At 44.7% G+C, this 72,089-nt stretch overlaps 1 protein-coding gene across 1 annotated transcript; it reads left to right on the top strand.

Moving 5' to 3' along the window:
* Positions 1–46,339: 46,339 nt before the first annotated feature.
* Positions 46,340–53,555, top strand: LOC132386438 (pancreatic secretory granule membrane major glycoprotein GP2-like). The gene is made up of 8 exons (XM_059958716.1): positions 46,340–46,400; positions 46,684–46,848; positions 49,101–49,248; positions 49,555–49,631; positions 49,723–49,887; positions 51,032–51,112; positions 53,062–53,147; positions 53,481–53,555. Exons 1-8 carry the CDS (start codon positions 46,340–46,342, stop codon positions 53,553–53,555), a joined length of 858 nt encoding a protein of 285 aa, XP_059814699.1.
* The last annotated feature ends 18,534 nt before the right edge of the window (positions 53,556–72,089 follow it).

Below are 72,089 nucleotides of genomic sequence, written 5' to 3'. Positions count from 1 at the left end.
ATTTTGTTTACAGGCCTCTGGAATATCTCTGTGGAACTTTTGTAGTGTTTGCAGGAATATGTGCAGTCCATTTTGTTGCAACACATGTCAGCTGTTGTTGTGATTTCCATCACTCAGACCGCCCGGAATGACTGGAACGAACGAACGGAAGAAAAGATGAGCTAACATTCCCTTCAATAAAGAAGTGTCTCCATTTCACCTGCCAGAACAAATTATTTCCCTCAATCTCAGAAGCGCGTGTGATCCGTCAGATGTTACAAAATAAATCGGCTTCAGGATGAATGCCTACCTTAAAAGCAACGCAGATATATATATAAAGAAATGCTACATAAGCACCTGAAGTCAGGTATCAGGGAAAATAACATGGAAAATATACATCATATTATGTCTTAAATTACATAGATTGCAATAACCCTTGAGAAGTCAAATTAACGACACGGGAACAGTGGAAAAATAGTTTAACGAATGTGTCTGTGCAGTTGGTTATCACTAATGTGACAGCCTCAGTGTAATTGCTCTCTCCTCAATCAAAGACTGCTAAACCGATCATCAGTCCATCTGAACAGCTGAAACGCTCTGTACAGCTGAACGCTGCTTCTGACGGATTATGGGATATCCGGCGATTTACTACATCGCGGGCATTTTCTATCCCACACTTGTAGCGGTTGGTGTCCCCGGTAAGAAGCCGGAGCTGGTTACTTTATGTATGGTGCCATCGTTACTCTTCTGCCGGTATTCACTCTGCTACTAAGCACAGATTCTACCATCGGCTGAAACGTGTTTCCAGAATGGAGTATTTAGGCATCTAATGGTTTTACTCTCATTTTTCATATTCTGATAGCAGTGTTTTCCTCTTTTGTCAATTAAGTTGGTACCGATAATGTTTCATAATTTCTCCTCGCTAGGCTTTCTGAAGTCTCTGCTTTTCTCGGCACGAGTCTCTACCAGTGCAGACAGATCGATCAAAAACAAACGTAGCAGCTATTTAAATGACACGTAGGTCTGTTCTTCTGTAAGTCAGTAAATGAGTACTCGTCCTTTATATCTCCTTGACTCCACTTTGTCACTACTACAAACCATCCCTTCAGCTATTGCACTCCTGATAACGGAAATGGTGTTGTTTACAGGAGCGATCGACTGCTCACCGGTCCGTGAGTCGTGTAACTGGGATACCTCGCTCTAAACTGTCGGAAAGTCGCCAATCCACTGACACTCACTTCAGTCACTGTCCTCCAGCCGGAGTGCAACAGCCCAAACTGCATTCACTGGAGTATCGCTTCCCACTTCCAAACAGACCATAGCCTGCAGACCATCGGTAGAATGGGGGCATTCAGGGAATTGCTGCAGACCATATTTCTATTTCATTTCCAAATTTCCTGCAGTTAATTTCAAGGCGATTTGGAATGGCAACATACGATCTGATGCTGGTTATTGCTGTTGCCTAACTCGGACAGACCAACGATATCTACTTCTATTCTATTAATATTTCTGTTTTTCCAATTTCTTGCAGTTAATTTAACGGCGATTGTGATCCTATCTCGGGGAAAATGCGGACTCTCCAAATGCATCACCCGTTACCTGGTTTGAATGGCAACAGCGGATCTGATGGTGGTTATATTTGTCGCTTTAGTGGATCAAACCAACAATATCTACATTTATTCCAGATCTCTGCTCATCACTCCTGTATGCGCTCTGACAGTTATATTTGTCACTGTATCGACAGACTGTTCTGTTTGGTTTACGGTCAGTTTTACTTTCGATCGTTTCATTGCAATATGTTGTCAAAAGCTGCGAGAGCGTTACTGTACCGAGAGAACAGCAACGGTGGTTATCGTGACCGTGGTTATAGTGAGCTGCGCGAGATGTGCCCCGTTTTACTTTGCCATTGATCCTTACGTCATCATTGACAACACGCCGTGGCGGTGCACCGTCAGAGATGAATACGTTACTTCACCCTTGTGGAGAGGATACGAATTAATGGAGAGTATATTAACACCATTGCTTCCAATCGGCTTAATCCTGGTGTTTAACGGGTTAACCGGAAGGCATATCTTTGTGGCAAATAGAGTCCGCAGAAGACTTCGGCACAGCAGCGACAATCAGAAAGATGCCGAGGTGGAAAAACGCAGAAAATTGATGATTTTGTTGTTTTCTATATCCGCTAATTTCATATTATTTTGGATGCCCTATGTAGTGCATTCCCTGAAATGGCGAATACTAAATTATTTTTACGAGAACAGATATTTGAGTTCCCCGATATACATCCTGCAACAATTTGCGAACATGTTGCAAGTTCTCAGTATGTGCACCAATACTTGTATCTATACACTGACACAGAGGAAATTCAGGGAAGAGTAGAGGAATGGAATGATGTATGTGTTTACATTAATTGGCCATCTGTGTAGATAACGCCCGCCTCTAATGGCCATTCAGCGGAGTTTTCAAATAAAGCCGTTTTACAATGAACAGGTTTGCAAATATGTCATAGATTCAAACAAACATATGCGCGGTCATCCGGGATTTGCAGATTTCGCTGTAGATTGCTTACTTCATACTGTTCAGGTAGGTAGCGATACAAAGGTTCAATGCTGCTGACGTGATTGTTACACTGTTTGAAGTACGTTCCAAACTATCACAGATACTCGACTGTCACAAGTGCAGGAATGGCTGCAGGACTTCCCGTGTTTTAGACGTTTCAAAATGGACACGGTCGGGTAGCAGAGAGTAAAGGGAGTGCAATGGCAAATCCGGGAAAGTATTGCAGATGCAGAAGTGGGCGGGGGGGGGGGGGGGTGGACATGGAACGTTCGTTTATTATTAAACTGTGAGGTGATCATTTAAACACAGGCTACAATTTGGAGAATAATCAATCCAGCCACCCACCAGATTAACTATAAAAAGGCAATGGTGAGGATCCGATCGGGAATCGGAACCTGGACCTATGCCATGTTATTGGCAAGGACAACTGAAACTCCCCGAATACTCTTTGGCACCCCCCCCCCCCCCATGGGAAAAGGTTTAGGTATGACATAATTTCTCAGTTATGTCCAGCAGGGATTCACGTAACTATATGAAGACACTCAGACTAGCCGGAAGTACATAACGGATGCAATATTGGTAAGGCAACGGATCAGGTGACAGATCAGTCCGCGGGTCAGCATTTCAGAACGGTAGGGCAGAAGTCCCCGAAATTTACCTTGCACAGGGATAGGACCAGGGAGCATGCAATGTATCTATTTGGGGATCAGCGAATTATGGTGCTACCCAGCAGGAACTTGGGAAGGGAATTTGGGAAATGATGTACTCAGGGAAATGCGCAACAGATATTGTTGAGGGAACACTGACAGGGGGTTCAGTATAGGCTTGTCTCTTTGAGGCGGGGAAAGGATGATAGCGTAAAGTAACCGTTGGAGATAAGAAAATTGGGACTATTCAAGAGGAAGAAAGAGAGATACTTAAGATTTTGGAAGAAATGGTCAGATAAGGGGTATGGCGAGTCAAAATGCAGACAAGAAATAAAGTTAAAATAGACTTAGGAGATTTAGATGACGACTTCGGAAGGCCTTGGCGAGTTGCACTGTGAAGGACAGAAGGAGACTGGAGAGTGTGTGGGCAGATCCGAGGAAAGCCTGTGTCTGGTGTCCAAGGGGGCAGTGAAGCTCCTCACTGAATACATTGATGAACGGGAACACAGCGGAAAAAGGCAGATACGCCAGATCACGCGGACTTTCTCAAAGAGGTTGCGCTGGAAATTTGGAAAACATTATGATAGGTTATTCCCCGATAACGGAAGGGATATAGTCCAGGTAATTTTGAAAGACGAGCGAATATATTGCTGTGCTTTTGGACAGGATGCTTGTGTCGTCACTGGCCACGGAAGTGGATGTAGAACTGGATGACTGGAAGGTGGAAAATGTTATTCATTTGTAGACGAAAGTTAATAGGCATACTTCTTGGAATGATAGACCAGTGAGTCTTAAGTAAACCCACCAGTAGTGGATAAATTACTGGAGAAACTTATTGAAGAAGAACGTTATAAGTATTTGGAGAAACGTAGCCTGGCTCCGGAGAGTCATAGTAAAATGTTGTCCTTTGTGAGTCAGATTGAATTATCTGAAAAAGTGAAAATAAAACAAACAGTAGAATCAGAACTGTCGATGTGGGCGCTCGTATTTTGGTCAGGTGCTTGATCAGTTCCCCACAGTAGACTCATTCAGAAAGTCAAGAGGCATGAGGTCTGGAGAAACCTGGCCGCATTGTTTCAGAATTGGCTGACTAACAGAAGGCAGATGATGTAGTAGATAAAGTGAATTCTGGCTGGAAGACAGCGGACAGCCGTCCTTCGTAAGCAGAGTCGACACTTCGGTACAATTTGCAACTCTATTTTGAGTCTGCAGTTACAGTGCTCCAAGAAATAGTGCTGATGGAAATAACCGATTTAATTTGACGACCCAGCAGCTGCTGGGTAATTAATGGAATTAGGGCCGACGACTTAAGCAATCGCAGTGATATTGACTGCAGCAGCACGATATCTAAGCTGACCTGTCATTTACATATTACAGGGCAGTTGCTAATTTATGGAATTAGGGCTGACGGCGTAAGCAAATTGTTGAGCTGTTGAATGCACCTCCACGTTACCTAAACCGATTTTCAATTTACATATTGCAAGGCAGATGCCGCAATGACTTCAAAGAAATATTTGCGTATGGAGTCCTACAACTTAATCCCAGCATTTCAAATTGTTCGGCTGCAGCTTCTGGTGCTTAGTAAAGAAACTAGTCAATTCCAAATTCCCAATTCAAGTACATCCCAATTTGTCCGAATGCCAGTTTACCTCCGAATCGTGGTTTTATCCCATCGGGTGTAGATACGCTCATATTTCGATCCACTTATCCCTGAATCCACATGGCCGGTGTGGAATCCGTGTCTTCCTCTGAAATGAATAATAAATTAAACATACAAAACTACACAAACTAAAAGCGCAGCCAAGCCAAAGCAAATATCCGGGCTCACACTTGTCAAACTTCAAACGCATCATAGGCAATTGGAGAATACAGAATAAACAATTTCCTAAGCTTCCACCTTCTCATGCTACAACCATCCAGTTTGCTCAGCCTCCATTCTTCGGCGTGTGCAAGGACAGAGGGATAGAACAGATTCAACGACTTCTAGTTTGGCCGGTGCTGTGAGACACTAAAGTCCGAACCCGGACATAGAGCAAGACAGCCAGAGGAAACTACTTCACAGAAACTGGGTCATCAGACCGTCAGGCCAGTGGGGAATTATTTAAACTGCCTACTCCTGCCGACCTGCACCCAGACCGTGGCCATCCATCTCCCACTCTCTCATCCGTGTACTTCTTCAGTCATCTCTTAAACGTTGAAAAAATGATATTTAAGTTTTAGGAAGAAAGGATCGGGTAGTGTTATAGCGAGTCATGGTGCAGACAGAAAATAATTTAAAAATTGAATTATAAGAGGTAGAATTGGACTTGAGAATGTCTTGACGAGTTGCACTAAGGTAAATGAGTATCACGAGGATGACAAGAGAGAGTGTGGGCAGATCAGAAATAAAAAAAAAAATAGTGAAATTGTGGAGGAGTGAAGGCGGCAGTGAAGCTCCTCACTGAAAACATTGATGAATGTGAACACAGCGTCAGAAGGCAGATATGCTCGGAAACGCCGACGCTAAGATAGAAGATGCGCTGGAAACTTGGAAAAAATTATGACAGAAGATTTCCCGTTGCCGGAAGGGATATAGTCAAGGAGAATTGGGAAAGTGAGCGAAGAAATTGCTGAGCTTTTGCACAGGATATTTGTGTCTTCGCGGGCCACGGAAGTAGAACTGGAAGAGTGGAGGTTGGCAAATGTCATTCCTTTCTTCAAGACAGATAATAGGGATACTCCTTGGAATTATAGACTAGTGGGTCGTATGTCTGTAGAATGTAAACTATTGGAGAAGATTATCAGAGAGGACATTCATGAGTATTTGGAGAAACGTAGTCTGGCTACCGAGAGTCATCACGGGTTTCTGAGAGGCATGTTGGTCTTTATAACCAGATTGAATTATTTGAACAAGTGAAAATAAAAGAAACAGATGAATCGCAACAGTCTACTTGTGGGCATTAATTTTGGTCAGGCGTTTGATCAGTTCCCCAGAGTAGACTCATTCAGAAAGTCAGGAGACATGGGATCTAGGGAAATCAAGCTTCGTTGACTTAGGATTGGCTTACTATCAGAAGGCAGATGATAAGAAAACATTTTAGGCAGCACTTGCATGGGGTGCTGGAGAAGTGAAGGAAACATGTTATACTAGATGATATGGGTCATCTAGTCAAAAGAAAAAAAAATAAGCTAACCAGGTTTAGAAAGCTAGGATCGGACGCGGCTGTAGAGTTACAAGGCTGCCAGGGACGAACTGAAGAATGGAATTAGGAGAACTTGAAACCTTTGCAGAAGGCCTAAATTAGGATTAAGGAAAACCCCACGACCTTCTAGTGAGAGTCGGACCGGTCAGGGAGAGAGATGAAACATACGGCTTTTTTTTTTGGTGGAGGTGCGTTAGGTTCTTCATGAGGACATTACTTCAATTTTCACCAGTAATTGAGATCCTGACGTTAGCGAGGGCCGTTTTAAACGGGCGTATGTGCAACAACAGGACGGGGTTTAAAAAATGTGGATGTACAAGAACTTTTGAAAAACATTCAGATAGGTAAGTCCTCTTGTGAAGTTGCGAGAAACCCCAGGTTACTGCGGGAAGTGGATGAAGAGATTGCTGCGCCCTTGGCAATTACCTCTGAGTTATTACTGCCGGACATATAGTATCAGGGGATCTACTTCAGTGTTGGGCAAATTATTGGAGAACATTCTTAGAAACCGAATTTGCGAGGTTTGTGAGAACCTGATTTGAGTGAGTCAGAATGGCTTTGGGAGAGGCAGGTCATTGCTCACTGCCTGGTTCAATTCTGTGAGGATGTGACAATGCACAATGGTAAAGGTAGAAAAGTTGATCTGGTATAAATAGATTTTAATAAGGCATTTGATACGGTTAACCACGGTAAGACCGTTCATAGCGTCAGAAGGATTGAAATCCAGGGAGAGCTGACTGGTGGCTTCAGGACTGACGCCCACAGGAGGCAGACTGTACTTGCGGATGGAGCGTTTTCTCTATGGATGTTGGTGACCAGTGGAGCCCTGCAGAGATCAGTTTGAGACCCCCGGCTTTTAGTGTTTTTATGAATGATTTGGATGAGGAGGCAGAAGCGTGGTTTATTGTATTTGCAATGATGTGGAATTTGGTGGTATTATGAATAGTATAGAACGTTGTCACAGATTACAACAGGACAGTGACAAGACAGTGCAGTACTGAGAAGTTACAGTGGAGTTCAACCCGAAAGGTACGAAGTGATTTTCTTTGACAGAATGGATTTGAAGGCAGAGATATTACTTGCTCGAGTCAACCGGGAGCCGCACATGAGTACGAGTTCAACAATGGAAACAGAGTGATGAGACTGTCTCCAATAAGGCGAGGGACGCGCATCAATACTGGACCACAATAGGCACGGAGTGGTACACTTCAAGAGCAGAAGGCAGTGTGATTGACAGGTGAGTTTGACCACCTCCGCTGCTCTGCACATACTTAGAGTGATAATTGTCTTATGAAAACAGGTTGAGTGAACTCGGCCTTTTCTCCATGGAGCGACAGACAATGAGGGGTGACCTGATAGAGGTGTACAAGATGATGAGAGGCATTGATCCTGTGGATAGTTGGGGGCTTTTCCACAGGTCTGAAATGTCTGCCACAAGATTCCTTAGGTTTAACGTGCTTGGAACTAGGTACAGAGGAGATATCAGGGGTTATTTTTTTACAGAGAGCGGTGAGTGCGTGGAATGGGCTGCCGGCAACAGTGGTAGAGGCGGATACCATAGGGTATTTTAAGTCCTTTGCAAAGGTACATGGGAGCTTAGAAAAATAGACGGCAATGGGTAACCCTAGTAATTTCTAAAGTACAGACGTATTAGGCACAACCTTGTTGGCCTCAGGGACTGTATTGTGCTGTAGGCTTTCTATGTTTCCATGTTTCTATGAAAGACAATATACCTGAAAGCAAATCAGGGGAAAAAAAGACAACTTCGTTGCAAATATTAGAACAGCCTGAAAAACTGAGGTATTTTCGCAGATCAGATTTTGCTTGTTACTTTTGTTCAAACAGAGAATGGATACGAAATGGTGGTGGAATTGAGGCAGGTTTGAGAATGTCTTTAAAGTTAAGTAGACTGCATGGCACGTCACGGGTGTGGAGTGGTCAAGACATTGACCGGCAGAGGCCAGGACCCTGCCAAACGCACCATGTGTGCGCTGGAAAACATTGTTCTTCAAGCTGCTCACAGTCTTCGCTAATTTCCCGAGGACACGTTCCCTTTTTGACCACAGGTCTCTGGAATATCGCTGTAGATCTTTTAGATTGCTGGGAGGAATATATTGCTGTCTATTTTATTGTAACACACGTTAGCAGTCACTGTGATTTGCATCACTCAAACCGGCCGAAATGATTGGAACGAACGAAAATAAAAGAATGAACGAATGTTCCCCTTTAATAAAGATGTGTTCTCCATCCTCTCGCCAGGACAAACTCCTCCCCTCAATTTCAGAAGCGAATGTTCGCCGTCAAATGTTACAAAATAAACCGACTTCAAGATAAAAGCCTACTTTAAAAGCTACACAGATATAAAAATTATCCTATTTAAATAGCTGAAGCCAGGTTTCACGGAAAATAACATGGAAAATTCACATCATATTTTGTTTAAAATTACATGGATTGTAATATCCTTTGAGGAGTCAAACTAATCACACGGTACCAGAGTGAGTATAAATAGTTTAACATAAGTGTTTGTGTAATTGGTTGTCACTAATGTCCCTGACGTGATAGCCACGCTGATTACCTCAGTGGAATTGCTCTCTCCTCAATAAAATTCTGCGAAACCGATCCCCAGTCCATCTGAGCAGCTGAAATTTTCCATACAACTGAAATCTGCTTCTGACAGAATATGAGATATCCGGCGATTAATTACATCGCGGCCGTTTACTATTCCACACTTGTAGCGGTTGGTGTCCCCGGTAAGATGCCGGATCTGGTTACTTTATGTATGGTGATGTCGATTTGCTGTTTCTCTGATGCGGTATCCGCACTGTTACTAAGCACAGATGCCACCATCGTCTGAAACGTGTTTCCGGAATGGAGGATTCAGGCATCTGATGGTTTTATTTCCATTTTCCATACTTCGATCGTAGTATTTTCTTCTTTTGTCAATTAAGTTAGTGTGGTGAACTATGTGCCTGTTTGGACACGCCCCCTGCTGACTGCTCCTGTGGCTCCTCCCACAGGCCCCTGTATAAAGGCGATCTGAGGCCTGACGCTCGGCCTCAGTCTCCAGGACATTATATAATGGACACTCACTCCCGTTTCCTTCTTCCAGTCAATAAAAGCCGATATCTCGCCTTACGTCTCAGTGTGAGTTATTGATGGTGCATCAGTTAGTGCCGGTGTTGTTGCTGTTTCATAATTTCACCTCGCTAGGCTTTCTGAAGTGATGCTGGTCTCGGATTTTCTCGGTCCGAGTCTCTATCAGTGCAGACGCCTCGACCTTATAACAACGTGGCGGCATATTTCCGAAACCGAGATCTGTTCTGCTGTATGTCAGTAAATGGGAGCTCGTACTTTGTATCTCCTTGATGCAACTTTGTCACCGCTATAAGTAATCCCGTCAGCTCTTCCACCTCTAATAAAGCAAACCCTGTTGTTTACTGTGGCTATCGATTGTTTTCCCGTACGTGAGTCGTGGATCTCCGTTGCCTCGCTTTAAACTGCCGGAAGGTGACGAACTCACTGACACACACATCCGTCATTGTCCTCCAGCCGGAGCGCAGCGACCGAGTCCGCACACACTGGATTCCCGCTTTCCACTTCCAAACCAACCACACACTGCAAAGCATCTGAAGAATGGGAGCATTCGGGGAACTGCTGCTGACCATATTTCTATTGTGTTCCCAATTTCGTGCAGTTAATTTAACGGCGATTGTGATCCTATCTCGGGGAAAATGCGGACTCTGCAAATGCATCACCCGTTACCTGTTTGGAATGGCGTCAGCAGATGTGATGGTGGTTATCTTTGTTGCTTCAGTGGATCAGATGAACAAAATTTCCATTTATTCTAATTAAATTTCTATTTTTTTCCAATTTCTTGCGGTTAATTTAGCCGCGATTGTGATCCTATCTCGGGGAAAATGTGGACTCTCCAAATGCATCACCCGTTACCTGGTTGGAATGGCAAAAGCGGATCTGATGGTGGTTATCGTTCATGCTTTAGTGGAACAGACCAACAATATCTACATTTATTCCAGATCCCTGCTCATCACTCCTGTATGCGCGCTGACACTTGTACTTAGGGTCTTAACAACAGTCTGTTCTGTTTGGTTCACGGTCAGTTTTACATTCGCTCGCTTCATCGCAATATGTTGTCGAAAGCTCGGGGAACAATACTGCACTGAGCGAACAGCAACGGTAGTTATCGTGACCGTGGTTATAGTGAGCTGCGGGAGAAGTGTCCAGTTATACTTTGCCATTGAACCTTACGTCATCATTGACAGCACGCCGTGGCGGTGCACCGGCTCATATGAATACGTTACTTCACCCGTTGGAGAGAATACGAATTACTGGACAGTATTTTAACACCATTGCTTCCAATCGGCTTAATTCTAGTGTTTAACGTGTTAACGGTAACGCATATTGTTGTGGCAAACAGAGTCCGCAGAAGGCTTCAGCACAGCAGCGATAATCAGAAAGATGCCGAGGTGGAAAAACGCAGAAAATCGATGATTTTGTTGTTTCCTATATCAGCTAATTTTATATTATTTTGGATGCCCTATGTAGCCCACTCTCTGAAACGGCAGGCGCAAAACTATTTTTACCTGGACAGATATCTAAGTTCCTCAGTATACATCCTACAACAATTTGGATTCATGTTGCGAATGCTCAGCGTGTCTACCAATACTTGTATCTATACACTGACACAAAGGAAATTCAGGGAAGAGCCGAGGAATGGAATGATGTATGTGTTTACATTAAATGGCCATCTGTGTAAATAACGCCCGCGTCTAATCATAATCCAGCGAATTTTTCATATAAAACAGTTTTACAATTTTTACAAGGTTTGGCAAATACGTCAAAAGTTCAAGCAATCAAATACCTGGCCATCTGGAAGTTGCAGAATTGGCAGAAGATTGCTGACTATACGGTACAGGTGGGTAGCAATACAAACATTCTATGCTGCTGGCGTGATTGTAACAATGGTCGAAGTATGTTGCAAACTATCATAGACACTCGACTGTCACAAGCGCCGGGATGTTACAATTTTGAAAATGGACATAGTTGGGTAACAGAATGTAAAGGGAGTGAGATGGCAATTCAGGGAACGAATCGCAGATGCAGAAAAGGAGATCAAGGTGGAGCGTTGGTTTGTTAATAGGTTGTGAGACGAACAGAGGAACATGAGGGGCGAGATCACCCCACTTGAGGTATTCTTTACGCCGCCGACCAGATTAACAAAAATAAAATGGCAACGGGAACAGTGAGGAATCCATCGGGAAGCGGAACTTGGACATCGGCTATGTTATTTGCACGGGTAAATGAAACTTCCATTGTATTCTTTGGCATCTCCTTATGGAAAAAGGTTTAGGTATGGCATAATTGCTCAGTAATAACCATGAAGGATTCATTTCACTTTCTGAAAACAGGCGGACTAGCGAACAGTCCATACGGGACCTAATATTAGGAAAGGAAACGAATCGGCTGATAGATATCTCTGCGGGTCAGCATTTCAGAACGACGGGGCAGAACTCCCTGACATTCACTTTGTGCAGGGATAGAACATGGGATGTATTTAATTGGGGGTCTGCGATGTTTGCTGCTACCTGGTAGGAACTTGGGAACATAAACTGGGAAATTATGTACTCAGGGAAATGTACGACAGATACATGGAGATTGTTTAGGGAGCACTGACATGGGAGGTCAGTATAGGCTTCTCTCATTGACGCAGGGAAAGAATGATAGCGTAAGCTAAACCTGGGTGACAAGAAAGTTGGAACAACTCATCAAGAGGAAGTAAAAAAGGTACTTAAGGTTTAGGGAGAAAGTATCAGGCAGGGTTACAGCGAGTCACAATGTAGACAGGAAAGAATTTAACAATTGACTTAGAAGAGTTAGAAGTCCTTGGAGAGTTGCACTGTGAAGAACAGGAGGAGGCTGGAGAGAGTGTGGGCAGACAAGAGGTAAAAGTGGAAAACTTGAGTCTGGAGTCACAGAGGCAGTGAAGCTCCTCACTGAAAACATCGATCAATGTGAACACAGCGGAAAAAGGCAGATACGCCAGAACATGCCGACGCTCAGAAAGAGGATACGATGGAAACTTGGAAAACTTTATGAAGATGACTCCCCCATGCCGGAAGGGATATAGTCCAGGTCCTTTGCGAAGGCGAGCGAAGATATTGCTGAGCTTTTGGACAGGATATTTGTGTCTTTGCTGGCCACGGAAGTATGACTAGTTGATTGGAGGGAGGGCGGCAAATGTTATTCATCTGTTGAAGAAAGATAATAGCTATATTTGTTGGAATTATAGACAAGTGAGTCTGACGTCAGTAGTGGGTAAACAATTTGAGAAGATTATTGTAGACGGAATTTATGAGTATTAGTTGTCTGGCTACTTGGAGTCAACGTGGCGTTTTGAAGGGCCTGTCGTGCTTTATGGGCCAGATTGAGCAATTTGATAAAGCTTCAAATAAAACAAACAGAAGAATCAGGACAGTGGATCTGGGAGGATTAATTTTGGTCAGGCGTTTGATGAGTTTCCCGCATTCAGAGAGTCAGGAGGCATGGGATCGAGGGGAAACTGGCTGCGTTGATTCAGAACTGGCTTACTCACAGACGGCAGATAATGTAGCAGATAAAGTGAATTCTGGCTGGGAAAACTGTCCAGCACATTGTATGTGATTATTGGATATCCAGGATCTGTCGATTTCTGTTTCGTCTTTCTGCATCAGCAAAGTGGCTATTCGGTCTTTGCTAAAGCGATGTTGTTCTGTATATTGTTTCTCTGTTCGCATATGTATGTCCGTGTCCGTGTTTTTGTGTCTGGGAGTAGGGGGGGGGTGTGGGAGTGAGTAAGTGCGAGAGAGAGAGAGAGAGAGAGAGAGAGAGAGAGAGAGAGAGAGAGAGAGAGAGAGAGAGAGAGAGAGAGAGAGAGAGAGAGAGAGAGAGAGAGAGAGAGAGAGAGAGAGAGAGAGAGAGAGAGAGAGTAAATGCTCATTTGTGCACTGAGGGACAGTTTGAAATGGGAAACCGCAGGGGCAAAAGTTGGGGGTCCCTGGATTGGTGTCGGTAAACACCGTATACATATGTATAATTAGACAGTAAAGACCTGAACTTTGTAAATACGTCTGCTCCGTGACTAAGCTCAGTCTTTGTCAGCAGATCTCCGGCATTATTTCCAACAGATGAATCACTGCTGATGTGATGCCCAAGAATATTGATACATTTTTCTTTACTCGGCCCAACATTTACATCGGAGTAAATGGTGTTGAACTAAAGTGCTTGTTCAAGTAACTGTAACTAAGACAATTAGTCAGAGGTATAACCATATCTCTGGAGACCCATCCTTTGTATAAATCAGGGACGTTTGAATGCATCAGGTCTGTGAGTACAGGTGTAACAGAGTTCCTACATTCTCACTGAAATGGTGTATCCGCTCATCGGGCGAATACAAGAATTTTACTATCCTTTTATTTCGGTCTTTGGAATTCTCGGTAAGCCACAGTGGTATCTGCCTTTGGTGAGAACTGAAGGTTAATTCCAATGTTGTGATTGTTTCTGTCGCTGCTTTCCACTGTCACTTGTCCAGACCCAGTGGTCCGCATTTCAGGAATGGAATGGAAACATGGGAATGTGGATTCTGGGATCGGGATGGAAGAGAAACTGATGCAGGAATTTAGCGATTTGACTAACATCAGTGGATTTCAATAGATTAGGCAGAATTTTCCAGCTATTTCTGTTTAATAGTGGGATCCTGGAGTGCCTGTGCTTTTGGCCTTCTATAAGCTGCACTGTATTGGGGAATAATCTGTTTTCGCAGCCCGCGGAGATTTTCCCAATTTATTGTCTGCATTTGTATGTGAGCGATTACCTGTGTTAGGTGTAGCAATCAAACCAACAATTGGTTGTAACAATTTAGCAAATGTGAGGGGTTCCATGTTGCAGCATGAAACGTTTGTGGAATTTTTAGTAAATGTGGGCGCTGTGACTGAATGTGAAGCAGTTGATGGAAAGCACAATGAAGTCGTTGCTGAGCCAATTTTCAGAACCGAAGTGTGGCTTCATCGTTATCAATACTGTGAAATGTCTATTACGTCTACGTCAGACGGAGCTGCAAACTGCTGCCTACGTTACCGAGCTTGCTGCTGGCAGGAGAATCTCCGCCCACCCCCGTTTCTCTGGGATGCATTCCATGGGAGATGCCATGTCTTTCTGTGAGGTTATGTCAGATTGTGCAGTATTTGTTGGAATCAGTCAATGTTCGGTTGTGAAGTCTGTCAAGAGGCAATTGCTGGATTAGAAAACAAACATGGGGAATGCTGGAAGCACTAAATCCCAATTTGCTTTCATTGAAAGACAAACCAGATAATATTTAAATCAGGGGGCTCTCTGAGAACAGTACTGAAGAGAGACACGTGAACTATTTGTCTACATAATCATTTTGCCTGGATGAATGTTTCAAGCATTTCCTGTTTCTGTTCCGTCCCTGGGTGTTCTATCGCTGAAAGGGAGCACCATGGAAGTTTATGATTTTCTAATGGAAGATTCCCGTCATTACCAGCCGGATTTATCAATTCCATCTACATGAGACGGGAAGACGCCCGCAGTAAATATTCCATCTACTATTGAATCTGTGAAGGTAGTTACCCAGTTACAGTTATCGCTCCCACTTCATGTTTCGGTCATCAGTAAGGAATCAGTTGTCAGATCATATTTACTTTAGTTTACGATATAACCTCATTTTTCTACGCCGCCTGTGCGCCCTTGCGACGACCCCTCCAACTCTAAATGCAACAATAATGTGAAAACATTACAGTATCCACTCAAACAGCTGTAATGGCTTCCGCTCAGTATTATCTGAACTTGCAGTCTCCTGCCTCTCTTCCAGCGAACTTGCTGGCGATTGTGATCCTGCTCCGGGGAAAGTGCGGTCTCTCCAAATGTGTCACTCTGTACCTATTGGGAATGGCAGCAGTCGATCTCCTGGTCGTTCTCTCGAGTCCCCTGCTGATGTGGACCTCTTCGATTTACTTTCGTAGATCATCCCTGCGCATCACTCCTGTGTGCAGACTCAGTAGGTGGCTGGTTTATGTGAGCACTGCGACCTCTGTCTGGCTGACTGTCGCTTTCACCGTAGATCGATTTGTGGCTATTTGCTGTGAGAAGCTGAAAGCAAAATATTGCACCGAGAGAACGGCGGCCGTGGTTATCGGGTCAGTGAGTGTACTGGCCGGTTTGGAGAGTGTCCACTGGGGCTTTGTAACGGAGCCGTTGGTAATAATTGACGGTGTTCCCTGGGATTGTGTTTATACACCGAGCATCCAAAGGTCTCCCGCATGGGCGGCTTTTGAGATATTTCACCGCATTTTAACCCCTTGTGTCCCATTCTTTCTGATTTTGCAGCTCAATATTCAGACTGTCAGGCGGATTCCAGCGGCCACTCGAACCCGAGGGGGGTTCCGGGGACAAAAGAGTGGAGAGAATGACAAGGACCGGGAGATGGAGAACCGACGCAAATCCATCGTTTTGCTCTTCAGCATAAGGGGTAGTTTCATACTGTTCTAGGTAACTCAGGTGGTATTTTATATTTCTCAACGCATTCCAAAGAGTTTTATTTACTCTGTCACGGATCCCCGTTCCATCACAGGAGACACGTCAGGGATGCTGCAGGGTCTCAGTTTCTGCACAAACAAGTGTATTTAAGCCCTGACTCAGAACAAATTCCGAGCGGAACTAAAGAATGCGGTGCAATACCCGCTGAATCTTATTTTGAAACTCTTCAAACGTTATAAATTAAGGATATAAAGTATGATAATGCAGCTGCCTTCATTCTCCCCATTCTGTGCCCCGCTTGCGGGTAAATGGAACCAATGTTCTGAGGAACCAATGTGGAACCAACAGTTACAACGCGAACGCGAGAAAATGTGCAGATACTAGAACTACAAACAACGCACAGAAATCAGAGTCCTGATGAATGGTGTCGGCCCCAAATGTCGATTGTTTACTCTTTTCCATAGAAATGTTATTTGCACCTCCCCTCCCGCTCTTATTCAATCGAAGTTTCAGGCGAACCTGTGATCCCTGTTTCCCGGTTTTGACAACACTGTCTGATACAGAGTATATTTTCGCCTGTAGCAAAGACCCCTGCTCCCGGCACAACACGTCTTTATGTCAAGCTCTTTTTCTTCTCCTTCTCTCTGCCACCTTCAACTATCTTCCAGCAGGAGTAATTTAATTGACCGTCCCTTCAGAACAGCTGGCACCGTACAGTAAGAATGCAGATTTTTACTCCAGCCGCTGCCATACTGGTAGGGTGCATACCCTGACAATATCTAGCATGGCATCATAAGGACACAGACCTTTGTTGAACGGGGACCGGTCTTTGAAACAGATGGACACACAATGTGGAATTGCAACTGCTTTACAAATGAAGCAAAATGCCATTACTTTTATTTGACGCTGTAGAGAGAGAGAGAAAGAGACAATGTGACATCGGAGGGTGAGTGCGAGAGAGGGAGCGCAAGAGAGAGAGGCATCGCGAGAGCGCGAGAACGAGGCAAGTAGAGAGAATAAAATCAGAATTAAATTAATAAGCGGATACTGTGATATTGTCAGACGTGTTGATACGAGGGAGGAGGTGATTTGAGGTCAAAGTGCATTAAGGTGGCTAAATCCTTCAGGGGATGTAGTTCATGAGGGGACACAGACCACATGAAGGCAAACATGTATTTAATATTGTGATCATGGCCAGCACACACAATGTACTGAGAGATCTGTCCCTGTGCTGTGCTTCCACAGTTAGCGTTGGAAAATAATTAGCACGGTACCTTAAGGACACTGCCGTTTACAACTGATGTCAGCATGCTGTAAGACAAAGGCCTTTACAACAGTTGGACAGACAACGACCTGCCTAGCCATGGAACAGTACTGGAAGGGCTGAGATTCTTATTATATGCCGACACTTAACTGGCTTTTTCCTGTGTGACCAGAGACTGATACAAACTCTGCAATGAAAAGAAATTTAAATATAATACAAACCACAATCTGTTCGGCACTCTATCACGAGCCATTAGAGCTAACTAAACATAGAAGCAAAATGGAAAAACACGTACCCACAAGCTCAGCCCTGCACTTTGGGGCCACTGATTACCAGTACCATCGAGTGGCAGTGCAGAGAAGGGCTGGAAGGACTGCACAATGCACTGTCAAGACACAGCACAGGACAGACTCTACTCAGCCCAGCCACCTGCAACACTGGAAGAACACAAAGCGACAATCCAGCTCCGGACTGCATGGACACTCCCCAGTATAGCTCTGGCACTGCAGGCAGGAAAGAGCAGAAGTAGAAATCAAACACAAAAGCTGCTGCAATTCAGTTTGTTGAGGAAGGGGAGTTTGTTACTCTGGTTTAAACATGCCCTGCATACGAGCCTATCCAAGAACAGTCATCACTTGACCGCCGGGAAAATGAGCACTACAACATCTAGAGCTCCAGTACTCGGGCACAGTTCTATAAAACTCTTAAAACTGTGCAGTGAAGACAATGACCTGTGCACACTCAATACTGTACTCCCGGGACTGTACTCCGCCGGTAATACAGATAGTACAGTACAGTACACTACACTACACTAGTAGAGTCCCAGCACTTCAAGGGCAGGTACCTGTGCGACACTGACACTGCACTTCAATTCATGGATACTATTAGTTTCCTCCCTCCCACTGCGCATTATTCAAGACATAACGGAAAGTTGACAAAGGGGAACATTGGAAGTTGTGTGCTTCAATTTCCAAAGGTTTTTGACATGCCATCATAAGACAACAGACAATAGACAATAGGTGCAGAAGAAGACCATTCGGCCCCTCGAGTCTGCACCGCCTTTCTGAGATCATGGCTGATCTTTCACTATCAATACCCAGTCTCTGCCTTTTCCCCATATCCCTTGATTCCCCTATCCATCAGATATCTATCGAGCTCCTTCTTGAAAGCATCCAGAGAATTGGCCTCCACCGTCTTCAGAGGCAGTGCATTCCGCACCTCCACAACTCTCTGGGAGAAGAAGTTTATCCTCAACTCTGTTTTAAATAACTGACCTCATATTCTCAATCCATGCCCTCTGGTACTGGACTCTCCCAACATCTGGAACATATTTCCTGCCTCAATCCTTTCAAATCCTTTAATTATCTTAAACATTTCAATCAGATCCCCTCTCAATCTCCTCAATTCCAGTGTGTACAAGCCCAATCTCTCCAATCTCTCTGCGTAAGACAGCCCTGCCATCCCAGGAATCAACCTAGTGAATCTGCGCTGCACTTCCTCAATTGCCAGATTGTCCTTCCTTAAACCTGGAGACCAAAACTGTACACAATATTCCAGGTATGGTCTCACCATGGCCCTGTACAAATGCAAAAGGACTTCCTTGCTCTTGTACTCAATTCCCCTTGTAATAAAGGCCAACATTCCATTTGCCCTCTTCACTGCCTGTTGCACTTGCTCACTCACCTTCATTGACTGATGAACTAGGACTCCTAGGTCTCTTTGCATTTCTCCCTTACCTAACTCTACCCCGTTCAGACAATATTCTGCCCTCTTGTTCCTGTTTCCAAAGTGGATAACTTCACATTTATTCACATTGAATGACATCTGCCAAGTATCTGCCCACTCACCCAGCCTCTCCAAGTCTCCCTGCATTCTCCTAACGTCCTCTTCGCATGTCACACTGCCACCCAGTTTAATATCGTCAGCAAACTTGCTGATATAGTTTTCAATGCCCTCATCTAAATCGTTGACATAAATCGTAAAGAGCTGTGGTCCCAATACGGAGCCCTGTTGTACCCCACTAGTCACCTCCAGCCTGTCCGAGAAACACCCATTCACTGCTACCTTTTGCTTTCTACCTGCCAACCTGTTTTCTATCCATGTTGAAACCCTGCCCCCAAGCCATGAGCTCTGATTTTACTCACCAATCTCCTATGTGGCACCTTATCGAATGCCTTCTGAAAATCTAGGTACACTACATCCACTGGCTTACCCTCGTCTAACATCCTTGCTACACCCTCAAAAAACTCCAACAGATTAGTCAAGATTAGTCAGATGAGAGAGAGAAACGAAATTGTTGGCACGCTAGGGAAGTTTGAGACAGCAGCAGAGTATCGCGTGGCTATATTTTTCCCAATATTGACAGGGATTCTTAGTGTATCTGCTTAGCGGAGCAAAATTTATTGGAAGCATCCTGGAAAATTCGCAAGTATTTGCAGCCTATACCAGGGGTGGCCCTATACTATCTCAGTTATGGCGAATAATGAAATCCGCTAATACGTCATGACCCTGAGCAGGACCAGAGCAGTTGGGAGCCAGGAAGCGAGATATTGCAGTGTTTGACTGGGTGAAGGACAAGACTGGTAACTTTCACGAACCCTGATTTATTAGAGATTTCGGGGCTGTAGTTGACAAAGAGGGTATCAAGCACAACACATCAGCAATATTGTACGAGTTAGTCACTTGATAACTGCAAGTATACACGTGCTATTAAAGGTATCGATGGTTTCGGGAGATGGGAAAAGTGGTCGTGAGAAGCATCTTGCAGACAAGCTGAGACAATGACCAAGAGATCCTCCAGACACCTCATGAGCTTAAGGGGCATTACGGGATTAAAAGGTGCTGCTAAAGATCAGCGTGATCATCTTATTTGGAACGACGGGAAAAGAAAAATATAGTGAATATATAGGGAATGTATACCTTCAATTTCTATTTTGTCGAAACTGATGGGAGTGACGTAATTAAGGAAATGAGTGATGTCTTGGACCACATATGAGTTAACAGGGAGGGGCTGTTAGCATCTTATAATATATTAAGTTAGATAAATCTCCAGGGCCTGGCCAAATAGGACTTGGTGGGAAATTAAAGAACATCTTACAGAGACACCCTTCGAAATGCTGGCTTCGCATCTGAGATATCGGACAATTATAGAGTGCTTAGCTTGATTCCACTGTTTAAAAAGAGTAGCAAAAACAAGCAAAAATACTATCATTCTGACATCGATGGTGAGTAAATTGCTGGATTGGGTTTTATGGGATAGGTTTCACCAATATTTCGAGAGACGGTGTCAGATTTGGAACAGTCTGTAAGATTGTGTGTAGAAAGTAATGTCAGACAAATGCCTTAGAATTCTTAAAGGGCGTAACAGACATACTTTATTGATCCCGAGGGAAATTGGGTTTCGTTATAGTCGCAACGACCAAGAATAGTGTAGAATTTTAGCAATATAAAACTATACATAATTAAATACTACAAGTAAATTACCAGTCTATTGACTCATGGTGTCTGACACTCCGAGGGAGGAGATGTAAAGTTTGATGGCCACAGGCAGGAACGATTTCCTATGACGTTCATTGTTGCATTTCGATGGAATCCATCTCTGGCTGAACGTACTCCTGTGCCTAACCAGTAAATTATGGGGTGGATGGGAGTCATTTTGCAAGATGGCATGTAACTTGGACAGCATCCTCCAAATGTAATTGAAGAATGCATTGTGGATGTTCTCTGCATGTATCAAAAGTCCGTCTTGGCAGATTAGTTTAAAAGATTAGATTTCGTGGGATCCAGAAAGTGGGAGCTGAAAGGATTTACAATTACCTCAGTGGTAGGAAGCAGAGTATAATACTTGAAAGTTGTTTCTCAGAGAGGAGGCTTGAATTTGATGATGTGTCGCAGGGGTTAGTTCTCGGACTTCTGTGCTTTGAACTTTATATGAATGATTTGGATGTGAATACATGAGGCAAAATTAGTTGGCAAATGATACTAAAGTTGGTGGTGTTGTAGTTTGTCTAGCTGACAATGAACATTTACAAGAAGATTATCTGGAAATGTGGGGTGAGCTTTGACAAATGTCCTTCAATCAGATAAATGTGAAGCAATGCACATTGTGAAACCAGACTGGTGTAGGATTTATAGAGAGATGGCTGGATCCCTGGGTTGTGCTATCGATCAGAGGCGCCGAGGAGCGCAAGTACATCGCTTAGAGAAAGCAGCGACGCAGATGGAATTAATCATGAAAAACTACATCATTCAGGGAACTGAGTGAGTATGGGCATTAGGAAACACACACAAAATGCTGAAGGGCCGCAGCAGGCCAGGGAACATCTATGAAAAATAGTGCTGTCGATGTTTCAGGTGAGACGCTTCGTCAGCACGGCAGAGGAAGACAGAATCTGTGGCGCGTGGCCAAGTGGTTAAGACTTTGATCTGAACGTCGTTAGATCGAGCCTCAGTCTAGGGACTGAGCAGGGCACTTAAACACACACTGTCCCTGCACGTTGATAGCCCGGTAGCGGCGGTTGGTGCACTGTGGACAAGACAGGACAAAAGCTGAGATGCCTGCAGTCCTGATGAAGGATCTCGGCCCGAAATGTCAACTTTACACTTTTCAATGGATGATCCCTAGTGTGCTGAGTTTCTCCAGCAGATTGTGGCGTTGTTTGATTTCCTGCAACCGCAGATTTCCATTTGTTTGTGATAGGAATTAGGAAGTTTTGTTGTTTTTACGCAACACGTGTGTGACGCGACGCTTTGAATATTCTGAAATAAGTAGATCATTCTTTTGTAGGAAGGACTGTATGAAATTATAAAAGGGTGCAGCAACGATTTACCAAGATGCTTCTGAACTTGGTGGGCCTGATTTAAAAGAGTGTTGCAAATTCCAAAGTTTGTAGATAATTGAGGGATGATCTGATAAGATTATATCAGATCATGAGTGGCATGGATAAGCGGCATGCATAGTTGTTTCTCCAGGAAGGAGGTGATTAAAAAGAACACAGATGAGAGATAATTAAAGGTTCACGAGACGAGAAAATGAATTGAACTGCCTCTACGTATAAGGAATGAAGAAGAATGTATCATGGAGAGGGTGATGTATCAGTACATATATAGTCCCACTGGGTATTGGAAAAGCTGGTGGGTAAAGTGTCAGTGGACGAGAACTTTGGGACCTGTCAGCACAGACGTCAAGATATTTTAACTCAGTTCTGGGACAGAGAGATGGATAGTCTGGAAATAAATGCGCATTTAATTATCCTATACAGGATCTGACAAGTGTGGATGGAGGGAAGGTACAGTGTCTTGAAAATGTACTCACTTATTTCTTATATTCCACAGAATAACCCAAAACAGGGGAAATGTGAAACATTAGAACTAAAACTCAAAAAATGATAAGTGATAGATCAGAATTATTCATTGATCCTTGCAACTATTACAGCCAGTAGAATTTTTGGATAAGTTTCTATTAACTTTACACAACTGAATGAAGCAAGACTTGCCCCATTTCACCTTTCAGAATTGCTCAAACTGCACCAGGTTATTTGGCAGCGTCAGTGGACAGCAATTCTGAGGTCTTTAGAGATTTGATTGGCTTGTTCGGAACTTTTACTGGGCTATTGAAGGACAGAGTAACTCACTTATAAATTCATGTCTTTTTGTCTCCCGCCCTCCTTAAAGACCAGAAACACATTTCCCATCTTCTATTCTGCTAGAACAATTTCAGAATTTGGTTATTTTTGAATGGTCGTTACTAATGACTTTAGCATGTCCTCAGCTCTCTTTCCGAATGCTAGGGTGAGTCCATATAGCCCGGGTGACTTATCTACCGTCAACCATTTTAGCATCCCAAGCATCTTTTCATTAGTAAGAGCAATTGCTCTGACGCCTGCCCTCTGACTCTTTGAAGTTTTAAGCAGACTGTTGGTGTCTTTCAGAGTCAATGTCAACGCATAATATTCAATTCATCCGACAGTTTTTGAAGTGCATTACACCCACACCGGGGTCATTTTACAGTGTGCCTATATCCATATTTGTCTCTCTTAAACTGTATATTGGATAGAGACTTTTAGTCTATTATTTCATGTACGTAAGTAGTGCTCCTTACTGCGTGTTATTCCTGTTGCATTCCACATTAAAATGACTGAGAGCATATCGAGGTGGCATGGCCCAGGACTGAGAACGAGAAGGTATCTGAGATTTGGATGCTTTAAGTGCCGTGCCAGATTAAAAATGTGGTGTCATGGATGCCTGGAGTTTCCCGTTGAAGGGGAAGGAGGGGGTATCGTCACGTCCCGATAGTCAATTTCCTATTGTTCTCCTAATTTCCTTTGATTGTACCACGGTTCCGACCGTTAATTTCCCATTAGCTTCTAATTCTCTTTGTTGAAAGAGAACGCACCTGATTTCCATCCAGACCTGAAGCATAAGGATCCCGGCCTGACAACCACTTGGTTACCGCCAGATCCTTGGTTTTGCGTGTGTTCTGATTCACGTTTCCCGGCTGCTCAGGACCATGTGCTGTAAAGTTTGCTCCAGTTTCAAGGTTTATCTATGAAACTCCGTCTGTCTGTGTCAAGGCTCCGTGTCAAGATCCCTCCTGTTTGTTGTTTAACGTTCACGTCCGCATAAGCATCCTAACTCAATCTCCGTGTCTGTGTTCGCTTCATTCGCTCATTGCAACACATGGGTTTATAGGATTAGGAAGACAGAGTCTGCTTTTGGATAAAATTAAGAAACTACAATAATAAACAGAGGCTGGTCGGAGTTATATACACATCTCTCAGTCGTAACGAGGATATGGCGTATAGATTGCAGCAGGGGAGAGATAGGGAATGTTAAAAGGCCAAAGTTATGGTAGCCATAAAAGTTTCAATGGTCAGGACGTTTGGGAAAATTATGTTGGTGTTGGATCCCAAAGGATGGAATTTGTAGGGTTTCTGCACGACGACATTTAGAGCAGCTTGTGATTGAGCACGCTACAGTAAGTGCAAGCTGTATTTGTTGATGTATAATCAGTCTGTGATTAGAATTCACGCTAGGGTTTGGGAGATAGAAGGTGCAATCATATGAGTATGACAGTGCAGTACCACATAGGCATGAGAGTGCAACTGGCCAAAGTTGATTAAAATGGGCATTAGCACGGACGATGACAGAGCAGCAATGCCTAGTGTCTCTGGGAATAAATCACAAGGCACAAGATAGATAAATGCCAAAGATGAAGATAGATAAATGCCAAAGGTGAAGAATTAGTGTAAATGGAGGATGAAGCTGAAAACCAACATAACTTATTCAATAACTGAATAATTTGTAGGAAATTAAAGGATTAAAAATAAGAACTAAAAGAGCAATAAGAAAAGATGAAATAAAAAGTTACAATAGCTAATGATATAAAAGACAATATCGAAAGCGTTTTTGGGTGTCCGGTGACTAAAATAAAAACAACGGTAGAATAGGATTCTGAAAAGTTAGTAATTAAGAAAGTCCGACAAATTTATTAAGCATTTTGTGTTGATCGTCATTGCAAAATGCACCATCGCTCTGCCAGAATTTTGATGTCGAGAGCACAAGTCAGAGCAGTTGCCAATACTGGGAAGAAGGTGGTTGGTAGCCGACAGGTCAGGAAGTGTCTGAAATGATTGTGGAGGCATTAGTATTCGATAATTTTCAATAGTCATGAGCTTCTTGAATGCTATCAGGGAAACGTACATTTGCAAATGCCACTCCGCACTTTAAGAAGGGAGTGAGGCAAAAGACGGGAAATTATAGGCAACAGGAAACACATGGAGAACAAAGGCCAATTCATTTCACTCACGCAGGTATCACGTGTTCAAAGCCACAGGTGTAAATTCATCCACCTACAAAAGTCAGAGGACTTCCTGGAATCGGGCGGTGAAGTGGGACAGGGAGAAAGAGAGAGAGAGAGGATGATAAACAGAAGGGGGTAGCGGTTTGCGAGGGAGGGCCAAAGAGATGCCCGGCTCTTTGTGAGGGTGAAAATTCAGTTTGTCTGCAAAACATTCCAAGTTATTTACACTTGCTTCTGTGGCTGTTACAACTCTAATACTGACATCCGTCTGGTTAATTCTGCCCTGTTCTATTTGCCACCAAATGCGAACAGACTGAGAACAGAGAGGTTTTCTCATTATCGAACAGGTAACATCTGATGAAAGGTCACAGGCTGGAAAAAAAAGGTATTGCTGGAATGTTACGTGTTGTGGGAGGGACGGGAAAAACGAGAAAGTGGAGGACTGTAGAGCTGCGAGCGGAGGAGAAAGAGTCACAGAGTCCTACAACACAAAAAGGCCGTGCGGGATTTGAATTTGCAAGTGGATTGGGAAACTCAGGCTGCTACTGGATCCGTAAAGAAGGAAATATTAGAATGCCTATGAGATGGCTTCTTACAGCAGCTTGTGGTTGCATCAGTGATGATAATATGAACTGATTATGCATCTGTGTCTTTTTTTCACTACGGACGACAATATGTCGGAAATGCAACCCAGTAGGAGGGCAGAGTCGGTGTCGGTGTCTCAAATATATATGTATAATTTTGCCGATTAATGTCGTCCATTAATTTGCCATATAGCCAGATAACCATATAACAAATACAGCACGGAAACTGGCCATCTCGGCCCTTCTAGTCCATGCCGAACGCTTACTCTCACCTAGCCCCACCGACATGAACTCAGCCCATAACCATCAATTCCTTTCCTGTGCACATACCTAACCAATTTTACTTTAACTAAGAATATCGAAACTAGATCTACAACTTCTGCTGGAAGCTCGTTCCACACTGCTCCCATTCTCAGAGTAAAGAAATTCCCCCTCGTGTTACTCCTAAACTTTTGCTCCCAAACTCTCAACTTATGTCTTCTTGTTTGAATCTCCCCTCCCCTCAATGGAAAAAAAAGCCTATCCACGTCAACTCTATCTAACCCTCTAATAATTATAAAGACCTCTATCAAGTCCCCCCTCAACCTTCTGCGATCCAAAGAATAAAGACCTAACTTGTTCAGCCTTTCTCTGAAACCCGATTTCCACTACTATTGTTGACAGAAGTTCAGATGGTGATGAGGAGATGTACAGGAGTGAGATAGATCAGCTTGAAGTGTGCAGTCAAAATAAAAAGTTTGTAATTAACGTCAGTAAGTCCAAGGCATTGACTGTAGACTTCAGGAAGGAGAGGTCCGGAGAATTCATACCAGTCTCCGTTAAGGGATCAGCAGAGGAAACAATGAGCTGTTTCAAGTACCTGGGTGTCAACATCGGTGAAGACCTACGCTGGACCCATCATTAATTCCGGAGAAGGCAGGCAGTTGCTATAATTCATTCGGAGTCCGAGGAGTCTGGATATGCCACGAAGGACTTTGGCAAATTTCGGATAGGTGTACCGCAGGGACCATTCTAACTGGTTGCATCACTCTCTGCTATTGTGTGAAGGTGCCACTGCTCAGGATCACAAAAAGCCACGGAAAGTGGCAGACTCATCCAGCTTCCAGCCTCCTCAACAGCAACGACATCTCAAATAGGCGATGTTTAGGAAGCATTAAATACACTTTGCAAAGAGCATGCCCGCTTCTCATTGCAACCGTCAGGAGGATGTACAGGAGCTTGAAGCCACGCACTCATTGTCTCAGCAACAGCTTCTTCCTCACCGCCCACCACCGTCAGGCATTACTGAATTATAAAGGATTTGTATTGATCTGTCAACAGTTATTGTAAACCGGAATGGTCCTGGAGGTCTGAAAATTGTAAACATCGCTCCACTCTTTAAGAAGGGAGAGTGGCAGAACACAGGCAGGTAGCATGACGTCAGCTGTAGGTAAGACATTGGAATTTATTATTAACAATGAAGTTTTGGGGAGCTCGAAGACACATGATAAAATAGACCGTAGTCCGCATGGTTTCCATGAGGGGAAATCATTCTTGATGAAATTGATAGAATTATTTGCGGAAATAACAGGCAGGAAAGTAGTCAGAAAATGTTAATTGCAAGGACTTTTCGTAAGTCTTCTAAATGATTTCGCAGATGACGCTAGAAACGGAACAACCGTGATAGGGGATTGGCTGATTGGAAAGAAACAATGAGTAGGTACCATGTGGACATTACTGGTTAGCTACCGTTGCCTAGTGTTGTTCGTTCAGCAGTTGCTGTTGGTTGGGGCCAATTCTATTCACATTAAATTCTGTCAATGATTTGCATGGCAAAATTGACAGTTTTGTGCCATGTGTGTGAATGATAAGTGGCGGTGTTGGTAGTTGTGGGAAAGTTATATATCTGTTAAAAACTTAGAAATATTAGGAGTATGGGCATTTGGTTTCCCCCATCTTTTTTTTTCTCTATGCATGGAAGATCCTCAGGAGGGCCAGTTTTCTTAATTGCTATCCTTTCGTTCTTCATACAGCTACAGAATTCTGTGGGATTATATTTCTTCTAGTCTACCAGAGCAAACTCATGCCTTCTTTTAGCACTTTTGATTTCCTCCTTAAGTGCTCTCTGGCATTTCCTTTACTCAGGTACCTAAAGTTCCTTCCATCCCCTACTTATTGTGCACCCCTTTCCTCCTCGTACCGAGGAGCTGAATATCCAAAATCCAAAATATTCCAAAATTTTTATGTTTGCTGTTTTTATTCTGACAGGATCGCACACACTCTGTTCTCTCAAAATTTCATCTTTGAAAGCCTCCACATGCAAATCCTACTTTTTGCCAGAAAATAACCTGTACCAATCGGCACTTGCCACATCGTTTCTGATAAGGTGAAGACAAGCCTTTCTGCAATTTAAAACGTCATCCGAGGAGCAGAACAATGTGCACCTTAATTGCCTTTAAACTGAAGACTCGAACTTCGAGGCGAGTGGTTGTGGGTTAGATTCCAGCTAGCTATTTGCAAACTTTCGGCTCTGGGTAGAGCTTCGAACTAGCAAACTCGTTCCCGTAAACAAACATGACCTGCTGCGTCTCATTCCCCATCATCAGGTCAAATATCGCACACCCTTGCTCTGTCATGTCGAAAACAGTGTATCCATGGAACACTGAGGCGATAGTGGAGTATCAGTTCCTCCTGCAACCATGTCTCAATAGAGTCATGTTTCCACATGGTGACCACACCAGTCTCTCTGCCAATACTCCTTGCATTGAAATACACATTGAAACATACACAATTCAGAATATTCGTCTCGCTGGGCTCAACTTTTCAGTTCTGACTCTGTATGCAGGCATCACAACATCATTCCACGCAACCAATTTACGATCTGCTCCATCACTCATGTTTTCAACTGACACCCGCAACTCCAGTTTCAAATCAAGGCTCCCTTGCAGTGGGATGACAAAATATTCACCCCTTCTCTCCTAACTCCAGCACTGGGCCACACACAGAATGGCGAGTTCGCTTTAAAATAATGTTATATATCCGTTACAAGTGCCTATTTATGCACAATCCAAAATCTCCTCAGGAACTATGGCATACGGAACGTCCCGACCGCCTCCACTTGCTCCTTTAGATATCCCTATGCAATCCAATGTCTCTTCGGCAACTATGGCGAACAGATTTGTTCAGAGCAGCAAAGGAAGCTGGATTCCTCATGATTAATTTGCCAGTTAAATAAGTTGTACGGAAAGCAACTGAAATATTTGCATTTAATTCGAGAGGAGTAGAATATCAAAGGAAAGATGTAATGCTGAGGCTTTGTGTGACATTTGTTCGACTACATTCGCAATATTGCAGGTAGTTTGTTGACACTGATCCAAGAAAGGATATGTTGATATTGGAAAGGGTCCAGAGAAGGTTCATGGGAATGATTTCGTTAATGAAATGGAGAAGCTTTTGATAGCTCTGGATCTGTCCTCACTGGAGTTTGTAAAAATGATTGGGCTTGGAGTGGATGTATCATATAATGGGGGTCACTAGAATCAGATGGTCCTCAGAATAGAAGAATATCGCTTTAGAACAGTGATCAGAAATGCTAAATCATTGGGTATATTTACAGCAGAGATTAATAGGTTATTGATTTGTAATGGTATTGAAGGTTACCGGGAGAGGCATGCATTATGGCACAGCAGACAAGATGGCCCCGAATGCTCTAATTCAGCTACTATGTTTTACCGAAAAACTATCATGTCCCCATTAGTGTACGAGCCAAAGGTAACAAGATCACGGAACACGAGATGTTGAGGGAAATTTTGAGGGTTGGGTAAAACGAAGAAAGGAGATGTTTCACCGGCAGAGTGAGATAAATACAGTAAGTATGAAAAGTATCAGAATGTTTAACATTTGAATGACAGGGATGGATGTCATGAAATATCATTGTTAGAATTGGTGAAGGTAAAACCAAGGGTGTTTTCAAATCAGATTTGGGGGAAGTTCTAGCCAGCGACAGCGGATTGTCCATTAGTGAGGTGTCAATCTGTGCATGTAGCATGAAACTCTCGTAGATGATTTGGAACGTCAACCGAGGAGCAGAACAATGTGCACCTTAATTGCCTTTAAACTGAAGACTGGAACTTCGAGGCGACAGATTCTGGGTTAGCATCCACCTAGTACTTTGCAAACTTTCTGCTGTGGGTAGAGTTTCGAATTAACAAACTCGTTCCCGTAATCAAACATGACCTGCAGCGTCTCATTCCCCAACAGGAGATCAAGAATCGTACACCCTTGTTCTGTCATGTCGGAAACAGTGTATCCCTGGAACTTTGAGCCGATAGTGGAGTATCAGTTCCTACTGCAACCATGTCTCAATAGAGTCATGATTCCACATGGTGACCACACCAGTCTCTCTGCCAATACTCCTTGCATTAAAATACACATTGAAACACACACAACTCAGAATATTCGTCTCGCTGGGCTCAACTTTTCAGTTCTGACTCTGTATGCAGGCACCACAACATCATTCCCCGCAACCACTCTACGATCTGTTCCATCACTCATGTTTTCAACTGACACCCGCAACTCCAGTGTAAAATCAAAGCTCCCTTGCAGCGGGATGACAAAATCTTCACACCTTCTCTCCTAACTCCAGTACTGGGCCACACACAGAATGGCGAGTTCGCTTAAACATAATGTTCTATATCGTTTGCAAGTGCCTATTTATGCACAATACAAAATCTCCTCAGGAACTATGGCATGCGGAACGTCCCGACCGCCTCCACTTGCTCCTTTAGATATCCTTCCCCTACTATGCAATCCAATGTCTCTTCGGGAACTGTGGCGAGCAGATTTGTCCAGGGCCGCAAAGGAAGCTGGATTCCTCATGATTATCTTGCCAGTTAAATAAGTTGTAAGGAAAGCAAATGCAATATTTACATTTTATTCGAGAGGAGTAGAATATCAAAGGAAGGTTGTAATGTTGAGGCTTTATGTGACATTTGTTCGATTACATTCGCAATATAGCAGGTAGTTTGGGGACCCTGACCTGAGAAAGGATCTGCTGATATGGGAAAGGGTCCAGAGAAAGTTCATGGGAATGATTTCGTTAATGAAAGGGAGGAGCCTTTGATAGCTCTGGATCTATCGTCACTGGAGCTTGTAAAAATGATTGGGGATCTCATTAAAGCCAGTTACATATTAAAACAGAGATTGAGTGGATGTGGAGGCGATGTATCATACAATCGGGGTCACTAAAATCAGACGGTCCTCAGAATAGAAGAACATCCCTTTAGAACAGTGATCAGAAATTTATTTTACCAGAGAGTGGTGAATATGTGGAATTCATTGCCCTTTGAAGCTATGAAGGCTATGTCATTGGGTATATTTACAGCAGAGATTAATAGGTTATTGATTTGTAAGGGTATTGAAGGTTACCGGGAGAAGGCATGCATTATGGCAGAGCATACTCGATGGCCCGAATTGTCTAATTCAACCACTATGTTTTACCGAAAAATAACACAAGCCATAACTGTCATGTCCCCATTAGTGCAAGAGCCAAAGGTAACAAGATCAAGGAACACGAGATGATGAGGGAAATTTTGAGGGTTGGGTAAAATGAAGAAAGAAGATATTTCACAGGCAGAGTGAGATAAATACAGTAACTATGAAAAGTATCAGAATGGTTAACAAGGACATTTGAATGACAAGAATGGATGTCATGAAATATCACTGTTAGAATTGGTGAAGCTAAAACCAAGGGTGTTTTCAAAGCAGATTTACGGAAGATTGTAGCCAGCGACAGCAGAGTGTCCATTTGTGAGGTGTTAATCTGCGCATGTAGCATGAAACTCTCATAGATGAACATGTCATCGATGTTCACAAAGTGAAAGGACCTGATTATTTAGACTCCCAACTGCAGGTTGGGAGGGTTTGGATATTGTTTGTCCAATGTGGTCAGGAAAGTTTTCTTCATCAATATGAAAACTTCCAACTCGACAGAGCGTGCTACTTGATCTCCACTTTGGGAATGAGACAGACCAGACAGCAAAATTATGTCTCTGTGTGAATCCAGTGATCACATTTCTATTTATTTCAAGACAGCTACGTAGGAGGATAAGACCTGTCCTCAGATTGAGTTTCTAAACTGGAGTAAATATACATTTGATGGAATCAGAAGGGATCTGCTGCATGTGGATACGGTTAAGTAAGAGACACTTGGCAATAGGAGGATATCAGAAGTGGAATATTGAGTGTATGTTCATCTGAGAATAATAGGGAAAGCTAACAGGTTCAGGGAACTTTGGATCGAGAGATACTTAGGACCTGGTAAACAAAAGGGAGATACAAGTCAGGTCTAAGCAGGTCGATTCTAAGCAGTTCGGAGTTCAAAATTCAAAGTTCATTATAAATACCTTGCATGTCACCATGTAAAACACAGAGATTAATTTTCTTGTGGACTCACACCGTAAATAGAAATAAAATCACAATAGAACCCTGATTGATTATTTTGTGGATGTGACTAAACACATTCAGAGAAGTAGATCAGTAGATGCAGTGAATGGATTTCAGCAGAGTCTTTCATAAGATACCCCATGCAAAGCTTATTGAAAAAGTAAGGAGGCATGGTTTCCAAGGGGACATTGTTTTGTGGATTCAGAAGGCAAAGTGTGGTTGTAGACGGGTCATATTCTATATGGTGGTCGATCACCAGTGGTGTGCCTCAGCGATCTATTCTAGGATCCCTACTCTTTGTGTTTTCATAAATGATCTGGAAAAGGAAGAGCAGGGATAGGTTAATAAATTGGCTGATGACACAAAGGTTGTGAGTGTTGTGGATGGTGTGGAGGGCTGTCAGAGGTTACAGCGGTAAATCAATAAGATGCAACACTAGGCTGAGAAGTGGTAGATGGAATTCCAACCAGCTAAGTATGAGGTGGCTGACTTTTGTAGGTCAAATCTGATCGCTGATTATAGTATTAATGATGAGGCTCTTGGCACTGTGGAGGATCAGAGGGATCTTCAGGTTGGAATCCATAGGACAGTCAAAGCAGTTGTTCAGCTTGACTCAGTGCTTAAGAAGTCATTGGCCTTCATCAAACCTGGGATTGAGTTTAAGTGCCGAGAGGTAATGTTAATGCTATATAGGACCATGGTGAGACCCCACTTGGAATATTGTGCTCAGTTCGGGTCATCTCACTACAGGAAGGCTGTAGAACCGATAGGGAGGGTGCAGACAACACACACACAATTTGCTGGTGGAACACAGCAGGCCAGGCAGCATCTATAAGGAGAAGCACTGTCGACGTTTCGGCCCGAGACCCTTCGTGAGAACAAACTGAAAGGAAAGATAGTAAGAGATTTGAAAGTAGTAGGGAGAGGGGGAAAAGCGAAATGATAGGAGAAGCAGGGGGTGGGATGAAGCTACGAGCTGGAAAGATGATTGGCGAAACAGATACACAGCTGGAGAAGGGAAAGGATCGTGGGACGGGAGGCCTCGGGAGAAAGAAAGGGGAGGGGGAAGCAACAGAGGGAGATGGATAACAGACAGAGAGATGGGCAGAAAGAGAGGGAAAAAGGAAGGGGGGAATCTAAAAATATCATGGATGGTGTAAGAAGGGGAGGAGTGGCATTAACGGAAGTTAGAGAAGTCAATGTTCATGCCATCAGGTTGGAGGCTACACAGCCGGTATATAAGAAGTTGTTCCTCCAACCTGAATTTGGATTCATTTTAACAGTAGAGGAGGCCATGTATAGACATATCAGACTGGGAATGGGACGTGGAATTAAAAAGTGTGTCCACTGGGAGATCCTGTTTTCTCTGGCGGACCGAGCGTTGGTGCTCAGCGAAACGGACTCCCAGTGTGCGTCGGGTCTCACCAATATATAATAGGCCACACTGGGTGCACCAGACAATAAAACATGCAAATGCACAAAGAGAAAAATCAATTAATAATAATAATAATAATAATAATAATAATAATAATAAAAATAATAATAATAATAATAATAATAATAATAATAATAATAATAATAATAATAATAATAATAATAATAATAATAAAGATAATAAACACTTAACTAAGTAATCAGTATTGAGATCATGAGATGTATAGTTCAGTTATGTGTCGAGTAGATTTATAGCCTCTAGTTCAAGATCTTATTAGTTGAGTGGTAAAAAGCGTTCCTGATCATGATCGTGAGTACTAACGATCCTGTACCTTCTTGTTAATGGCAGCAGTGAGCAGAAACCATGGCCTGGATGCTGGATGTCCTTGATAACGGATGCTGCTTCCTGTGACAACGCTCCATAGAGACGTGCTCAATGCTAGGGAGGGTCTTTCCCGTAATGGAATGGGCTGCGTCGGCTGCATTATTTTAGAAATTGTTGTCTCCATCATAGGCAAAGATGCTAACAGTCAATGTACTCTCCATCACGTTTTTCAGCCCAATTCTCCAGCTGTACCAAATCCGCTGCAAACAATGATATTTTTATACCCACACACGGCACGACCAAACTGGATTTATTACACAAATTTGCTGCTCAAGTTAACCACATTGTGTTTGACATTGTTTACCTGGACTTTAATAAGTTTTTATGCAAGCAACCACATAGAAGATTGGTCAGAACTTTAATTCGCTAGGCATTCAGGTTGAAGGAGTCCATTCGATTCAACATAGACTGGGTGGGAAAAGCCAGAGAGAGGTAGTAGGTAGGCAGCTCGCAAACTATAGGCCTGTGGCTAGTGGTATCAACGGAGATCAGTGCTGTGTCCGTTGTCTGTCGGCTGTAACAAGAATTCGGATGATAACGTAGAATACTAGATCAGCAAATTTGCCTATGACTACAAGATTGTGAGTGGAATGGACGGCGAGGAAGTCGATTAATGTGAAACGTTTAAGGGTAACATGAGGGCTCCTGCACAGAGGGAGTCTACTAATACTGCCAGTCGTATCTGCACCATGGATTGAAAAGGGCTGGATCGAATTCTTTGCCGGTGAGTGTAAGGTGTTGCAATTTGGTGGACAAAACACGGTAAGACAGTGAATGTTAGGCGTTTCTGCAATATACAGAACCACATTCCCTTGAAATCAGCGTCACAGGTAGATGAAGTTGTAAAGAGAGCTTTAGGTACATGGTCCTTTATAAATCACGGCATTGAGTGCAGGAGTTGGGATGTTATGTTGACATTATAAAATATGTCAGTGAAAGTTATGCGTGAAGTTCTGGTTCACCTACCGATAATGAAGATATCCATAAGCTTGGAAGAATGCAGACAAAATATACAGGAGGTTTGTCCGTTCCTGACGACCTGAGCTGCAGGGACTGTTTGCCCAGATTAGGAATGTATTCACTGGTGTGTTCGGTGGAAAGGATAAGATTAACTAAGAGGAATCAGAGGTGAAACTTTCCTATGAGTGGAGCAAGCTACTAACGGAAGTCGTACATGTACGTTCAATAATGACATTGGGGAAAGCTTGGACAGTTGGATGAGATGAGAGATATTGGGTCAATGATGTATGGAGGGCTATGGTCTGGGTGCAGGGGGATGGGACAAGGCAGAAAGGTAGGCTGGCATGGTAGGCTGAAGTTCCTGTATGCTGTAGTGCTCCATAACTCTCTGCCAACACTTCCCATACGATAAATACCAATGTGCCATTTGCCTCCCTAACTACTGCTGACCCTTCCGCAGTTTTTAGATAAACACCCCAAATGGACCAGTGAGAATACATGCTTGCATCAGTGGACAAACACCTTTGCATATTTCAAGATATTTTACCTGAATTCCTTCTCCATTATAGACCCTGTACACTTTACCCTCCCATTATTCCAGTGCAGTCCCTTTGCTAACTTGACTGGGAATTCATGCAGCGTCTCCACCTGCTAGTACGTGCTGTATATCGCAGACAATATACACATTCCACGCCACCATTCTGGCCCATTATAAACCTGACACAGTAGTCATGTGACTATTTGCTACCCTGAACCGCTGATCATTCCTGTTCATTTGCTTATCACTGAACCCGTGGTTGTTAGAGGAAGCTCCCTGACTGAAAACAATAGGCTCCTCATTACAAAGCCTCAGGATAAAAGGTGCTTATTTGCATTGCATAATTTTTTTACAATAATACATAAATAGTTCCGCCGACCAGCTGCAGATTCATTGATTTGAGATCCTGACGCGGAAGGTAGTCAGGGACGTGTCGCCTAACTTAACACTGCTCACAGCAGAGAGAGAAAAAGTCGTAGTTGGTCTTATCTCCTTCCAAGTCGTACACAATCACCTCACCGGTAGTCACAAGTGAGTAGACATCCGCGTATCTGATTGATCCTGTGCATTTGTTTTGTTGTTGTTATCGTTGTGTGTGTGTGTGTGTGTGTGTGCGCGCGCGCGCGCGCGCTGTGCTGGGCGGGGAGGGGGAATGGACGTGCGAGGTAGAGAGAGACAAACCGTCTGTAAGTAAAATAAATGGAGCTCCTATCAATCGGTGAGGTTTCAGGGAGTGATTTATCAGCTCTGTCTGTCGTCTCAGTCAAGGAAATCTCATGTAGTTGTGATCACAGTGAAGGGGAGAAGGAGATTTCACTCCATCTGTAGACTGTCTCTGTCAGTGTGGTTTCATACAACATACAACATCGAACAGTAGAGCACAGTGCCGACTCTTAAAACCTGCCTCCCATATAACCACCCCCACCTTAAGTTTTTCCATATTCTTATCACGTCGTTTCTTAAATTTTAGTAATGTATCTGCCTCCACCACTGACTCAGGCAGTGCACTCCACACACAAACCTCACTCTGAGTTAAAAATCTCCCATATAACCATATAACAATTACAGCACCGAAACAGTCCATCTCCGCCCTTCTAGTCCGTGCCGAACGCTTACTCTCACCTAGTCCCACCGACCTGCACTCAGCCCATAATTCTCCATTCCTTTCCTGTCCATATACCTGTCCAATTTTTTTATGACAATATTGAACCTACCTCTACCACTTCTACAGTAAGCTCGTTCCACACAGATACCACTCTCTGAGTAAAAAAAATTCCCTCTCGTGCTACCCTTAAAGTTTTGTCCCCAAACTTTTGTCCTCTTGTTTGAATCTACCCTACTCTCAATGAAAAAAGCCTATCCACGTCAACTCTATCTATCCCACTCATAATTATAAATACCTCTATCATGAACCCTCTCAGCCTTCTACACTCCAAAGAATAAAAACCTAACTTGTTCAACCCTCCTCTGTAACTTAGGTGCCGTAACACAGGTAACATTCTATAAAATCTAATATTCCCCTTCAACTTCCCACCCATTACCTTAAAGCTATGTCCTCTTGTATTGAGCAGTGGTGCTCTGGGGAAGAGGCGCTGGCTGTCCTCTCTATCTATTCCTCTTAATATCTTGTACACCTCTATCATGTCTCCTCTCATCCTCCTTCTCTCCAGAGATTAAAGCCCTAGCGCCTTTAGTTTCCTTAACGGAGATCTTACTTGTGTTTGTGGGTTATTGATGGAGACCTCATCAATGTTTATGGAATCTCACTGAGGGAGTTCTCCCTATCAGTGGGATCCCAGTAAGGGAGAGAGGGAGATCTGCTTTCTCTCAGATCTTGGTCTGTGAGATATCACTCCTTCTGTGAGGTCAGTGAGGGTTATCATACTGCCTGTGGGTTCTCACTGAGGTAGGTCTCATCTCTTTCTTTGGGTTTGCAGTAAGGAACTTGAGGACAGTGAACATTTGAAAACATCTGGAATTTGTTAACTGCTATGATTAGCGGGGAATATAACATATTTAAATGAAAGCTGGAGAGGGGGGGAGGGAGTCTTTACTGAGAGGTTCTCATAATATTCTACCTCATGCTTCACAACACCCCAAATCTGGGTGCATTACACAACCACATTGTGTTTGACATTGTTTACCTGGAATTTAACAAGTCTGTAAGCAACCTTCTGCATGGACAGAGGCCTGAAAGTGGTAGTAGGTACTCGGGTCACAAACAATAGGCCTGTGATTAGTGGTGTCAGCGGAGCTCAGTGCTGAGATCCATTGTTTGTAAAAGAAACACAGAAGCACAGAAAACCTATTGCACACTGCAGGCCTTTCGGCCCACAACCCTGTGCCAAACATACCCTTCACTGATAAATTACCTAGACTTACCCTTAGTCTTCTTTAAACTGGATCAGCAAAATTTTCCACTGACTACGAAATTGTGGGGGTAAGGGGAAATGGACAGTGCAGAAGACTATTAATGCTTGCAGTGTTAAATGGACCAAATGAGAAAATGGACTGAAAGTGGACAGACTGAATTAATTGCCGCTGAGGGTGGGATATTGCAATTTTGGGAGGGAAACACACAATGCAACAGTGAATGTTTGCTGTACCTGGAAATACAGATCAATATTTCCTTGAAATCAGCGTCACGGGTTGATATACAGCTGTAAGGAGAGCCTGAGTACATGGGCCTTTATAAATCAGGGCATTGAATGCAGGAGTTGTAGGTCTGTTGAAATTATAGAAAAAGATGTTAGTGAAGTTCATTTCAAAGTAATGAGTACTGATAGAGAAGATATCAATAAACTTGAAGGAATGCAGACAAGATTTACAAGAGTGTTGTCGGTACTTCAGGATCGGAGCTACAGAGACGGTTTGACTGCATTAGGAATTTATTCGCTGATGTGCTTAGTGTGAAGTATAACATATTTAAGAGCAATCTGAGAAGTAATTTCACTCAGAGGTTCCTGTGAGTGGAACGTGCTACCGACAGAAGTCCTAGATGCACGTCCAACAGAGAAATATAGGGAAAGTTTGGACAGCTGGATGAGATAAGAGATCATGGATCATGAGGTATGGAGGACGATGGTCTGGATGCAGAGAAATTGGACTATGCTGTCATGGACTTGACGGGTGGTAGTTCTTTTTTTCTGTGCTGTGGTACTCCATCACTCTCTGACCAGCACCCCCATACCATAAATGTCCATGTTCATTTGCCTTCCCTACTACTGGTGTCCCTTCCTGCAATCTAAGGTAAACACTCTGTGGTGGGCCAGTGTGATTACATGCTTGCATCTCTGTACAAATATCTTCCCATTTTTCATAATATTTTCTCTAAATTCCTTAACCATTGTCGACCCTGCACACGAAACACACCCATTACTCCAGTACTGAAGCATTGCCAACCTGACCAGGGGTTTATGTTGTATCGACTCCTGCTAATGTGTGCTCTCCACCACTGACGATATACACATCCAATCGAACATTCTGATCCATTATAAACCTGACAAATCTAATTCTGTGACTATTTTCTCTCCAAAACCTGTGTTAATTCCGGCTCATTTGATTATCACAGAACCCGTGGTTGTTAGAGGAAGCTCACTGACTGAGAACAAAAGGCTCTTCACTACAGAGCCTCAGGATAAATGGTGTTTATTTGCATTGGATTATTTTTACACGAACGTTCCGCCATTCAGCTCCAGGTTCACTGATTCGATAAGCTGATACGCAAAGTAGTCAGTGTCGTGTCGCTTCATCTTACACCGTTTACAGCAGAGAGTCAAAAGGTGGTAGGTGGCCCTATTTCCTTCCAGGTCGCACTCCATCACCTGACTGGGAGTCACAAGTGAGCACACATCCACGTATCTGGTCTAACCAGTAAAAAAGAAGAGAGACAGAGAGAGAGAGAGAGAGAGAGAGAGAGAGAGAGAGAGAGAGAGAGAGAGAGAGAGAGAGAGAGAGAGAGAGAGAGAGAGAGAGAGAGAGAGAGAGAGAGAGAGAGAGAGAGAGAGAGAGAGAGAGAGAGAGAGAGAGAGAGAGAGAGAGAGAGAGAGAGAGAGAGGAGGAGAATGGGCATGGGAGGTACAGAGAGACAAAGGGTCTGCAAGTAAGATGGATGGAACTCCTCATTTACCTGTGAGGTTTCAGGAAGTGATTTCACACCTCTGTCCAGGGACTCAGTCATTGAAATCTCATGTATGTGTGGTCCCAGTAGACCCGCTGGAAACATAGAAACATAGAAAATAGGTGCAGGAGTAGGCCATTCGGCCCTTCGAGCCTGCACCGCCATTCAGTATGATCATGGCTGATCATCCAACACAGAACCCTGTAACTGCTTTCTCTCCATACCACCTGATCCTTTTAGCCACAAGGGCCATATCTAACTTATCTTGGTGATCTGACCTCTGAAAGATCTCTGTGAGTGAGATCTCATCTCCTTCTGTGAGGTCATGAGGGACATCGTACTGTCTATGGATTCTCACTGAGCGGGAAGATAAAATTGTTAAAAGGAATCTGATGATGGGGGGGGGGGGCGATTCACTCAGAGGTTCTTGTGAGTGCAACAAGCTTTCAACAGAAGTCGTAAGTGCGTGTAGAGTGACATTTAGGAAAAATTTGGACTGGATAAAGGAAGATTTGACTAGGTACAAACAAACCTTGCATATATCATAATACCTTCTCTAAATTTATTCACCATTATAGACCCTGCACACGGTCCACTCCCATTACTCCACATACTGAAACACTACCGATGTGGGTGGCCGTTTATCTTGTGTCTACTCCCCCCCACTGTCTTTGTGGTCGCAGTGAGTGATATGACACCTACATTTGTTGGGTCTCCCTGAATGATATCTCATGTTGTTTGTTTTTCTGTGGGGTAGCAGTCGTGGAAATCTCAGCTCCGTCCATAGTCTCAGTGATTGAAAGCTGGAGATGTTGCCTCTTGTTCATGGCATCTCAGTGATTGGTCTTACCTCTGTCTGTTTGGTCTCATTGATGGAGATCTCACGCGGTCTGTGTGGTTCTACTGAAAGAGAAAAGGAGATCTCACCACTGTCCGTGGGCTCCCAGTAAAAGAAGTCCCACCTCTGTCCTTGGGGTCTCAATGAAGGTGCAAAGGAGATCCTACCATTGTCTATGGTGTTTCAACGAGGAAATTTTCATCTATATCCATGGGTCTCAGTGAAGTAAAGCAAATATATGCTTCCCCCTCTGTCGGCGTGATTGCAGTGAGAGACTAATGCATCTATCAAACTACAGGTGGGTATACCTTTCCATCCTCACTCCCCAGACCCATGACCACATTGTCCTCAGCCCTAGCGTGTTATTTCTGCGTTAATTCCTACTTTTCATTTCCAGAATGTCACTGGCTGAGCTGACGGTTCTGCTGCTGATCCTGGGTTATGTAGGTGAGTCGAGACTTGTCGGGACAATCTGTGTGCAGTTTACAATCAGATGAAGTAGATGTTATTTATTGTTTCTGTAGATGGGCGGAGGCGGTCTGAGTTTAATGGGGGAAAGTATTGAAGGGACCAGGGGAGCACTATGAATCCAATTTGACTGCGGGATACATGGCATTAGAGCCGCTGATCAGAAACATCCAGATACCCGGTTTGGTACAACAATCGGGAGTGGTTGGAGATCGGGGGCAGAGATACTTCAGCAGAGATTTTCAGGCTTGACGTCTGAGGAGAAGGAACGGCTGGAAATGCAGTGATTACCTTCCGAGAGCACGGGGTTGGAGGGAGTGTAAGAGTTGCAGGTGGTTACCCTTGGAGGATGTATTGAGTATGTTGGGATGTGAAAGCAAAGTTGGGTTTTATGCGACTTTAGGAACAACCGCGGTGTTTGTGGAGAGGTGTGGCAGGTGTGGGAGGCGGCTGAGATTTCCGTGAGAGATGGGATGATCTCGGGGCGGAGTAGGGTGATGTTACAAAAGCGAGCGTCGCCGTGGGGCAAAGACGTGACAGGAGCCAGTCAGTGACTGTAACAGACCTAGCGAGCGCTCGGCCAGGCGAATGGATAAACCTGGGGAACTGAGGCTTCAGTGCTGCTCGGCACAGTTTAAAGTAGGACCAAAGGCAGTTCTAGTGACCCAGTTCAAATCTGACCTCATGGCGCTTATATGGTCCCCCTGCGACTATGTGGCCTCCCACAGTTTGCCTGGTTTTCCTCTCATGCCAAAAACGGTCGGGTTTTGGTTCAGGGAATCTGGCACAAAATGATGGAGGGACTCAGCAAATGGACTAACATTTGACATGAGACTCAGAAAGTTTACAAGGTTTAAAATATTTCAAAGGTACATTTAATAAATACTATATACTTCTTGAACTGCATTCTCTTCGCAAACAGAGAAGTGCCCCAAAGAATGAATGACAGTTAAGAGTGGGAACACCAAACTACCACCAACCCCCAGCTCCCCCACTTCCCGCGCAGAACCGGCGGCAAGCAATGATCCGCTCTGCGCCCACCAGCAGAAAAAAAACATCGGCAATTGCCACTGAGTCGTCAAGCGTGCAGCAAAAGCAACAGCAAAAACAAGACTTGCATAAACCAAAGATCGCGCGTTCACCCGGTATTCGACATGACACAGGTTCTCTCTCTGCCAAATAAGGGAGAAAGAGATGTTGCCGTTTTAGAGCGAGAGGAGACACAAGAACTCAGGACTCCGGGCACACAGCTGAAGATGCTCCAGTTCTCACGACATGACCGTCCGAAACACCGACTTCGATTCGCCGGCCTCAAAAGTCCCGAAATCCTAGTCCGACAGAGCCCCGAGATTCTAGTCCAGCAAAGGCGAGACGAACTCTTCGGGCCAGCCCTTTTCATGTCGGATAAAGGCCAGTCGTAACACCCCGACAGCCAGTCCCATTCCCGGAAAGAACCGACGTCAGAGTGTGACTCCAGGTCAGGATCTTTAAAAAAAACCCTGAAAGGGAAAAAGTAGAGATGATACAGATGAAAACAGAGCAGTTTCCGAATATGCAAACAAAGGAGTAGCCGTTTAGCGCCATCTTGACTGACCTCCGCTCTCTGAGAAGGGAAGGCAAAGGTATGGCAGTGCGGTGTTTCACGGGGCTCGATAGTCAGGGGGACAGGTAGCAGATTCTGTGGGTGTAAATAAGACACCAGGCTGTTGTATTGCGAGGGTCCATAGTGCATCAGAGCGGGTGCATGATACTCCGAAGGGTGAGGGTTAGGAGCAAGAAGTACTGGCACACATTGGCACCCATGACATAGGTAAAAAAAAACGGCAAGAGTTCCAACACAGTGGGTATATATATTTAGCACAGAGGTTGAAGGGAAGGACCTCGAGGATAGTAATCTCCTTTTTTCTCAGAGTGCCACAGGCCAGGACAATTAGCAATGGTATGACCGCCCGGATGAATGAACGGCTGAGAACATGGTGCAGGGGGACCAGGTTTCCTGTTCTAGGATCATTGTAAACTTTTCAGGGGAAGGGATGGCCTGCACAAGAAGGACGGATTGCTCCTCAGCTGGAATGGGAACAGTATCCTGGTCGGGAAGCTATCTGTGACTTTCAAACAGATCTGTAGGTGGCCTGGATCCGGATGTCCAGGTCGGGTAAGGAAAGGATCGGACCAGAAGGTACCTATCAGGGAATGTAATGAAAAGCAAATTCAACATGTCAGGTATGATTGGTCGGATAACTTGAAGTGTGCATATTTTATTTCCTGGAGTATGATCGGACAAGGTCATAGACAATAGACAGTTGACAATAGGTGCAGGAGTAGGTGATTCGGCCCTTCTTGCCAGCACCGCCTTTCGCTGTGATCAATGTTGACCATCCAGAATCAGGACACCGTTCCGGCCTTCTCCCCATATCCCTTGACCCCGCTATCTATAAGAGCTCTATCTAACTCTCTCTTGAAAGCATCCAGAGCCTAAGCCTTCTGGGGCAGAGCATTCCACATATCCACCACCCTCTGGGTGAAAATGTTTTACGGCATCACTGTTCTAAATGGTGCTCTAATTAACGTAGATTGTAGATCAGTACCTGAACAGAGAGCGTAAAGGAGGTGGTGTTGAAGGGGCTGGAGAGGGGTTTGAAGGGGAAGGCACGGTTGCACTACGTATCAGGGACAGTATCACCACTGCACCCTGGTGAGACATAAGGGAGGGATCATACTGAGTTGATTTGTGTAGAAGTCAGGAATAGGAACGGTACAATCACACTGAATGGATTGTAGTATAGACCCCCTGATCGCCATCAGGATATTGCGGAATGGATATTCAGCTAGATTATGGAAATGTTTAAAAATAATAGGGATGTGGACGTGGGGCTTTTCAAATCCCCTAATATATGTGGGTCATTCTTAGTGCAGTGGAAATTAGATGGAGCAGAATTTGAGAAGTCTGTGTATGAGGGTCTGTTAAATCATGGTCCATCGAGAAGAGGGGCTAAAAGACAGCTGCTGTAGGGTAATGAGCCTGGTCAATTGACTGACCTTTCAGTGCGTGAACAGTTACGGAACAGTGACCACAAATCCTTAACTTTCAGGATAGCTTTAGGCAAGAGGAGGCATGCTCCTTATGGGAGCGTTTTAAATGCAAGTAGAAACAGAATAGGAGGTGCTAAGGCACGACTACGATGAATTCATTGGGAAAACCTTTTTTATCTGACAAATCCATATCAGACGTAAAGGGTGTTCAATGAATAGTTGCACAGAGTACAGGATAGATATCTACTTGTTAGAAGGAAGGACAGGGATGGTAAGATAAGTGAACCTGGGATAGCTGGAAGATGCTGCCTGGCATGATGGGAGAGGCAAACATATGAGGGACGTTTGAATGGGCACATGGATGTGAGGAAGGTGGAGGGATGTTGACATGGTGCAAGTAGGGGCAATCGGCCTTCGGGTGTTTCAGATTTGTTTCTCGCTGGTTTGGATCAACATTGTGGGCCGAATGGCCTGTTTCCGCGCTGTTCTCCTCAATGTTGCATGTTCTATTCGGTTCCATCCCTCACGTTAGATCCGGACCCCCCCCCCCCACTCTCTCTGTGAGGAGTTTACGAGTTCCCACTGTGACCGTGTGCCGCTTATTCGGATCCATTCACCTCAATGACAGGAGTCAGAGGAAACAAGCTGTGGAAGTGTATGGAGTTGAAGCGGTGGGGTGTGGGACTGGTCCCCTGAAAGTGTCATTGTCCTGACGGGTTTCAGGCCATCTTTGTTGTTACAAGTGGGAGGGCAATGATTCTGAGCTAAGGGATCAACACGTACAAACAAGCTGGAGGAACTCAGCAAGTGGAGCAGCATCTGTGGAAACGAGCTGTCAATGTTTTGGGCCGAGTCCTTTCGTCAGGACTGAAGAAGGAGGGGATTTGGAGCCCTATAAAGAGGTGCGGGGGTGGGGTGGGTGGGAAGGAGAAGGCGGGTAGGTGCCAGGTGAAAAAACAATCAGAGGAAAGATCAAGGGTTGGGAAGGGGAAGCAGGGAGGGATTAAGCAGGAAAGGTGAAGAAGGAATGTAAGGGGAAAGCACTATGTGTAGTATGGTTTATAGGACCCCTACCCACCCCTTCAGTCCTGATGAAAGATCTCGGCCCGCAACGTTGACTGCTCCTTTCCACAGAAGCTTCCCGAGCTGCTGAGTACCTCCAGCTTGTTTCTACGTGTTGATCTGACCACAGCATCTGCAGTGTACTTTGTGTTTACTGAGTTAAGGGATGTCGTTATTGGTCAGAGAGTAAAGGGGACCTGAGCTGAATTTCAGATTAACACTAATATTATTCTATCCCTCAGCTGCTAGCTGCACACTCGATGATCCGTGTGTAAACTACACCGTCCTGGATCAGCCGTGGAGGAGCACAAATTGCTTCCAAACTGATTGCACCAACGGACAATGGATGGGTGATGGAAATCTTACAGAGGGATGGTACAGATTTCACAGGTACTGTGAGGTGATGATCACTGAGAAACTGCACACTGAAGGGAAATGCAAACAAAGGAAAAACGTGCGTGTGAATGGGGAATGCAGAGAGACCGGCATTATCAGTGACGACAATGCGTTGGGGAGTAAATACATGAGGAGGGTAGATCCCAACCTCTTGGGCTCAGAAATACGGGGCGTGTACAATTGAGAGGGAGTTCAGCGGATTGGTGGGTCATTGACCAGAAACGGGGAAAGGACAGGGTGAATCCATTTTCCCATCTCTCTGTCTGAGTGCCTGAGACGTGCTATTTGAAACTGGATCGTAGGCCCCAGCGCTACGCTGCGTTTGGAGAACTGACTGGCAGATAACAGAGATGGGGGTGGGAAAAGTGTCTGAGGACACAGGCTGACTCATGGAACAGACCAGAGATAAGAATGGGTCATGAAGAATTATATCTCTAAGAGCAGAGGACGATTGAAGCATCGAGGTGAAAGCGGAGGGAGTCAGTGAAGGCTCCCAATGGAGACGGTCAGAGGCCGGATTAGTATGTTCGTGCCTGAGCCGGTGGGCTTTGGCCGCAGGTTGGCGACATTCGGACCCGGTTCTGTGATCTCTGATTACGAAAGGACTGCGTTTGTGCTACTGCACTCTTTGTATGCACATAAAAAGACGTTTCCTATATTCTAAGATATAAGCGATTGTTGGACTGTACTTTATATCGATTTCCTTCAGTATTACGGCGTGTTCCTTGTAGACGATTGGTGGGTTGGTGATCTGCTTATTTCGTTAGGGGATGGGTGCTAGTGTCGCTGTTCTTTTCTGCGAATCATTTGTCAGTGAATGTTACATTAGCAGTTTGTTTGTTTGTTTGTTTGTTTGATGTTTGTTTTTTAAGCTCTCCGGGAGGTTGGCAGCGCGTGGTCTGCGAGCTTTGCTTCTTTAATTTTTCGGGCCGGAGTGAAGTTGATGATTTTTTTTTCATGGAATTTCTGTATTTAATTGATATCTGTAATAGACACATATCAGAGTTGCATTGCAGATGCACACTATGTCATAGAACCAACTGCTAAAATTTTGAGCAAACTCCCTCAGATCACGGTCTGACTCTCTGATTACTGTTTCAGTTCAGGAGGATGGACGATGCCCGAGACAGTCTTTCCAGAGGATCGCTGCTCCGGGGTGATCCCGGGCTGGTTATACGGTAAGATTAGGGGTAGAATCATCTATGGGGGTTGGTTGATTTTGCGGAAGCTCAGTCCGAACACTTGGATAACTTCAAACACAGACACTGAACCCAAACTCCCTGAGAGGTATAGGCACAGTCCCTCGGACTACCCTCCTGCCCATGAGCCGTTGCTGCTGTGGGCAGGGTGGGGTGGGGAGAGGTAGTTGAGCGGGTCTGCTTTTTCACTGGGTCCCGTATCACACACCCTGGCGTACTGTGGGGCCGGGATATTTCATAATGTTTATAAACGTTATTCCAGGTAGCCATCCCAACGTGACAGAAGGGGTGGTGACCAGGACCGTCTGTTTCACCTGGAATGAAGACAGCTGTTACTGGAGCCGGGAGATCCAGTTGAAAAACTGCTCCGATTACTTTGTGTATCATCTGAAGCCGACACCCTGTTCTAGAGCTGTGTACTGTACAGGTCGGTCACTGTTCCTCTGTGGCAATGGAATATGTGTGTTCTGGGAAATTTCTGGGTCATCCCGTGTGACCATCATGAACACTGAGCTGAGTTTTCCAAACAGCTGCTGTACGGTGATAAAACTATGGTCCGGTTGGATGGTGGGATCGACAAATAAGTGAGGAATTGGCCTAGACGTAGGGGAGGACGGAGAGGAGGGACATCTAGAGCAAGACCGAGAGGTGAGGGGAGTAGAGTGAGAAAGATAATTGAGGGACACTGAGAACGACGAGCAGGGAGGAAGGGAGCGTGGATCATTGAGAGGGGAGGAAGGAGGAGGGGAGGCGGAGGTGGATAGAGCATGAGGGAAAGAATAGATTGGCAGAAAGAGGGAAGTGGGGAGAGAGTGGGGAGAGTCAAAGAGAGACAAAGTGTATGTAGAGACTGAGGTGAGACGGCGGTATGAACAGATTGAGGAGAGAGTGTGGGAGACCAGTGAGGGATAGAATTGAGATTGGGAAGACTGACCGCAGGAAGGGGCAGAAGAATAACCAATAAAGTGGAGGAGAATGGGATGAATCTAAGGAAGATTTTCGTGCGATAAGAGAACAGAACTGTGTGACAGTGGAAAAGGAGGTACGGAGAGTTCATGGAAATGGAAGGAGAATGTGAATAGAGCAAAACGGAGATTGGAGTAAGAAAATGGTTGGATGTGGTGTGACATGCGACAGGGGAGGAAATGAGAGATTATGCAAAGGCTTATGGACTATGTTCCAGGAGAGTGTTGGCGTTGGTTTCACCACAGACCTAGTTGCCAACTTCCTGAAGCCCAGACCTATTCTGATTACCTATTCCAGTGTTTCAACTCTCCCACGTCCCTGTTCCTTCCTTACAGCCCTGAAGGTTTCCACATGGAACAGCCGGAATTACCATGGACTGGAGGTTCCACCCATGAACCGAACTCTGACCCAACAAAAGATTCTGTTTCTCTCACTCACTCTCTCTCTCCCCTTCCCCCCTCTCTTACCCTCTCTCTCTAGACCTCTATCACTGTGTCTGTGTCTGTCTCTGATTCTCTGTCCGTGATTGCCTTAGTGCGTCTCTGAGAATAGAGTCTGATGAATTTGTGAATTATTTGCGAATAAATCGGTCATGATAGCTATGTAGAGTCATATGGTCTGAAATTACCAGCAATTTACACTGGTCAAAAACAGATCATAACTTGTTTCTTATTTCCCTCCCACCCGCCAGCACATTTGAGTATCAGTCTACCAGCTTCCTGTGTGTCTGAAAGCTCCTTGTACTTCCACCCTGATCGGTTACAATGAGAAGAGAGCATGTCCTGGGTGATTGGTGTCCTTAATGATGGAGGCTTTTTATTGAGACATCACTCCTCGAAGATACCCTGGATGCCGAGGAGGCTAGTGTTGACTGAATTTATAACAAAGCAGCATAGTTTGAGCCTGTTCCAACCTCCCAAAAAAAGTGCAAGACAGGAATACAGACATTTAGAATACTCCCCGTAACAGATCTATAGAATCTCTCCATCCTGGAACTGCTGTATCCGCCCTCTGCGCTCAGCTGCCCACGCCAGTCCTGTGTCCCTGTCAGGGAACCATGTGCTCTGCTGGAGTATTCGGTTCTACATCAGTGAGCCGTGTGCAATTCGGACTCCAGTGCTCTCTGCTGTATCCGCCCTCTGCGCTTTCTCTCACGCCCCCCGTCAGCTGCCCACGCCAGTCCTGTGTCCCTGTCAGGGAACCATGTGCTCTGCTGGATTATTCAGTTCAGCATCAGTGAGCCGTGTTCAATTCTGTCATCAGTGCTCTCTGTCTGGAGTTTCAAGTTCTTCATGCGAACGTGTGGGTTCTTCCTTCCACCACACAAACATGTGCAGCTTAATTGGCTCCTATCAAATGTTTCAAACCTTGGATCAATGTCAGGAGAAATCAAAGGCCAGGTGACCTTGTGGATGAACTGTGCGAATATATGGAAGAAAACGGAGAGGCAGGGGAGATGGGTATCATAGGACTGGACACCATACTCCGCACCTCCCTACCCCCCGAGGCTATCATCTCCTTAAGGGTGTAAGGCCATTTCTGTTGAAACAAGTAGACGATGTGAGGGCGCTGAACCATGAGTTAAGGAATGTTGTTATTAATAAACGGGAGATGATTGGATCTCTGGGTTAATGATATTGGAGGTTCAGATGTGGATGGTCGTTGACGTGAGCCGAAGTTCACATTCACAGTGAACCCTGTTCTATCCCTCAGCTGCTGGCACCGCCCGCTTTGACCCGTGTGTAACTCACACCGTCCTGGATCAGCCCTGGAGGAGCACAGATTGTTCCCACACTGAGTGCACCGGAGGACAATGGATGGGTGATGGAGAACTTGAAGTGGGCTGGTACAGATTTAACAGGTAACGTGAGGTAACAATCACAGAAGGGGATGTAAGTAGTGGGAGCAAGGTGTGGGTGAATTGGAAATGCATGCAAACAGGGATTATCAGTAATTAAACTGCGATGGGGAGTAAATACCAGGAGAGGCGGTTCAAACTTTCTTCAGCTTAGAAGCAAGTGGCAGGTACGACAGGGTGGGGATTCCCAGGTTTGGGGGGTTATTTACCAGAGTCGGGATACAGACAGGGTGAGACCAATTCCGCAATTCTTTCTATCTGAAAGACACCCACTCTGATCAGGGATTGACTTTCTGATTACTGTTTCAGTTCCGGGGGACGGATGATTTCCGAGACAGTCTTTCCAGAGGAGCGTTGTTCCGGATTGATCACGGGCTGGATGAACGGTAGGATCAGGGTTTACATCTGTGGAGCTTAGTTATTTTTGACGACTGAGAGACCGTGTGCATTTTACAGTGTTGATTAACCGCATTCTAGGTCCCCATCCCAGTGTGGAAGAGGGGGAGGTCACCAGAACCGTCTGCTTCACCTGGAGAGAATTTACCTGTTATTGGCGAAGGGAAATCAAGGTGAAAAACTGCTGCCGTTACTTTGTGTATCAGCTGAAACCGACGCCCATCTCCAGCGCCGTGTACTGTACAGGTAGGTCACCGTTCCCTTGTCACACTGAATAAGGGTACTGTGGCGTAACTGAGGGCGTCCCAAGTGACCAACATGTACAACCAGGCTGAGTTTTCCAGACAGCTGCCTGGAGTGTGGACATGCCATATCCTGCAATGTGAGATGGTGGGAATGAGGGGAGAGAGACTTAGGAAGAGGCCTTGGGGAGGTAGGGGGCTCCGAGGATCAGTCAGGTAGGGAGAGACTGAGGGACAAGGAGGTAGGGAGAGACCGAGGGACAGGCAGGCAAGGGGAGACCGAGGGACAGGCAGGTAATGAGAGACCGAGGGGAGCGGGAGGTAGGGAGAAACCGAGGGACAAGCAGGTAGGGAGAGACCAAGGGCAGAGGGAGTTTGGGGGGAGACCGAGGGTAGAGGGAGGTAGGGAGAGACCGCGGGAAAATCTGATAAGGAGAGACCGCGAGGAGAGGAAGTAGGGAGAGACGTGGGGGGGGGGGGGATGAGTATAAAAGAAAAGTAGAGGAGAAGGAGATAGGGAGGGAAAGGCCGAGGGGAGAAGGAATTAGGGAGAGTCCGACGGGAAATAGAACAGGCCAATGACGGAGGGGAGAGGGTGGTAAGGAGAGACAGAGCGGAGAAGGAGAAAATGAGATACCGAGGGAGAGAGACGTGAAGAGAGGCTGAGGGGGTGGAAGAAAGGGAGGGACCAAGGGGAGTGGCCAGTAGGGGAGGTCGATAAGGTGGTGTGGTCGGGAGACACTGAGTGAGAGGTATGGAGATAATGAGGGTACTGGGAGGCAGTGGAAATAGAATAAACAACGGGGAGACGGCAAAGTCAGGGTTGGAAGAAGGGCAGATATATCGGGGAAAGGCGAAGAGCAGAGTAGCAGCCGCAGTGGATATGGACGTGCGGAGAGTGACGGGAAGGGATGGACAGTGAAGAAGGAAGCGGCTGGATATGGTGTGAAAGTGAGAAGGGCGGAGATGAGCGATTAGATAATGTGGTGTGGACTGTTTTCCAGGATAGTGTAATATCGGAGTTGAAAATGAGACGTATGATGTTGGTTGCATCACACACCGCGTGTCCCGTCCCCTGAATTCCTGTCCGATTATGATGACCTATTTCGGTATTGCCACACTTCCTTGTCTCTGTTCGTTCATTACAGCCCCGGAGACGGCTACGACGGAAGAGGCAAAACTAACTGCGACTGAACCGTCAACTGCCCCAAATGAAGAGCCATCCTTAGGTACCAGGGCTTGTGTCTGTTACGGTCATTGGACATCTGTCACTCTGTGGCTCGCTCACTCTCTCATTCCCTCTTCCGTCCTCTCCGTTTGCTTTAGAGCAACAACCAGGTGAAATTTCTTCCGTTTGTGATGAATCAGTGACATTTTATGTCAAATACCTGCTTATATTTACAGTGGAGGTTGATCGCTCCTTGATTAGGAGCAGAGCCGAAGATTACAGGGAAATTGCGGGAGAATGTCTTTGAGAGCGATAATAAGTCAGTCACAGCGCATTGTTTGTTTCATATTTAAACCAGCCCACTGCACAGCACACTTGTGTGTCCTTCCAACTCGGGCCCTGAGCCCCTGCCTCCAAACATCCTCCCAGAATCAGAATCAGGGTCAATACCTTGTGAAATTAGCCGTCATGTGACAGCGGTACTCAGTGATACAGCATCCAAACATCCCGTATACTACAGTAAACAGAAATGTATTTCTAATGTACAAATATTCAGTTAAATAAACACTGCAGAGTGAGAAAAACAGTAGAAAGGTGGAGTTCATTGGTTCAATGTTCATTCAGAAATCCGATGACAAATGGGGGTGAATGAGGAGAGAGGAGGTAGGGAGGAACCGAGTGCAGAGGTAGTGAATGAGAGATCGAAGGGAGAGAGTGGTCTGGAGAGACGGAGGGTTGACGGAAGCAGAGGGAGAAAAGCTTAGGAAAACTGGCCAAAGGAAGTGTCAGGCGGGGTAGGATAAGTGAAGATAGAATTAAAGAGTGAAGGAGAGTGCGAGGAGGGAGGGTGGAGAGCATCTTTGTGCTCTCTCTTTCTCTCTCACTCTCTGTCACTGCCTATCCCTCTCCCTCTCCATTTCCCTTTCCCTTTCCCCTCCCCTCTCTCTTCATCATTCTCTCCCTCTGATTCTCCATCTCCCTATCCCTCTTCCTCTCCTCTCCCTCTCCCATATTCCTCTCTCTCTCTCTCTCTCTCTCTCTCTCTCTCTCTCTCTCTCTCTCTCTCTCTCTCACCCTCCCTCCACGAATGTGCAGTGAAATAAGCGTTACGTGTGTGTGTGTGTGTGTGTGTGTCTGTATCTATTCCGTTTCCGTGGAACCAATCCGTTTCCCGACATGTGTCGGTAATTTTTAACCTGAGCCCGAAATACAGAGACCTCATTTCACTGAAGGAGGGACTCATTGGCTGTGGTGTGGCATGTTGTATGGCTGAAGAGATTGTGGGAATGATTGCGGAGTGAGAGGATGGTCTGGGTTACGTTTGGTAAGGCCTGACGGAGACTGATAAATTGAGTGAATTCGGGTGGTTTAAAGCCAATCGGGTGAAAGGGCCTGATTCCACGATATTTTACTCCATGTGCCTGTTCTCCATGTGGTCATAAGCCTTCATTCTTCATTAACACACAATACCAAATACCAGGAACTCTATTCTTCTGCAGCAATGAACATGTGCCGCTCTAATCCAACATGTGGATATCACTGGTATAATTCCACATGTGTATAACACATTGCAATCCAGAGAACTGGGAAATCTCACACTCTATGTTTCTTCCTCTCGTCACTCTGGATTCTTACAACTTTCTCTTCACAATTCAGTCTCTTTTTCTCATTCACTCTCTGTCACTATCACTTTTCATCGCGCTCAGTGTCGGTCTCTCCCTTGTTGTTTGCCTCTCATTTCTACCACGACATGCTCTCTGCCTTACTCCCCCTCTCCCTGACCCCCACACGAACCCGCCTGCCGTCATCTCAGACTCGTCCTACCCCTACCGTGAGCAACACCGGCTGACAGTGTACGTGATGAGGTCGGGTAGGCGGATCCAATGTCTCAGACGGTGCTGGAGGGGGAGGGGATTGCGCAATCGAGGGGACAGAGACGACGGAACACATGCTCTGAGCGGCACTTGACCCGAGAGTGATACCATGTTGACACAGGGCTGTTTTCTTTAGAGGAAGAGGACAAGTGGATTGAAGTGATCGTGGCCGCGAGTGGCGGCATGACTGACGAAGAGGTGCGGGAAGCCACTCGGCACAAGGTGAGAGAGCGATCTGAGCGTTCTATGGTGGGGTGAGGAGGAACGCTGGGGCCCATATTCTCTCCTTCGCTTCCCATTACGTCTCCTTCTTCCTCTCTCCCTCCTCCGTGTCTCTCTTGCTCTCTCTCTCTCTCTCTCTCTCTCTCTCTCTCTCTCTCTCTCTCTCTCTCTCTCTCTCTCTCTCTCTCTCTCTCTCTCTCTTTTCTCTCTCTCTCTTCTTTCCATTCTCTCTACTCTCATACACCTCTTTCCTCTTACCTCCCTCTCTCAGCTTCTCTTGCTCCCTCAAAACCCCTCAACTACCTCACCAAGCATTTACTTTCCTCTACGCAGCTCCAGGAGATGTTCGGTGATCCAGATCCTCAGCTCGAGCTTGTGCTGTGCATGTCGGAGATTCCGGAGGAGTGAGGGGCGACCCATCAACGAATGAAGAAGTCTGCAGTTCTATCTCCCTGACGCTTCACACCCTCTCCCTTACTCTATCCTGCCTTAAGCCAAATATACTGTCCACAGAGCCTTAATACTAGTTGAACTTCAAGATGTTACTACATTCTCCTAATTCGCTGTGTATCGCAGCCTGCGTGTTTTTAGTTGGTCAAAATATGAAGTATTATCCCATTGAGTAGTGACAGCAGAAGCCTGGAGTCACGGAGTATCGTGGGTATGGTCACCGTACACACTACAGTGTGAGACGTTAAATACATTCCACAGTGTATGGTTCCCTGTACGGAACGACACCACTCACTACAGAACTGGGTCAGTGATGGGCGTCACACACTTTCCACCGTGTTTCGTGCCCTGTAAACACGGACACCCCGCACAACAGCACTGGGTCAGTACAGAACGTCATTCGCCTTCCACAGAGTATGATCCCTGTGAAAGCCGACTCACCTCACTACAGGGCTGGGGCAGTGTGAGAGATTACACACCTTCAACAGTGTCTGGTTCCTGTAAGCAGCGACACCGCTTACTGCAGGACTGGGTCAGTTCGAGACACACACCTTCCAGAGTGTATGGCCCCGATAAACACCGGAATGAGTCAGTGTGAGAGGTCACACACTTTCCACGGTGTATGGTCCCGATAAACACCGGAATGAGTCAGTGTGAGAGGTCACACACTTTCCACGGTGTATGGTTCCCATAACCACCGACACCCCTCACTGAAACATCGGATCAGTGTGAGACACACATCTGGGCTTACAATACATTTGGAAAATTACGTGACGTCGGGCTTCATTGCTTTAATTTATTGCCAAAGATTTGCTGTTAACTACTTGATTGATTTGAAATAATGTGTAAAATAATGAATACCGCTTTGATAAAAAGCAAAACCGTGAGGTTGTCATGAGGTATGGATGTAGTGTGTAACGTCTCTGGACCTCCGGATGTCTGCGGAAAGCATCCTGTCCACACTTAACAGACATCTATTAACACACGCACACCACAGGACACTCCTGCACATATCCACCCTTATACATCTGTGCCTGAAGCACTCTCATTGTCCATCACTCCGCCTGACGTTCCCCCATTCCCCATCTCTCCCTCGGTCACACTCATTCCTCTTTCCTCTCTCTCACTACATAGCATTTTCCATCTCCCATTCCATTCCATTATATTTTCACTCTGTCTCACACTATCTCCATCTCATTCTCTCATGTGTCTCTTCTCTATGCTCTGCATTACTACGTCTCTCCTTCGCGGACCATAACCCAGCGAATCCCCTCCTCTAAGCTAGCGACTAAGGCTGCACAAAACACTCCAGCTGAGGCCTGACCCATGTTTCACAAAGTTATGATCGACGACAGATCAGATTCACCAGGATTGACGGACTTACTGAGAGACTGGACAGGTTAAGAACGTTTTCCGTGGAGATACGGAGGCTGACGGGTAAAGTGAAATGCTAAGCCACTACAGAGCATGCGTCAGGCTGCACTTGGGAGTGTTGTGTGCCGCTTGGAATCTTTATCTAAGAGGGATGTTTTGACATTGGAGATGCTCAGTTGGAGGTTCAGGAGAATAATAATCGGAATGAAAGGGTTAACATATAAAGGACGTTTTATGGCTCTGCGCCTGTACTCAGCGTAGAATGAAGGAGCTCATATCATTGAATTATTGGTCTTTCAAGTGCCTAGGTAGAGTATGTGCAGAAAATGTTTCCTGTATTTTGTAAAACTAGGACCAGAGGCAACAACATCAGAATTCCTTTAGCCAAATAGCGACGAATCGGTGAAAACCATGGCCACAGACGGCTGTGGGGGCCAAGACATTAAGTATATCTAAAACGGAGCTTGAGGTTTTCGATTAGTTAAGTTGAACTATTCGGAAGCAGTCAGGTGTATAGTGTTTATTCGACAGTGTTTATAGTGTTTAGTATAGTGTTCATAGTGTTTAATCAGCCATGATGGAATGGCGAAGCAGACCCGATGGACCAAATGGCCTAATTTTGCCTCTATGTCACGTGGTCTGAAAGAGATTCGTTTGATCACAAGGGGCCTCAATGAGATAAACAGCAACGCTCCTTTGCCCAGGAAGAAGAACTCTAAAGCTATCGGGAGAGGTATAAGTTTACCGCGGAAATTTTCATCCAATATTTGACCAAACCGTGAAATATTCCCCCACAACTAATGACCTCTCTGAAACTGTGCTCCACCTGCTGCGTGACTTGAGTTCTCCTTTCCCTCTGTCTTCACCTTCTGGGTGAACAGTTGGCTGAACAGTTGATTTTTTTTTTCCTGGACTCCACATCCAGATAACGATGAACGCAACAGCTGCTTCAGCCACCACCGTCCTTCAATGAATATGTTCTCTCGGTGCATTCCCTGAGTGTACGGAATGAAGTACGGCCAGTGCCAGAGACAGAGAGAGGTGATATCTTCCCTGAGGGTGAGACTGAGATTGGAACCTCAGATGTTGCCCTGCACCACATGACCTTCTCCCAATGACGGCTGATTATTGTTTTGTTCTAAGCAAGAGGTCCAAAACACTGAGCAGACAAAAATCATCAACAAAACCATTTAGGTCGTTTGAGCTAATGCAAATCGTCAGCACCGTTATGCAAGTAAACATATTATTTTCAATGAGAGTTAATTTCTTTTTTTTATCCAAATTCCTACGTGATACATGTAGTCAGAAACTTGTGTTCAAACATAAACAAAGACAAAATTCTAAGGAAACAGGAAAATACCTGTTATTGAGTGTAATGAGTATATCTATATATGGCAAGTTATGAGTTCTATGTGCCAATTTAATCTGTTGTTCTCAATCTTAATGTTTTTGTGCTGCATCCGGGTTAACAATTATTTTATTTTTATTTGAAATTGTTCATTTGGAATACTAACCAAAAAGTTTTAAATCTTGATGCTGCCAGAAGATATGATAGATTCGGGTGCAGCTACAACGATTGAAAGTCTGGTACGTGGTAGAAAATGTCTAAAGAGTTTTGACCCAAAGGCAATGACACCAACTGAGGATAACAGCTTGTTGAGCCATAGGAATGTTTCAGGTCCGTATGCCAGACTGGCTCTCGAGGCAGTGGTGAAGTTAATACAGAAAGACTAATCCTCGTTCAAATTTCCCGATAGTAGTTACAGATGTAATGCTCTGGTTAAGTACATGCTGTATTGTATTATTCTGCTATGCTGTTAGGTATTTTTAGTTTAGCAGGTTTTTGATTTTTTTCTACCAGAAACAGCATGTTCTGTTGTTAAACCACATGGACCAGTGTTTTGGCTTTGGCTAAAGTCGAGGTGTCATTTGCCAAACTTAGGAATGTCGTGTAGGCCAACCAAGTTCGTTTTACAGCATTTCGTAACATTGCACCCAGTGGGAGCTATGGAAGTTTCGAGAGAGCTGAGCGGGATCAGGTTTCCGAGGGACAGCAGCCGCGTTTGTTGTGTAGAGAAGAGCACAAGGGTAGACGCTTGTAGAAAACACGTGAAGTGCAGACCCTATTGCCAGGAGTGCGTTGTTCAAAAGAATATTTGCAAGGAGGAAATGCCAATAATTCTGTGTTAGCCAGACTATCTTTGAGGGAATTTCGATCTGTGGCCGGTGACTGGAATCCATCATCGTGAGTAAAGTGATACAGTCAACTACTACAGAACGAAGCTCCAACATTTATGTACACGTTTAGACTGGTTTATCTGCAATGTGCCCTTTGTCTTTTTTATTATTTTTTTTTATGCCGGTGCACGATCTGTTATATCCGGATGAATGACAACTGTGCATGGGGCAGCTTTCACTCGGCAATCGCCAGAGTTAAAGTTCCCCCTTTGCAACATGCATGCTTACTTGTTTGGTTGATGCCAAATTATACCAACCGAAGATGTGTTATTTATGGAAGGCGCTGAGTCATGTGGCTGTCAGCAGAGTTAGTTAACGTGCCATCTTTGTGACAAGCTACGTGAGAGGGTCACGCCAGAATTAAATCTGTTATGTGACATGAGAGAATTGGCGAAGAAGTGATGTAATCCATAAGTTCAGGGCCTTCAATTTGAAAAGGGAAAATGGGACCTTGGAGGTCAGGGTTACTGCTGAATGGAAAACGGCAAGAGAATGTAACCTCTGAGAGAGAGAGAGAGAGAGAGAGAGAGAGAGAGAGAGAGAGAGAGAGAGAGAGAGAGAGAGAGAGAGAGAGAGAGAGAGAGAGAGAGAGAGAGAGAGAGAGAGAGAGAGAGAGAGAGAGAGAGAGAGAGAGAGAGAGAGAGAGAGAGAGAGAGTACTGAAAACCGGGATCAAAACTCTGTCAGGAGTAAGTGGATCATTGCCATTATATTGTGTCATGTCATATGATGTGGGCGATGACCCAGCAATGCCAGACAAGAAGAGCAATGAGCCGTGCTCTGGCGCCTTGCCGTACCTGGCAAGATTTGTTTATTGTGGACACCTGTACCGAGGGACAGAGATAATCTTGTCTTGAATACCGTGCACAACAATCACTACATTGCACAGTGCATTGCGGAAGGAAAAGGTAAAACAATAACAGATTACAGAATAGAGTATAACTGCCACAGATAAAGTGCAGTAGAGTTAAACAATAACGAAGTTCTGATGAACCGCACGGCAACTTTGAAAGATTCAAAAGTTTTTTTTTTATTATTATCAAATCATACATCCTTATGCATAGCTGATTTCTTAAACATTTCTTAGAGAAGCAGGAGTCAGAGAAAGTACATGGAATTAATTCAAGGAAAAACATTGAGAGAGAACCCAAACCCTTCCCTACTCAAAAGGAACAGCATCCTGATCACCTAATTCCCTCCACGTCCAAACCCCCCTCCCCACCCCCGCAAACCACCGCACGAAACGACGAAACGGAGCAGGTGCATTTGCTTCATGTCCCGAACGAAAACAAAACAGACATTTAGAATACTAAATGAGCATTAACCCCGAAACTTCTTCCCCTCACACAACAAAACCAAAAAGGAACCGACGATAAAAGCACAGAATATAAATAGCATAAATCTGAGAAAGTCCAGAGTCTATAAACGCAGCTTCATCCTCTGATATCAACGACATTCATCAAAAGTGGGAGAAAAGACACAATCAAAGAGGCGTACCCGCCGTCTACAGAGACCCACACTGTGATCGGTCACTTATAGATTCCTACTCTGACAGGCAACCGGCGCTGAACTCTCGCTCGCTTATCGCATTTACCTCGATATCTCGAACCTCCTCGGCAGATTAATGGACTCGTTAAACGGCGAAACGGTGTGGAACAGAAATTCCCGCCACGCATCGGAATTTCTTCTCATTATGGTCGTCTGATTACGTACTCTTGTCACAGAATCTTCTCGGAGCTGGCAAAGCGCCGGAGCAGTCAAACCATCTCCAGGCTGTAAATGGCAGCCTTTAACTGTCCCAGGAACACGGTACAGATGGACGAAGAAACAGACATAAAATAACTTTAAAAATGTATATATGTTCGTGTCCTATTAGAGAGATGTCGACTGAGAGAGCGTTTCTTTAGCACTTTTGTCTGTTTTGGAAGAGGCTGGTTGGGTTCTAATCCAGGATCACTCCCCTCGATGTCCAGTGCCGATGCCACTACATCAGCGGCCAGATAGACAATAAGCTGCAAGATCCTATTCCACTAGAATGACGTCAAGTCCATCTGCTCATATTAGGGATATTCTTATCACGTAAAACTATGTTAGAACATATTCCTTGTCCTTATAACAGTGGCTAGAAACTATCCTTGAGCCTGCAGTGTGTGATTTCATACTTTGGCATCTTCTGTCCGATTGGACGGGAGAGAGGATGTCTGGGATGGGTAGGACCCTGGAGTGCACTGGTAGTGGAAGTGAAGACAGAGGCCACGGAGGGGAGTCTGGCTTCCGTGACGTGTTGAGCTGCGTCCAGAACCCTCGGCAGTGTCTCTTAGTCACAGGAGGATCGGTTTGCGGTACCAAGCCATGATGTGTCCAGTCAGGATGCTTTCTGCCAAGGTGGACGTGGCTGCTGAGGTGTGGACTGCCACAAGTAACTGGCTGGATAGGGGGAGGGAATCGCGATGTGGTCCCACAAGATGTCTCCATGATCATTTGGTGGAACTGGGTGATCATTCACTGGCTTTGTGTCTTCAATAGGGAAAGGACCTCTCAGACCCCGACGTGGGTCCAGGTTCTTGTGTTTGAAGGAGGAAGTGCTGTGACCGTTCCTTTCTGTTGATAACGATACCCAGCTATCCGGGTGCAGAGAAAACAGCCACCAACAGCTGTCCAACCAACTGCTTCTCGGGACATCGCAGAACCAGCCTATTCCCATGGGTCCCTCTTCACCGGACAACTCTGTTCGGGTTGCATGTGGAGTATTGCATTTAGTTTCAGTCGTCTAATAGGATGGGTGACGAGGATTTGGAAAGAGCATAGACGAGGTTATAAGGAGGACCTTCGGGAGGAGAACTAGGAGTTGCACAAACTTGGATTGTTCTTGTCCGAGTGGCGGAAGCCAAGGTGAGAACTGAGAGGATCATTATTCTCACAAAAGGAAGTGTTGTCGCCGCTTTTTCAAGCTCTGGTTCGGTTCCATCCGGAATTTCAAATTAGTTTCGGACGCTCCATTATAGAAAAGAGGACAAGGCTTCGGAAAGGGTTTCGAAGAGATTTATAGGCACGAGATCTATGAGGAAGATTTGCAAAAACTCCTGTTATCCTTTCCAGAATGACAGACACCAACGGGAGATCGAGAGGCTTATAAGAGTCATAAATACAGTCGGCAACTGTAACCTTTCTCACAGCATTAAAGTACCAGATAACAGAGGACATGCCGTTGATGTGAGAGCGAAAAATGTTCAAAGCAGATGTGTGCCGAAATGTTTAAAATAAAACAGAGAGTTGCGGGTGTCTGGAAATCATTTCTAGCGTGTTGGTGAAGGCAATGGTATTTATGAGATTCTGCGATAGGCAAACAAATTCACAGAGAAGGGACGGGTATAGACAACACGGAGACAACGTGATTAGTTTAATTAGGTATCACAGGCTTAACGATATCCGCCCAACATCACAGAGTAAATGTTCTCTTCCTGCCCCACACGGTCTAACTGATGAGATAATCACTGATGAGAGAAATTTATTTTCCCCTCCATCGTGAATATGACGTCGTTCATTCTGAGTCTGTGACCCATGGTAATAGAATCTCATTCAAGGGAAAGATCGTCCCAGCAATCGCGCTGAATTACCTGAAAGAACCGATCAATTCTTCTCATAATTCCAGAGAAAACAGTCCCAGCTTATTCACTTTCCCCTTACACATACAGCCTACCATTTCTTGAAGCATTCAGGTCAGTGTGAGGAAAAGTCCCTTTACTCTCTCCGTTGCGGGGATAACTTTCCTGAGGAACTGTAACTAGAAATGGAAAAAAAAAACAAAACATTTAATGTGCATTCAAGCAGAGGGATTCCTTTAGTGAGGCATCAATGGCTTAATCTGGTCAGTCCACCGTCGCAGACAAAATGTCCTCCTCCTGTCCTGCAGCTTTGTATGGTTTAACTAAAGAAGGGATCACTGACTGAGGACATTAGTTTCCCGCGCATTCCTGATTGTTCCTTCAATCTGGAACAATGACACACGGTAATATAATTCTCATTCAGGGGAGAAATCCTTCCTGCAATTGGTCTGAGTGGTCAGTAAGAATCCAGTATTTCTCCTCACAATTCCAGGGAATACAGATTCACTCGCCCCACAAGCAGCAAGCGGGCCATCCCGGGGCTTAGACCTGTCAGTGTAAGCAATAGTCTCGCACCCTCTCTTTAATCGGTAGGACTTTCCCAAGGAAATGTGACAAGACCTGGAACTAATATTCAAGGTTAATTCTCACCACAACTTGTAGGACACGTCCCAGTAAGACATTTCTATATCTCTTCTGCAATACTCCTGCATCACAGCACAAGATTCTGTTTTTTCCTTCCTAATTATTTGCGGTACCTGTATGTTAACTCTTAGTGACATGTTGACAAGGACCGTGAGGTCCCTCTGAACCATTCAATCTGTTCCCATATATATATATGGATTTTTTTAGTTTGTTCCACTAGGAATGGATGGCCTCAGATCCCCCACTTCCGTCCGCCACTTCTTCATTCCATCACTTCTGTCTGCATCACCAAACCATGGCTGCGCCCTTCTCACCACTAACCCAGCCATTCAGATCTGTGCAACAGCGACATGGATATAATAAAGTTGGTCCTCACATTGAAAACTTCAATGTAGACTGTGAACAGTTGGGGTCTCACACACAATCCCTGAGTCACCTAAATGTTTGAACGTGGTCCATTTATTTCCTCTATCTGAGATTGACCTGCTGACTAATTCTCACCCAGGCATATTATCAAGAACCCCGCGTGCTTATCCAAATCTTCTTTAAGTTCATCCAATCCCACATTCATCAGTTCCCAATTTTCCATCCGTCTGTCCAATCCTGAGCCCAAACTGACTCTGCCAGCCCCGTGGGTGAGCATCTGGGACTTGGTCTGTATCTCTACCTGTTGGATACTTGTTCAGAATTCAATGTAAATATTGACCAAGTAAACCGTTTTATTGGTAATCTGTGTCTCGGTCTTGGGTTCAGTGTGGGACTGAGTCTTAATTTCTCTGTTGTCTGAAACTGTGGAACTGATGAGCTGTCGGTGTCTCTGTGCTCTGTAACACAGCTTCTGTGTGAGAGCGGAGCGGCTGCTTTGGTTCCTCGGCAAGAGGGAATATCAGAGTTGATTGAATTTTGTCCCTGTGGGTAGGAAAAGGAAACAGGGTCAGTGAGGGAGACGGTTGCCTGAATCGGCTGTTGCACCCTGTACCATTGTCAATCTGTCGGTATGACTCTCTCTTTCTTTGGCACATAAATAACATTGCATGTGACACTTGTCTTTCTTTCCTTCACTTTCAGCTATCCTGCGTTATTGACCATCCTATCTAAATCTCCCAATTTGGAGACAACATTTTAATATTCTATATTTAATGTTTCCTTTGCAGATCGAAGCATTTCTTCGTAATTTTCGTTGGACCTCTAACAGCTTTGAGATGCTCTAAGACGCCTACTACATGAGCAACATCTCAAAATTTTTCAGGAACTCCGCAGAGCTTTGGCAACACATTGTGTGTGGTGCCCTGGATTTCCAGAATCTGCTAGTGATCTCCTGTTTTGTACATCAGCATCGTGGTCGTGAGAACACTGCCATCACGTGTGTGTGTGTGTGTGTGTGTGTGTGTGTGTGTGTGTGTGTGTGTGTGTGTGTGTGTGATAGTGTGTGTGATAGTGTGTGTGTGTGTGTGTGTGTGTGTGTGTGTGTGTGACCACAGTGAGAGAAGTTAGGGGTCGAACATGTCTTTGAATTCTGTTTACAAATTGATATTTAGCGGACAAATTAAAATAATGAAATCTGTAAATGTGGCTGCTTCGGGTGTTTATCAATGGAGCTCCGGCATTCTTCTCACTAGGTGAGGAACCGCGGAGGTAATGCCTAGGAATTTAGAAGTGCTTGTCTTCTGTCGGCTCAATATTTACATCAGAGACAATGAATGGTGTTGAATCACCATGATTGTTCAAGTGACTGAAGTCAGTCAGCGGCAGAACAGTGTCTCTGGAGACTGATCATTTCTATAAATCAGGGCCGTTTTGAATACGTTAGCTCAGAGTTTCCGATGTAGCTGTGAATTCAGGAGCAACACAACTGGCAGTTTATCACGGAAATGAGTTATCCAGTCCTTTTGCGAATAGGAGAAGTTTACTATCCTTTTATTTCAACCTTTGGAATTCTCGGTAAGCTGTGGTATCGGCTGCCGTTAGTGGGAATTGAAGTTAATGCCAATGTAATGATTCTTTCTGTCGCTGATTTCCACAACCTCATGTCCAGTCCTAGTATTCGGCATTCTAGGAATGGAATTAAAGCCAGCGACTATGGATTCTGATATCTGGATCTAAAGATAACAATTCAGCGAAGCCGCCAACATCGGAAGACCTCAGTGATATCGTCCAGCGGTTTGTGTTCAATAATGTGATGATCGGGTCTCTGTGCTATTGGTCTCGAAGCAGATACACTGCATTTGCAAATACTGTGTTTATACTGCCGCGGAGATGATGCTAATTGATTGTCTGCATTGGTATATGAGCGGTTGTGTGAGGTACGTGTCACGATCAAACAATCGATTTGTGGTAACGATTCAGCAAATTTGAGGAGCTCCCTGTTGCAGCAGGAAGATTGAAAATTTTCAGTAAAAGTGAGCCGTGTGACAGCATGTATAGAAAGAGTAAGAGAAAGTCGTGTCAGGGGGGCTCTCTGAAAACAGCTCAGAAAATCCACGTTAACTGCTTTCCCACATATTCTATTTTTGTCTGGATGAGTGGTTCCGGGAATTCCTGGTTCTGCTGTGCCCTTCGGCTGTTCTATCGCTGACAGAGAAGTTGATGATTATTTAATGCAAGAATCCCACCATTAACGTCCGGATTCATTCATTTCATTCGTGTCAGACGCGGATGAAGCCGATAGAAAATGTTCCAAACAGTACTGACTCCGAGGGTACCTAGTTTCATCTGTCCGCTGATTCTTCATAGTTTTGGTCATCAGAAAGGAATCCGAATTTAAATCATATGACATTATTTTAATGTGTAAACTCAGCCAGCTCTTGACCCTCTCTTCGCCCTTTTACCGTTGAATGGAACAATAAAATGGGAATATTGCATGACCCCAGAATACTGCGGCAATGGGTTTTACTCAGTATTTCTCAATTTCCTATTTCCCCTCTCTCTTCAGCGAACTTGATGGCGATTGTGATCCTGTCCCGGGATAAGTGCGGTCTCTCCAAATGTGTAACTCTATACTTGGTGGGAATGGCAGCGGCCGATCTCCTGGTCGTTATCTCGCTTCCGCTCCTGACGTGGACAGCTTGGCTTTATTTTCGCCGATCATTCCTGTTCATCACTCCTGTTTGCCGTATCGCTAGATGGCTGATTCATGCGAGCACTACTGCCTCTGTCTGGCTGACTGTCTCTTTCACCGTCGATCGATTTGTGGCTATTTGCTGTGAGAAGCTGAAAACAAAATATTGCACCGCGAGGACGGCGGCTGTGGTTATCGGGACAGAGAGTGTGCTGGCCTGTTTGGAGTGTGTTCCCTGGGGCTTTGTATACGAGCCTGTGACAATAATTGATGGTATCCCCTGGTATTGTGTTCTTACACCGAGCTACAGAAACTCTCCCTCATGGGTGGTGTTTGAGATGTTTCACCACATTTTAACCCCTTGTGTCCCATTCTTTCTGATTTTGCTGTTCAATATTCTGACTGTCAGGCGGATTCTAGCGGCCAGTCGAGCCCGCAGGGGGCTCCGGGGACAAAAGAGTGGAGAGAATGAGAAGGACCGGGAGATGGAGAAACGACGCAAATCCATCGTTTTGCTCTTTAGCATAACGGGCAGCTTTATATTGTTGTGGGGAATACGTTTAGCATTTTACATCTATCAACGGATTTCAAAGAGTTTTGTTTATTATTCTGTCATGAATCCCGTTTACATTATAGAAGAGACATCGGGAATGCTGCGGATTCTCGGTTCTTGCACCAACACGTGTATTTACGCCCTGACTCAGAGCAAATTCCGACAGGATCTGAAGAACGTTGTGCAATACCCACTGAGTCGGATTTTTAAACTCATGAAATGATAAAAATTAATAATATGCAGTAGTACAATTCAGCTGACTTCACGCTTCTATTATGTACTCCCTCTTGTAATAAACGGAAACAATGTGATGAACAGAGTTTCAAACAAAGCAGGAGAAAATCTGTCGATGATCGAAATACAGAACAACACACACAAAATCATGAAGGTTGACGGCCCGAATAGTTGAATGTTTACTCTTTTCCAAAGCTGCCACCTGTCTGCTGAGTTGCTCCAGCATTTTGTGTGTGTTGCCTTAGTGCTATAAAACAAATATCACAACCGCTCGAGACGGCACCACTGGCCTCAGCATCGCAGAAGAATCCCCTTTGCACCTTACCCTCGCCCCGTTTAAGTTTTACCTTGAGGCGAACCTGTTACACCTTCTTCCCGATACAGACAAAAGTGCCTGATATTGGGTATACTTCCGTCGGTATTAACCACTCCTGCTCCCATCATTACCGGTCCTTTACTTCACGGTGATTTTCCTCTGCCTCTACCTGAAGTTTTTCTTTCTGTTTTCCCGTTTGAACTAACATTCAGTAACAGAATGTTTGCTCTCAAAGGGTAGGTGGAGGAGGAGGGGTGTTGAGTGGACGAGGCGATGCTGTGAACCCAAGAACAGAAGATACAGCAGAGCGAAATGGGAACTGATATGATCTAATCTTACACATAGTCCTGGCGAAAGTCTTCAGCTCAGGCAGCAGAATTGGGGAGAGAGGAAAATAAATCAATTCTGATGAAAGGTCTCTGCCCAATACGTCCACAGTTTACACTTGTCCACAGATGCTGCCTGGCCTGCAGAGATCCTCCAGCACTTTGGAATTCTAGAGTCTGCAGATTGTGTCTTGCTTCTGACTGGTCTAATCTTAGTCAGAGTCAACGAGATATTCGACTATGCCAACGCAGAGCTGACACTGGACAAATAACAAACGAAATATGGTTATAAACTTGATATAAAAAAATGAAAACAACAGGACAGTGTTATAAACAGAAACTTGATAATTAATGGACAAAGATTCAGTTAATTTTGAATTGATGCAACTGGGAGATTGGAAGGTCTCTCTAAACATACACGATCGGGAATAAATTATTTATACAGTTAGAATGATGTTGAGTGTTTCGACAGTTTGTATCCAGATATTACATTCTGCAGAGAAAGCTGAATTAAGAAATCAATCTGAGTCCTTCAGTGGTTGTTCCATGATGTTTAATAATTTTAATCGTGAATGCGTAAGATCGAAGTATAAACTCTAAATATAACCTTGGTTAAGACGGGTAATAAGTAGTAAGGATAATCCTGAGAATTGTAAAACAGTGACTACTGCCATCAATGGAGGCTAAATGTTTGAATAGGATTCTTCTTGATAGGTTTGATAAATAATTGTAGAAGCATAATCACAGGCAATCAAATGGCTCTGGGAGGATAAGGTCATGACAGAGAGACAAAACAAATGAATGAGATGGATGTTCTGTGTATGGAATTCAGTGAGGCTTTTGACAAGAGCCCCCAGAATAGCTCGATTGTGAACGTCGGGAGGCATGGTGAGTATGGGGCGGGCAGTACATGGGGGGTTTCAAAAAGATCTGTTCTGTAACCCTGCTTTTTTCTGATATATATAAATGACTTGCGAGAAAAAGTGGATATGTGGGTTGGTAGCTTGCGGTTTGGGGCTATACATAGCATAGCGGTTAGAATCAGACGATTCCAGGTTGGAGCAATGGAAATCGGGGTTCATTCCGCTGTTTTTTTTTCTGGAAGGAGTTTGTACATCCTCTCCGTGATATTTGTGGGTATTTACGCAAGATAAACAAAAGAAAAAAAGAACACAACTTAGCGATTAGGCTGGGGTAAAATTGAGGTTACTGGTCGCCGAGGCTCATTATTCTTCGATTCATCTCTAAGTGAATCAATGACACCTATGCGCTGTTGTGGACAGCTTAGAATTTCATCACAATAAAAAAGTTCATACACAATAAAACTTTAAACTGAATTGCAGAGTAGATAGGGTGGATTTGATCACAGCGTGGAGGAACAGGAGAGTCGGGCTATGCAGGTCTATAGATCCCCCAACATTTCCAAATAAGTGAATTGAGTGGTGGCGAAGGTTCATGTCTTAAGAACTAGCAACTCCAGATTCGTGGTCTAACGAGGGAAGAGATGCTAAGGAAGTACACGTGAATGTGTGTCTAACGATTTGTGCGGGAGGTCATCGTATACACGGATTATTGGATTCTGTTCCGGCATTTGGTACGACTGGTGTAAGGAGCACGGGTTTTACATATGTACTGAAAGAGATTTAATATTCTAACTGAGGCGTTTGATGCCGCTGCACTGACATTAACATGTAGTATGCGCATGCTTGCTGTTGGGGGGTGGGCGATGGAGTAGGAACTGGAACCACAGGTGAGCAGGTAGCATTGAATAAAAGGCAGAGACGAGGACAAAGATCGCCAAGCTTAAGGCCAGACTGGACACAGTTAATTATCCCGGTAGCTCCGAGGCTGAATTCAGTTTATGTCACAAAAGGTGTGTAATACTTAAGACAGACGTGCTTCGAACCTGGATTAATACGTAACGTAGTGAGCAACCTATTACAGAGATCTGGTTCAGAGCAGAAAATGGCTGTCCCGACAATAAAAGCTCTCACGCCTCCTAAAATCCGTTTGCAAATGGTCCTACATACCCAGATCTGGTTGTCACCCAAATTCCTGTGCAATCCCATATTTAAAATTCCCCCTTAAAAATGCGCACATCACTGAAATCCACGTGCACGCCCAGATCTGCGCATATTCCCATATGCACATTAAATTATCCAGACAAAGAATCCCTCCAAACACAAAATGGCGACCTGGACATTAAATTATCCGCACGCATTCCAAGGTCCGACACAGCCAGATCCGTCTGAGGCATAATATACACCCAGAAAAAAACTTTGCAACTCCCATATTCGTCGACACACCCCTAAATCTGCTCAATCTCCAAATAGATCCGCAGCCCCATTTCGGAGCACACACCCTAAATTAGCGCACGTGTGCAAATGCGTGCGCAATCCCATTTTCGAGAACTCACCTAAATTCGTGCGCATCCCCGGTTTCATGACCTCCCCAAGGATTCCTGCGCAAATCCTGATCCGCCAAACGCAGCCAAATCTATACGTATTCGAAATACATGTGCACGGCCATCTTTGAAAACACACCCCGAAATCTGCGCATGTCAGCAGATCAGTGAGCTCTCCAAACACGCGGACACACCACATATATTATATTATCCCAAAACAAAGCCCATTTCAACCAGTTCACAAAATGGTAGCCTAGTCATTAAAAATCCACTTCAAAACCAAAATTTATTCGTCTGCAAATCCTGATCCGCCAACACACACTAAATGCATCCCAGTCTGTGCACCTCACCTAATCAGTGCATACCCAAAGACGCTGACATCCCACTTACAAAATAGATTATTCCAGAGAAGGATTGATTTCAAACAGTTCAGAAAATGTCTGTTTCGACATTAAACATTCCCACGCACACCAAAATGCGATTTCAACTGCAGATAGGAGGACAGACAGAACACTAACGCAGGTCCCAAATTTGTTTGCACTGTCAAATTGGATAACACACTTTTAAATCTGCGCTCATCGCCAAATCCGTGCCCAACACTCAGGTGAACACTTCTAAATCCCCGCGACCCCTCAACTCCATGTGCACTCCATAATACAGTTTGCAGACCCGTATTTGCCTCCAAACCCCTGAATCTGCGGATTTCCCAAATCAGTGTTCACCCCCATATTTGATAAGACACCCCTATATGTGCGCATCGCCAAATCCATGAGCACACTAAAGCAGCAGGCACCTCCATATTCGCCGATGCTGCCCTAAATCTGCGCCATTCCTAATTGAGTGTGCCCCCAAACCCGCTGACACATCCACTTGATCATGAGGTTATCATTTCAAACTGTTCAGAATATAACCGCCTTTTTTATTAAGTGTGATTGTGAACACACGATCAGAAATGCTGATCAAGTTAACTAGTTCCCAAAGAGAACTCTGCAAGGCTAATCAGATGGTTCACTGCTGCTCGGCGATAAACCATAAAAAAAATCGCATGTATAACTAGGAAACATTTAAAAAAGTACAAGTACTACAGTCATGATGATCATGATGAAGTAAGCTGGAGAGAGACATTTATACACATGTTCACCTCGGTAATTCAAAGAGATTGAATGATACGTTTGCAGGGTGACAAAACATGACAGGAGCACTTGGCACTATAGACTGATCACTAACGGGAGAAGTCAGCATCTGTCCTTTCCCTACTTTCTCCAGCAGTTTAAGGCCGAAGCCCTGCCGGAACAGAACGGGTAAGAAGATGGGCCTCGACATTAAAAATCCGCACGTAACCCAGAATGCGTGCGCAACCCCAAATTCCTTGTGCACTCAACCTGCTGACATCCGCATATGCACGTTAGGTTTCCTCAGATTCAGGAATATTTGAAAGTGATAATCCCAAATCTGTGTGCGTCCGATACTCCTGAACACATCCCTCAATCTGCTCAATCGCCAGACAGATTCGTATCCACATATTCGAGAAGATACCATTGAATCTGTGTAATCAGTATGCACCACAAACGTGCTGACACCTCCCGCACTAACTCCAGATATTCCCAGAGCAGGAATCATTTCAAACAGTTTAGAAAGTAGCTGACTGGATTTTAATGTCGAATTCATTTTCTGAATTCTTGACAGGATTCTAAAGTGAATGCAGGGAGGAAAGCGGTTTTGGGGTGCGCACTGAATTGGGCCGCGCAGATATTGGGCAGTGTCGGAGAATAAGGGGTGCACACTGTTATGGTGTGAGCTTGGATTTGGGAATGCGCACGCATTTAAAGGTGGGGGTGAGCACTTATTTCATGAAGGCGTAGATTTAGGGGTTGGCGGCAAATATGCACACGGATTTGGGGATACGAACAGTCAATTACATCTGTAGTCAATTAGGGTGGCGAAATTAGATTTTGTGATGTTTGTATATTCCGGCGACTGTTTGTCAACAGTTGCAATCGCATTTCAAATGTCGAAACAGCCATTTTCTGAACTGTTGGACTTGAGTTCTGCTTTGGAATTATCTATTTCATACGGGCTGTGTCAGCATGTTTGGAGTGCGGACTGATTTGGTGATGTGCATAGGTTTTCTGGATTCATGGCGGGCAGTTTTGATTTATCGATGCAAAGCATCTGCTAAAGTAAATTCCGAAAATCCGGAGCGCTGCTCAACTTTACAGACTATTGGTCTAAATATCATTACAGTAACATACTTTAAATTCACATTTAAAGGTACTGCGCTGTTAGAAATTGCTACAAGTTTGAAGTGAATGCGTGAACATTTTCGTTTGGGCCGTCGGGGTCTCCAATTGTAGCGGTGTTCCCCACACAGTGCTGAAATAACGAGACGCCGTCGATGAGCTGCAGTTGCAAAAGAGATTTATTCAAATTCCGCGGCCTCGCTTTAAAACCTTCCTGTTCCCGCCGTCTCCGGGCAGGAATGCTGTAGGGGGCGCGTATTCACTGTCCCGTCCCGCGAGCGGGCTTCTCCCCTTGCTGGTGAAGCAAGCTTGGCGCCCTTTTTTGGAAATGCCTCATTGCCGGCCCGCGCCACTTTGTGAGCCGGTTCGAGTGATCTCGGAAGTGGGTCGCCACAATACTGTAAAATAAAACGTACAGTGAGAATGCAATTACATGTTTACATATACATGGACTGTACTTAAATGGAGGCAGGTTGCGGGATTATCTGAGTATCAGATGACTCTGACAGAAAATGATAAGTTAACAAACTGAATTATCACTAAAATGTGCCGACGCCAGAGCGTTATGCGGCGTAATATACTCTGAATGTTGTAAATTTTATACATCTGTATTTTCCTTTTGTAATAGTTCCTTGTTAAAATTTTGTTCATGACAATTTTTTTGGAAGGGAGGTGTTACGTACCCGTGGCTAACTTGTGACAGTCACATGACCATGATGTAATTGAGGCTCTGCCTGGTCTGCTGAATAGTCTTGAGATGGTGGAGTCATGTAACAAGGTAATTTTCCATCCCTAATGGACATTCGCTAGATAAATCAGGGTTCACGCTAACTTCATCTAGGCCGGCTTGAGTTTTGGGAAGGGTGAAAGACACTCGCCTAATGTGAGGAATCAAATAGTCTAATATGCTTATCATTTTTAACCAGAAATCTTTCCTCCCGCTTACCAAAAAGTAAACTCCGTTATTCCTCTTCTATTTCTCCCTCCACTGTTGATTAACTAATACTCCATTTCCTATTCTTTGACAGTTCCCATTTTTCCCTACATCACTAAAGTCCTCTCTGTGTTCGCTGGTGTCAGCACTGTTCTCTCTGGTTGCGCGGGTGTGCGGCTGCGCAGTAACTGAACTGCTGCCGCGATCATAGCATTCGGAGTCGTGCCGCTGGGTTTTGTATAATATCATGTTAATATAATTCTGGAATTATGGGAATAAGTTTTACAATTTTTTATAATATAATGAAATACTCTGAAATTAATTGTGTTAATGAATCTAATCCATAAATATTCTGAATAATAAACGGACCAAAACCTTTAAATTGCAACATTTCAGAACGTCATCGTATTAACAGCGTCAGTGTTTCCAGTTCCAACACTGTTAATATAGTTACAGTAAAGACAGAGTCGTGGAGGGGAAGACGAACAGGAAGGGTTAAATGTGTGTCTACTATCGTAGCCACAGTCCCCAGCAATTCTGCGTCTCTGAGGACCAAGCACCTGAGT

Source organism: Hypanus sabinus, unplaced genomic scaffold (assembly GCF_030144855.1).
Source record: "Hypanus sabinus isolate sHypSab1 unplaced genomic scaffold, sHypSab1.hap1 scaffold_116, whole genome shotgun sequence".
NCBI classification, from domain to species: Eukaryota; Metazoa; Chordata; class Chondrichthyes; order Myliobatiformes; family Dasyatidae; genus Hypanus; species Hypanus sabinus.
Note: the sequence above shows the minus strand (reverse complement) of the source record. Positions and strands in the feature narration are given on the sequence as shown.

What these genes read in the sequence shown, in the direction of transcription:
- LOC132386438 (XM_059958716.1), top strand. Translation starts at nt 46,340, where the DNA reads ATGCCCGAGACAGTCTTTCCAGAGGATCGCTGCTCCGGGGTGATCCCG. An exon ending in GATCACGGGCTGGATGAACG is followed by an intron (nt 49,632 to 49,722) that starts GTAGGATCAGGG and finishes ACCGCATTCTAG; the next exon opens with GTCCCCATCCCAGTGTGGAA. An exon ending in AAATGAAGAGCCATCCTTAG is followed by an intron (nt 51,113 to 53,061) that starts GTACCAGGGCTT and finishes TGTTTTCTTTAG; the next exon opens with AGGAAGAGGACAAGTGGATT.